Genomic DNA, 57,607 nt, shown 5'->3' with positions numbered 1-57,607 from the left:
ACAGGAAGTCTGCTTCTCCCTCTGCCCCTTACCCAACTCACTCTCTAATAAATAAAATCTTAATAAAGTAAAATAACATGGGTTTCTTGCAGACAACATACAGTAAGTTCTTTATTGACCCACTCCAACAGCCTATCTTTTAATTGGTGTATTTAGACCACTTTTAAAGTAATCATTGCCCTTGTTCTTCATTCTGATTTTTGTCTTCTTTCTTACCATATCAGTTATGCTTTTTTAAAACCTTTTTTGGTCATTGCCTAACAGTTTGTGAAATATATTTACAATTAATGCAAGTGCACTTCATTTTTTATTTTTTGAGGAGGGGAACGGGGAGAGGGAGAATGAATCTTAAGCAGGTTCCACATCCAGCATGAAGTCTGACGCCAGGCTCTATCTCACAACCTTGAGATCATGACCTGAGCCGAAATCCAGAGCTGCATGCTTAACTAAGTGAGGCACCCAGGCATCCTTATGCAAGTCCACTTTCAAATAACACCATGCCACTTCTCAATTAGTCCAAGGACCTTATAGTAACAAAATATTCCTAATTCTTACCTCCTGTCCCTTGTATCCTTGCTGTCTTTCATCTCACACATATGCTGTAATCTTCAAAAACATTACTATTACTTGGAGCAAACTTACTAGATTAACAGTAAGAAATACAAGGCAGTTCTTACTTTACTTTATCCCTTCTCTAACAATCTTCCTTTCTTTATGTAGAACTGAGTTTCTAACCTATGTAATTTTCCTTCTCTCTGGAAAACTTGTACATCTATTGCAAGGAAGGCATACTGGCAACAAACTCCCTCAATTTTTCTCTCAGCAAGTCTTTATTTTCCGATGATAATTCCAAAGGATACAGAATTATAGGTTGGTCTTTTTTCCCTCTCTAACCAGCTTAAATATTTCCTACCACTCTGTCCTTGCATGTTTTCTAAGTCAGATGTAATTCTTATTTCACTCACTAGAGATAAAACTCCTACCCCCACCCCGCCCCCCAAACTCTCTGGCTTTTTTAAAGGTTCTTTAAAAAAAAAAAAAAGACTTTATTTCTTGGACAGACAAAGATCACAAGTAGGCAGAGAGGCAGGCAGAGAGAGGGGGTGGAAGCAGACTCCCTGCTGAGCATAGAGCCTGATACGGGGCTCGATCCCAGGACCCTGGGATCATGACCTGAGCCGAAGGCAGAGGCTTTAACCCACTGAGCCACCCAGGTGCTCCTAAAGGTTCTTTATATATGACTTTGAGTTTGAGTATCACATGCCTAGGTGCAATCTTATTTTGGAATTTGTTCTCCTTACTGTTCTCTGAGCTTGGATCTGCAATTCTGTGGTCAACAATTTGGGAAAACTCTCAGTTACGGTCATTTCAAGTATCGCTTCTTTTCCTTTCTCTTTTCCTTCTCTTGTCCCCACTGTGCTTATGATACACTTTTTGTTGTTGTCCCACAGTGATTTTTTTTTTCATTCTTTTTTTCTCTTTGCTGTTCAGTTCTGACATTCCTACTGACATTACCTGAGGCTCGGCAATTCAGGTGTGTCCAATCTAATAATGAGCTCATCAAAGGCTTTCTTCATTACTGTCACAGTGGTTTATTTCCGGAATTTTAAGAATCATTTCACCTCTCTGCTTCTATTACCCATCTGTCTCTACATGGTGTCTACTTTTTCCATTACTGCCCTCAATATTAGTCAAAGTTATTTTAAGTTTCTGGTCTGATACGTCCAACATTTCTGCTGTATCTGATACTTACGTGTCTTTTCAGTGTTTGGTTTTGGGGGTTTTTTTCCCCTTTGATTTTATTATGCTTCAAGTTTTTGTTGAAAGCCAGACCATGATGTACTGGGGAAAGGGAACCACAGTAAATGGGAATTAGTAATATACTGGTAAGGTGCAGAGCGAGGAAGCATACTACGGACCTACAACTAGGTCTGTGACTAGAGCACCTGTGCCTCTAGGCTCTGAACTCAAGTGCTTCACAGTTTTCTTCTTCTCACCCCTCCAGGTAGTAAAGTATGGCCAGAGGGGACTGGAGTTGGGTATTTCCCTTCCCCCAGGTCTCTTAGGCCTTGGCAAAATAGTTCATCCTGAGAGGAGGGCTGGTTAAAATCAGAATACTCTGGAATATTTAAAAATGGCTCCTTTTCCCCTTCTGCGCTGGACAGAAGCCTGAGGGGACTATTCTCCAGTATTTACAGTGAGACTCCCGTAGAGCTGCTGGAGGCAAAACTCACCTAAGTGTGAGGGTCCCCTACGACTGGGCCCTCCCGGATTTTCCACTGCCCTGGGCTTTCAGCAATCTGCCAATGACTGCTCAGGTTTTCCTGCCCAGCTTATAACCGCTCTGGTAAATTCTAATTCTCTGTATGTGTCTCGTGTCCTGTGACCTCACTTCTCTGCCGGATCCAAGAAGGGCGGTTGATTTTCCAGTTTGTTCAGCTTCTAACTTGTTAGGACAAAGTGATGACTTGCAAGCTCCTTACAAGCTGGACCAGAAAACTGGAGGTTCTGCTGGAAGACTTTTGAGGACTGATACCATTTCTCATTATGTCTCTAGGACTACTTCCCCTGCAGTTTCTGTACTTGGTGGGACTGAAGTGGCTTGCCAATTCATTAAGGCTACCTAGTGTTTTAGCAGTGTTGCCTCTTACAACCCTTTTTATTCACATCAGGTTTGTCAACCTGTCAACCTTTTCTAGGAGTAACTTTTGTTTTCATTGATCTTTTTCTATTGATTGTCCTATTTCACTCGGCTCAGTTCTCTTTACTATTTCCTTCTGTCTGCGGCATTCAGGTTTGGATTCTCTAATTTCTTGGTGTATAAATGTTCATCGTACTTTATTGCTATCCTTTGTATTTCTGTAAAGTCAGAAGTAATTCCCCATCTTCATTTCTGATTTCTAGTAGTGTCTTTTTTCATAGTGTAAAGGTCTGTCATTTTGTTGTTCTTTCCAAAGAAACAACTTTGGGTTTTGTTGATTTTTCTCCATTTTCCCCCACGGAAAAGAGGGCAATTCAACCAAAGGTCTATCTTCAAACTGGCGCTGTTGTTTCCAACTCTGGGAACCTATCAGGGGTTGGGGTGAAAACCACTGCAGATAGATGGAATTAGAGAGCATTATGCTAAGTGAAATAAGTCAATCAGAAAAAGACAATTATCATAGGATCTAACTGACAGGAGGAATTTGAGAAGCAAGACAGAGGATCATAGGGGAAGGAAGGGAAAATGAAACAAGACGAAACCAGAGAGAGATAAACCAAAGAGACTCAATCTCAGGAAACAAACGGAGGGTTGCTAGAGTGGAAGGGGGTGGGAGGGAAAGGGTGGCTGGGTGGTGGACACTGGGGAGGGTGTGTTGTGGTGAGTGCTGTGAATTGTGTTAAGACTGATGATGAATCATAGGCCTGTACCCCTGAAAACAATACATTGTATGTTAATTAAAAAAAAAAACAAAAAACACTGCAGGGAGATGGAGGTGGTGGTGGGAATGGAGCCACACGGAGACACACCCTCTTAGAAAGGAAAGCCAAGCAGGCGGCCTTCCAGGGCCAACCGACCCCCCACGCCCCCCCATCAAGAGACTGCCACTCCATCCCTGAAAGGAAGAACCATGTGGGCACAAACCCAGAGCAGGCTGCGAGGCAGCGAAGGCCTCAGCATCTGTGCTTGTGAGTCAAACACCCCAAATGACAGGACTGGGCCAGAGCCACAATGCACCACACACAAGTGGCAGCCAAGGGCTGGATGGCGCCTGCCCTGCCCGGCCCACTGCCAGCATCCCCTCCTCCAGGGTCCTGGTGGGGCAGCATGGGGCAGGGGAGGAAGAGTCCTTTCAGCTACTGAATTAGAAAAATGAGTCTCTTTCAAAAGAGGTTTCAAGCTGAACATGGGTTCCAGCAGCTGCTACACAAGCCAGATGGAAACCATGAGAGGAAGGGGCCCTGCAGACCACAAGGCAAGAGACTGAGGGTAGAGGGAGGTGTCCTGGGAAGAGGCCAGGGCAGTGAGACCCTGGCCTCAGACAGCCACCTGAGGTCTGGGCAGTCCCTCGGGCCTGACTGAGGCTGTCAGAGGAATGCTGCCAGAGTGTCCCCAGGACGCCCTGTCCCCTCAGCCAGAATCTGCCCCTAAGCTCACAGCAGGACAAGCTCAGCGTTCCTCATAGGCATTCCTACAGGTGAACATGGCTACGCATCCCTGAGTTCACAGAGCAAGAGTCTGGACAGCGAAGGACCCCACATTATCCAAATCTCTGCTTCCTGAGAGAGGACAGTGTGAAGGCAATGTGCTCTCACTGCCACACTGCTGGGGCTCAGGACACCTGAGGCCCACTGCCAGAGGCATCCCACACCTCCCCTCCTGTCCGCACCTCCGGAAACGGGCCCCAGGCTATGTCTACTTCCTACCACCAGCGTTCACTGATAGGCTGGTTTTGTTGTTTTAGGCACTGGAGTTACGATGCATTGCTGGCCCCACAGTCACCTGGAGCCGAGGGTCCGAGCAGCCACAGAGAACAAGTCTTGTACTTTTGTATTATTCTTTATTTATTGGTCCTACCAACGCGACCCTTACCAGGCCCATATTCCTATGTGCACTGGCTTTGCAGACATTCGTGCCGTTCACCCGCGTCCCAAGTTGCGACGGACTGCTCCGTCCTACTCCTTTTCCATTCTGCCTTATTTTCTCAGAATCTGAAGGCATTTTTTGTTTGTTTGTTAGGGTCTGTGTAAAGGTTCCTTGGCAGGAGAACATGCATATGATCTTAAAATAAAGACAACATTTCTGACACTAAGGTAATGCACAGAAAAAAAATACAGTACTCAGACATCATTGCAAATAAATACCCCATACAGATGAAGTCATCGTAAATGTAACATTATTTCTTATGAACCAACACTGTAATAGAAGGTAAAAATAGGGGTCCTTATAACTAGGAATAAGAAATGCTTATTCCAGGAAACAGAATTCTTTTATTCTTGCTACTTAAATATTATTATAATTTGTCCTTTATTTTGGAGAAGGGAAGACACTTTCTTCCTCTGTGAGTACCAATTTTGCCATAAGCGCAGCCTCACTCAGCAGACCCGACGGGACACAGCCCTGGGCTACTGAGGAGCTTTACCGAGTTCTGTTTCCTGAAATGAACAGTGATTAGTTACACCAAGCAAGAGAACACAGAACGTCTCTTCCTCACAGCTGCAGAGAATACTCCGGCTAGCCCTCGCCCCAGCGCACGGGGCCGACAGCGCCGGCGCCCCTGCCTCCTGCTGTTCGCAAACGTGGCATGCTGTTCGCACCGCCGGCTTAGCTTGTCCCCCAGGTCCATTTGGTTCCCAAAGCACACTCAATGCGTGTGTGTTCACGTTCCTTCTCTCAGCCCCTGAATTTGCAAGGATCTGCACGGTGAAGAATCACTGACTAACAGAATTTCGCACAAAACAACTGCTGTTTTCTTTCCCTCGACGAAGATGCCCAGGCTCAGGCACGAAGGTGTGCGCCCGTTCACACCTCCTGGTCCACCCTGGCCTGCAACACTCCCAACCAGCTCTTGGCTATCCATGTCAGAGCCGAAACTACGCTGGGACACCTCCCTTAACTGATGAAGGCACTACTGGCAATGATTACTAACAAAAAGGTGTTGAAATAGAACACCCTAAAAGTCGACGACTGTAGGATTTTCTAAGTGTACCACAATTTGGCACAACAACCAGAGTAACAAAACAATTCCAATTTGGAATTTCACTGGTACAGTTGTATAAAATTCTGTTAATCAGTCATGCTTCACAATGTCCCAAAACCCAGAAGATTCTGGAATTTGTAGGTAATACTACTCACTCAATAATTTATCTTTTTGTTTTCAAGTGCCTATTACTGTTTAACCAGAGCAAAGGTCAAGTTTTCTTCTTGTTACATTGAACTATTCCTAAGAATAATAATAATACAATATGAAAAACCCCAGAATTGGAATACCCTGGATTTCTTAATGAACATGGCATTTAAAATGTGTAATTTCAAACATGAACCATAATGCCGTGTAATGTAAAAGGCTGCTGAACCACAGCGCGGACACGTATCGCTGAGCTCCTTGCCGGGTCGAGGCCTCCATCTAAACAGTCTAGAGCTACATGCTAGGAAAACACATCCATGCCACGTGCTGCTGTCAGATCAACACGGCGGGAGCTAAGACGGAGTGCTACAGGACCACGAGACAGACCACGGCATCTGAGACCGTCTCTATGGGTGGGATTACGGAAGCAAATATAATATCAAAATATCAAAAGTGCACAGGTTGATCGGATAAAAAAAAGGGCGTCTGTAGCAGGGAGCCCGGTGCTGAGTGTTCCCAGCGGTTTCTAAGCAAGCCTGGTGGCCGCTGTCGGAGCGGGTTCTTCAGCGCTGCGCAGAGGCCTTGCAGACAGCAGCTGGCGGCCTTCTCAGCACTAAAGCTTTTTCCCTCTGCCATTGAACACTCAGGGAATGCTAACTTGGAAAGAACTGCAGTGGCATATCCAAACACGTTTCTAAGTGGACTTTTGGGCTGCCCTTCCTTCCTGGCGCGGGCCCGCGGGAGGGGGAAGGGCTGCAGCGTGACAGGGCCGCGGCCGAGTCCTCCCGGCAGCTACTCTACAGCTGGAAACGGGAGAAAACAAGACAGCGTTAGAACCGGCACCAGGCAGACGGCCGCCGCCGCGCCGGGGCAGGACTGGTGCGTTAGTGGCGGCAGAGAAGACCTGCGTGTGTTAGGGGGCGCCGCCAGCCCCACTGCCTCGGGGAGAGCCTGCAAGCAGGAGAGCAGCGGCGGCAGCGGGCGGGGCCAGCGGCGGCAGCGGGCGGGGCCGGCGGGCGGCCGGGGGCGCCGGGAGACCTGCCTGCAGAGGGAGCGGTCCGGCCCCTCCTCAGCTGGGAGAGGGATCCGAGACCCAACGGCCCATCAGCAAAGCAGCCTGGTACTGGGGACTGGCATGGCCGGGCCCGCCATCTCCCTCCTCTGGCTGTCTGCCAAGCCCACCGCGGTCTGTGCAGTGCCTTGAGTCTGCTGGGGACCGAGACGCGCCTGGGAACGGAGGCGAGAGCTGCATGGGGGCAATGCAAACCCCCCTGGGCATGGAGAGATCAGGCAAGGAGCCCTTCAGGGAAAAGACAGAAGCCTCGCGTCCTGTGGCCCCCAGGGAAACAGGGAGAGAAATACTGCAAAGAAACGTGGGGCCTCAGGTGGCCGTGGACGCCAGCGCTGGGAACGGAGAGTCCTAGAGCTGCCTGTGCTGCCTGTCCCCACGTCTGCAACTGCACTGATGAGGGGGACGCACCACCTGCGTGCGGAACAGGCCCCGGGCACGCGAGGCTCCCTCTCCACACTGGGCTGGGCTCTGGCTAGAGAGTGGGAGTCCCTCGTTCCAGCCGATCCACTGGAGGTTTCTAGAGCCCTGCTCTAGGGGTGTGATGATGAGCAGAGGCTGCAGAAACCTGCCACGAAGGCTGGGACACCCTAAGTACGAAACGATGGGCTGTGAGAACAGGGTTTGGCCAGGCACTTACGAAGTTTTTCTCAAGGAAAAACCCCAGGCCTTGGGCCTGCCAATATGTCACCTCATAGGCCACCAGACAGGTGTGCAGATCTCAGAAGAGAGGCTGAGCTCTGTGCCTCACAAGCATAAGCCGTGCCCTGTGCATGCACGTGCCCAGACTGGAGAACGCAGGAATCGGGGCTACGGTTTCTCTGGGCTTGGGGAGGGAACTGTGTCCCAAATGTGCTGTGCAGTGAGATGCCACATAAACCACGAAGGAATTCTGTGAACTATGCCAAGCTTGGCGCGGCCCCTGACGCTGCGCCTCGCACCGGGCCGGACCCGCTAACGCCGCTGCATTAGACACGTGCTCGGAACATGCAAGTTTCAATTCGGGTTCTGCCCTCCCTTCCCACCCCTGGCAGGAGCCAACGGCACACAGGCCCTGGGAAGCCACATGTGTGCTAGGACACATCACTCGGACCCCCCGACACCCCCTCCCCCACCAGGAAAGCAGCTGCTGTGAAGGGTGAGAACAGACACAAAGCTCACAGGGTCCAGGTGGAACAGCACGCCGCCTCGGCCACATCCTTCCCTCTGTGCATTAGTCACGGTTAAGCCCAGCCTAGCACCGCGGTCCCACTGCTGCTGGGTTAGCGGAGGTGAAGCAGACAGGTGACGCGCGGCAGGGTAGCTGCAGCTGCGGCCCCGTGGCCCTAATCGCAGTAAATGTTATACTTCTCGCCACAGACCACCTGGGTGGTGAGCCCGGCGCCCTCGGCCCTGTCGCTGGCACAGGCACAGGTGTGACTTACGCTCGGGGTGCCCGGCTTGGCTTTGGAGGCGGCCTTGGCGCGGCCCCGCCGGGTCTGCTCGTGGTCCAGCTCGAGCAGCTCCAGCCGCTGGGTGAGTGCCAGCTTCTGCTGGATGGCCATGCGCAGCAGGGAGTTGAGAGTCTTCTTCTCGTCCTCCGCGGCCGCCAGCTGCCGCTGCATCTCATCCAGCTGTGTGATGTACTCGTCACACCTGTGGGGGCGCCAGAGGCAAGAGCGTGGCTGGAGCGGCTGGCAGAGCACCTGGCAGGGCACACGCAGTGGAGGACTTGCCCAGAGCGCGCAGAGGGCAAGGGGACTCAGCAGCGTCCTGCTCGCTGGGTTGGAAGGACGTGGCTGCCTCTCAGAGATTCGGCTTCCTCTGGGAAGAGCTCCCCAGCTGGTTTTCAGTAAGGAAGATGGCAGCTGCTCTGCGAACTTCCAGAAGGCTAAGGGGCACCCGGCCCTCACAGGTAAACCCAAAGGCAGGACTTGCCTTGTTTCTGGATCACTGTGCATAGTAGGTGCTGAGTTAAGTCACCAGATGACCCACCAGAGTCTGGGAAAGGCACATATGGACGTGACCCTTCTTGTCATCTCCTTACCTGGGACCTATGTCCCCTCTCTCCATGGAGCTGGGAGAGAAACACCCACTCCAGGTCTGTCCCTGAGGGAGGCAGTGGTGGGCAAGCCCATCCCTCACTCCACCTGCCATGGTCCTCCCTCTTGTGATTCTGTGATCTCAGCTGCATTTGAGATGCCAAGTTGTTAAATGAAACTGATTACAGAAGTGAGAGTCACCATGTCACCCACATGGTGAGGGACTGACTGTGGGGTCCTTTCCAAGGTCTTTGACCAGGAGGACAGGGAGCCTTCAGGGAAGCCTGGAACTTTCTTTCCTCATCTCTGCCCCCTCCTATAGCACTAAGAGCAACAGGTCTTGATTTGGGTTCCAACCCCATCTAACCATAGCCTTAGCCTCCCCGGCTTAAGAAGGACCTGCCTGGACCATCATGGGCCCGTCCCATCCCCGGTGCCTGCCCAAGACCAGCCCCTGTGGGTAGTGCAAACACCCAAAACCAGGGCCCTGAGCAGCCTCCTGCTCTGACTTCCTGGGGGAGGTGGATGGGTACCTATGTCCACAGCTGGCTGCCCTCCCCAGCTTAATCCCTGGCCAGCAAGTCAGATGGGGCACCCCACTGCCAGGCAGGGAAACTTCCTTGTGAATCTACAAACTTCCTGCAGAGTTCTGGGGAGCTAACTATACTCGGGTATCAGCCTCAGCCCGCACCCCCTTTTGACCTTGTGCCTCCAGCCCGGCCTCTGGGCCCTGGCCCTCAGCCTCTGCCACCAGCCCCAGCGGAGCGCAGACGACACCGCAGGTGACAGCCCTGTGGGCCTTCAGCAGCGGCAGGGGTGGAGCCCCCCGCAGGGCCTGACCCCGCGCCCCCTGGCAGGAGCCATGGGAAGTACCTGGTGGCGAACATGGCACGCAAGGAGGAGAAGGTGGCCGCATCCTCCTTGAGGGCCTTCAGCTCGTTACGCAGCTTCATCATGGTCTCGGTCACCATGGCCTTCTCGTTCTCATACTTGCTCTTCAGATTGGCCAGGGCCACCTCAGCCGTCTGGGGGTCAGAAACACGAAGGGCAGGGGCTTGAGAAACACGGGTCCCTGCTGGAGGCCCAGGGAGGGAGGAGCCCCGCCCGCCCAGCTGCACACCTGCTTGTTGGCCTTGAGCACCGTGCGCAGCGTGGTGATCTGCTCCCGCTTGGTGCTCAGCAGGGACTTCAACTTGAGAATCTCCTCCATGAGCGCCTCCCGGTCCTTATCTGCGGCGGGGCCCAGCTCTTGGGAGGCCAGGCGCTGCCGCGACAGCTCTGTGGTGCGGTCCACGGCCGCCTGCAGGTGCCTGATCTGGTCGCGGATGATGGCGATCAGGTTGTAGATGTTCATGGGCTCCCGACGCGGGTCACTCAGGGGCGAGGGCAGAGAGGGGCTGGGCGAGGGGCTGCTGTCCCCTGCCCCACCCTCTGTGGCTGGCGGCCCTTTGGGCAGGACAGGTGAGCGGTGCCCGCGGGCCTCGGGGCTACAGCGGCCGGCGCCGGCCGGGCCCTCTCGGTAGTAGTCCAGCACGACGCGGGTGGGCGTCTCGTTGTTACACATGCACACGTGGTGGTAGAGGTTGGCCAGCTCCTCGCTGAAGGTCACCAGCTCGTCCTGGGCCACGCTCAGGCTGCCCTGCGTCTCACCCGCGACGTCACTCACCTTCTTCAGCTCCGCCTGCAGCCGGGCCAGCAGCTCGCGGTCCTGGCGGCTGGCCTTCTCCAGCAGGGAGACCTTCTCTGTGAGCGCCTGGCTCTCGGCCTCGTGCTGGCCCTTCTCCTCTGCGTGCCGGGCCTCACCGGCCTCATGCTCACTGCGCAGGGCTTTCAGCTGCTCGCGGAGCTCACCTGCCTCCGCCAGGGCCACACGGTACTTGCAAGCCAGGATCTCAGGCCCGTTGATGTCCACCTCGTAGTAGTCGCCGTCCTCGTGGCTGTCACGCTCCTTCTCGCTGTCCAGGGCCGTCCGCCGCTCCTTGCCGGCCTGCAGCCGCCGCAGGGCAGTGAGGTTCTCCGTGAGGCGGCTCACCTCCTCATGCTGCTCTGACAGGGCTCCCCGCGCCTGCTCCAGCTGCTTCTGCGTGTCCTGCAGTGTTGTCAGCAGGCCCACCTTCTCCCGCTCCATCTGCAAGAGCACAGGAGGCCCGTCAGCAGCCCACAGGACCCCCAGGACAGACCCAGAGACGACCCTGCCTGTGCCACAGCGATCACCCTGCAGGTCTCTGTGATGTGGGCAACGCGGGTGCCATGTGTGGAGCCTTGAGGGGCCCTCCCTGCCTGGAAGCTTGCGGAGCTGAGAGGGCCCTCCTTGGAGATGTGTGCCAGCCAGGGGCGGGCCGTGGTGCAGATGCCAGGACCGGCCTGTCCAGGGCAGGAGACCCTGACATGATGCAGCGTGGGAGGCTGCACGTGGGCCCGTGAAGGGGCACGAGGAAACCCAGGGAACCCTGGGCCGGGCCCAAACTGCCACCTCATCGCCAGGACCCTCCCCCTCGGGGCACCTCCCCTGCAACTCCGCACTGTCACTACAGCAACGACGTGGCCTATACAGTGAACACTGGTAAGAGGGGGCACGTGCACCCCCAAGGCCCCGGCGCTGTGATGACCCCGGCCGCCCGCACCTGCATCAGCTGCTGCTTCAGCTTCTGGATCTCGGAGATGTTGAGCTCGCTGAGGAGGTCAGACACCAGGCTGGGGGAGGGCGGGGCGAGGCCGTCCTTGGAGGGCGTGGAGGTCCTGTTGTCTGGGGGCAGCTTGGCCAGGCCACCATGCTCGAAGCCGTTGGCCAGGGCCTCGGTGTCGTCGCTGAGCTTGAGGCCATCCAGAGAGACGTGCAGGTGGCTGGTGTAGAGGGAGTCGTTGATGCTCATGTAGTGGGACAGCTCCTTGCGCAGGCTGAGCTTCTGCTCTCGCTCCGTCTTCAGAGTCTCCAGAGCCTCCTCCAGCTGCCGCTCCGAGATCTCCTTGAGCCTGATGGCGTCCTCCAGCTGGCTGTTGAGGTACTCGGTCTCCTCCTCCAGACGCTTGATCTCATGCTTGAGGCCCTCAAACTCCACCTGGAAAGACAGGGACGCTGTCCTGTGCCCGTACGAGGGGGACACACCGGTGTGGGGCCGCCGCAGCAAGGGCCGCTGGATGCTCGGGGGCTCTGGGTCCCATGCACCTGCTGCTGGCAGAGCCGGAGACGTGACCAGACCCAGAACAAACGCATCCCTGCTGCACGTGGATCGGGTCACTTGAAACGGCAGCACGCACACACTGGCTGGAAATTCCAGAGCTACTTCACGAACATGAAGAGTTGGTTAAATATTCTAAGAAACCTAAAACATGTTATCGACGCCCATGCAGGAACCATCACATCTAATTCCATCTGCAAGCAAAAGCACGAGCGCTCCCACGGAGCAGGGACATGCCGCAGTGCTCCTGGCACCCAGACCTGGGGGCACCCCAGTGGGAGCAACAGACAATCTGGAGTCACACGGACGGAAGCCGTGTCTGCAGGCGGACAAGGGAGGTGCCTGCAGAGGCGGCTACAGGGAATTTCTGAAAGTATTTATCATTCTGTTATATTGGTGCAAGAAACGAACACAACCCAGGGACAGAGAGGCTGGGGAGGGGACTGGACTCCACCATCTGCCTCAGTCTCCTTGTCTCAGGACACTTGTGCGTGACCGCTGATGTGCAGTGTCATAGCAGGCCTGCTATGACATACACACGTGAACCCAGGCCTTCCCATGCAAGATTCAAACATCCAGGGCGCTGAGCTTTGGGGTTCCTGGGAAAAGGTCCCCCAGCCCCACCCTGCAGAGCTGTAGGGCCTGGAGAGGTAGGCGGCAGGTGTAGGCTTTCAGGGATCTCACATGGGTGTTCTGTCACCAGTGGAGGTGGCCCTCCTGACCCCATCACAGCCTGAGGTGACCCTACCTGTTGTTGGGGTTATCTGAGTGCAGGAGATAAGAGTTCGGACCTCTCCCTACTGCTCCTCAGCGCCCATCGCTCTACCCGGGGGCCACTAAGGCCCGGGACCACACACAGAGGAGCAGGCAAACTGCTGTGGGAGGGATGGGCCCGGACACCCCGCCTCCTGGGGCTCGGGTGTCTCCTCTGCATCATTTTCTGTATTTTTTTCCCACTTTTGCTGACTGGGACGCCTTGGCCAGGCCAGCAGTCAGCCAATACTACAGGCAGAGACCTCATTCTCATGGTCCAGGAGAGGCCGGGTCCTGCCCCCACACCCCTTAGCCCACAGCAATGTGCTGTGCGGCCCTGGGCTTGGCTATGGGAAAGGAGGCAGGGAACCACCGGCAGACCACAGACCCACAAGCAAAGGCAGGGGCCGCAGCCCAGACACTTGCCTGGTTCTGCCTGAGCACAGACACCTGCTTCTGCAGGCTGATGTTCTCCTCCTCCAGCTCCGAGTAGTCCTGCAGCAGGCGGGCCTCTCGGAACTTATACTCCTTGATGTCATCCCGCAGGCGGCCACGCTGCGTCTCCACATTCTGGTTGATCTGCCAAGAGGAAGGTGGGTGTGGGCAGCTGGCCACAGCGGGTCCCACTGGTGCTGGCAGCCACGTAGCTGAGCCAGGACCTGGCTGGGTCCCTTGACCTCAGTCCGACATTCTGGGCTGTCCTGTATGTGATAGGACGTTTCGCAGCTCCCTCCCACACTGTGACAACTAGAATGGTCTCCAGATGTCGCTGACATCCCCGGGGGCAGAAATGATCCCTAAACAGACTATCTCCCACCTGTCCCCTGTTTTCGAGCTCCAGGTGGCATCTGGTTCCTCAGGCCAGCACCACCCCACTCGGGCCTCCCCTCTGCCTTCGCTTCTCGCGAACTGGCCTCTCCACTGTGCTGGGGCTTTGTAGACAAGACCCCAAGACTCCACGCAGGTACACACGCGCCAGCAACGCGGGATGGGTAAGATGAAACAGGACTAGAGAGAAAGAAGGAAAACATGAAAGCAACAAAAAGTGGGAGTCATCCGGTGTCAAGCACTCCTGATAACCACTCACTACACGAGTCTCCAGCAAAGTGACCCGAGGCGGTAGCCAAGAGCGACACCAGAACGAACACACAGCACGTGACAGGCTGAAGAAAAGGCAAGACTCACCCAGAAAGCAAAACTCCTGTTGAACAGGCAAAAATATGCAAAATGATACGGTCCGAGTGGCGACATGAGGAAACACTGTCACTCACTTCTGTGGATCTGGAGAGGCAGCTGGAAATTCCTGACAAAGCCCCACACACAAGCTCAGGGCTGGCACCGCCCTTGTTTGCTGCCCTTGTTAACTGTCAGGGTTAACGTCTGTGGCAACGCGGCGAGGCCCCCACATCCACGCACTTGGGCAAACACCAGTCCAGACGCCACCACGCTGGATACAGGCGAGAGTGACGTCTAACTCAGCACACTCTGAGAGAAGAGCACCCTCCGTGACGGGCCTCCTCCCATAGGTTCCAAGCCCCAAAGAAAAGACTAGAATGCTCTGGAAAGAGGAATTTTGCCTCCAGACCCCTTCAGACTCCAGCTGTTACCTCAGCTCTTCCCTGGGTCTCCAGTCACTGGCCCACCACCCTCACAGCCACCTGAGCTAAATCCTTACACGAAGTCAACCGTCTCCCCCTGGTGTGCGGCTCTGGAGAGCCCTCCCTACCTCCACAATCACAGACTCGTAAGAACCGTGACCGTGGGCTTGCCACGTCCACATGGCTACAGCATGCCGGGTGCTCCCCACTTGTGGCTCAGCCCACCCCGGCCTGACGCACCTGCTCAGAGCAACTGTCCGCTCAGCATGGGAGGACACAGGAGGTGGCATGGGGAGCACGGTCACGAGCAAGATCCACTCCTTTTCTTCCAAACAGGCTTTATTTACTTAAAGCTCAACAACTACCTTCAAACCCAAGGGCCCTGAGGTGGACTGAAACAGTAGGTGGCGGTGGGGAGGAGGGGGGCGCACAGGCCAGCCTGGGCTCCCAGACCCTCCAAACCCCAAAACCTGAACTCCAGATGGCACGTGGGGTGAGCTGAAGGCGCACACAGCCTGCGTCCTTGACTGACACGGAACTCCTCCCACCCACCACCGCCGGAGACAGTCCATGGAACGTGCATGCGCTGCGTCTGCTCCAAGCAGCACAGTCACCCCTGCCCAGAGCACCTCCTCACTTCCCACCAACACCAGGCACGTGCCTGCTCTGCCTCTCCAGAAATGCCCTGCCTACTCCGCCCTCTCTCACCTGGGGTGCAAGAGGTGCCCAAACACACGTGACACGACCGGACACGGCCACCACTCGGGATGGAAGCCAGAGCCGGAACCCCGCAGCTACCGTCCCTCTAGACTGCAGGAACAGACATGAGGGGTAGCTCCCCCCACGGCCAGGACAACCTTCCCAACTCAGGGTGATGGGCCCACAGGGAGACACATCCCGTCTTGCTTTGTTGCTAAAAATGACAACACAGCCTCCAATCACAAACACCTGGGCTGACAAAGGACGGGGGCCCCATGGGCGGAGAGGTAAGGGGCACCAAGCTCACAGATTGGCCCAGGACACATGTGGCAGGTGAGGGCACCTTCTGGGAATGCTACAGGATCCAGATGCCTGCATTTTGGTTCTGCAGCAGACACAGCACCTCTGCCTAGCACACACCCAACTCTGAGGGCTCCGACAAGCTCCAACTGGCCACCACATGCTTTGTTTTTCCCCAAAGTAAGCATCTCCTCCCAGACAGCCCGTGGATGGCAGCCTTTTGATGGGCACAGGCAGTAAACACGTGACCCTCTGCCCTGACGGTGCAGGCTGGCTGGAGAAGGTGGACGCGTGGGGACCCTGGACCTTAGGTTCCTCACCAGCAAACCCTCTCCATGCCCCTCAGTGCCCCCAGCCCGTCAGCCCCCAGGGGCCCTGAGGAGAACATGGGAGCAGACACTCCCCTTCATTGAGGAAACCCGGAGGAGGCCCATGGGGAATGGCAGGCAGAACTTGCCCTGGACCAGATGGCTGTCCTCACACAGCCAGAGAAGCACCTTCAGGGCAGGAGGCACTGGTAGGTCAGGGCTGAGCCAGGCCTTTGTCCTTCCAGCCAGGGCTGTGCCCACCCTCCCTGTCCACCCCAAAAAGTGAGGCACCCCAGGTGTGTGTGTGTGTGCATGTTGGGAGGGGTGGGGGGAATGGAGGGAGAGGAGGGGAGTCATGGCTGGGAGACTCCCTGCCTGGAAGGTTCCAGAGCAGTGGTGACACCCTAGGTCCTGGGTCCTGCAGCCTGGGCCACAGCTGCAGGAGCTCTGGATGGTGGAAGGAGGAGCCAGGAGAGAGAGGCAGGAAGGAGCATCAGGAGAGGGAACCCAGGAACAAGCCTCATTTAGCGGCCTGAGACAACCACGCGAGCCAATCAGAGGGACACAAAGGGGTCTCACAGGTAGTGACTCTCTCCTCCAGGCGCTCAACTGTACTTCCCTCTGCCTTTCTCCCAGTGGGTTCTAGGAAGGTGGTAAGCGATGACCCAGGCTGGACCTGCTGTCTCGAGGCAAACAGAGTCCTGTGATGGGCCCAGCCCTGCAGCTGCTGCAGCGACAGAAAGTGTCCACAGCTGTGTTATACGCACGGCAGCCGAGGTGCCTGTGAGACTGACACCTTACTGGAGTTCCTAGGAAGCCCCCTGCCAAGAGCTGCCATCACCAGAAGGGCCAGCTCTAAAAGAGGGTAGGCTAGGGTGGCAGGTGGGCCTGCATGGGACCAGGAGCCACCTTCTCCCGGCTGGGCAGGGCCCCCTGAAGTGCCTGGGCAGGTAAGTGTTCTCCGCGTGTAACTGCAGAGGCCAAGGCTCGGGTGAGCTTGCCCTGTGCAGGCTGTCCAGGAGACACCTGCCTCTCCACAGACAAGCCTTCCCCAACTGACCTGATCTCCTGGCGGGCTGCTGCACATCATACCCTGCTCCCCAGGAGGAACAAGCCCTTCCTCATGGGACCCATTCCCTCAAGACCCACACAGGCCTCCCGGTCCTCCTCCCATGTGGGGCTTCACCCCTGTGGCCTCTTCAACATACCCATATCCCCTCCTCTTGCCTCTAGGCTATCTGCCCATGTGACAGTCCCCCCATCTCCCAAACCCTGGGCTGGGAGCCACCCCATGCTGAAGACCCACCTGGCACCTGACAAGGCTGCTCCTGACCCTAGCACCCGTCTGAGCTTGTGACCAGACGTCTCGCTTCCTTCCAGCTGGCTCTGGGTGGCCCAGACACCACCACAGCGGCAATCAAGCCTTTCCTGGCTTCTTCCCTGGGTGACAGGGAGCACAGATGTCTGCTGGGACGACTCTGTCCTTTATTTTGGGGCCCGAGACACATGGGGTCCACCAGGGCAGCAAGGACAGGGCCTGCCATGACAAAGAGATGACCTGGCAGGGCGCCACAGGGCAGATGAGGCTGACTCCTCACCAACCCAGTCCCACCTCTCAAGAGTAGCCCCCACCTCGCTTCCCAGAGCAACTCTCTGGAAGGCCTCGGTGTGTGCACGAGACTGGACTCTGCCTCTAGCCAGCTGTGGCCGTGCCCAACTCCCGGGGACTCTGCTTCTTCATATGCAAAATGAGGCTCAAGGCTACGTCCCAGGACAGATGCTAGCTGCGCCCATCCACACAACAGCACAGAAGTCAGAGGTCAGGACCCCAGAGCTGCTCCTTGGTTTTGCCATCCATGAGACGAGGGAAGTACGTGGATGCCCACAGGCTCACCAAAAGGAGGAGTTCTGGGGCAGCTGAGGCTGTCCCATGAGCTAAGCACATCTGTTATACGGGTCACATGACAGAGGCCATTGGATGCCCCTGGAAAGTCGACATTGGGGCTAGACACAAGCTGACTGTCACGGGGTCTGGTCAGAGGATGCATGGATGGCAGCAAGCCCAGGCACCAGGAGGTACAGCTATCGTCACGGAAGGGGTGTCCCCTGGGGTGACCCCGCACAGCTTGCAGTGCACGTCACACGAAGGCAGGTGCGGGGCTGCACTTCTTGGGGACAGCGCTTGGTGTTGTATTCCTGTGGTTCCGGCTCCTGGAATAGGCCTGAGCCTCGTGTGCCAGCCTCAGGGAAGGGAGGGGATGGCCACATCCCCGCCCAGGACCAGCAGAAGAGTTCAGAAAGGGTATGACGGGGCTGGCGAGGGAGGGGATGCTGGTCTGAGCAGGGAGTAGTGGGGCTTGTGGGGCAAGAAACAGGGCCTTGAGAGGATGAGGAGGCTGAGGGTGCGTGGGGTGGGGTGGGCAGGCCTCCTCCTGAAGCACCAACAGGAAGAGCAGGAATCCCAGCCCCACCAAACCTGGTCTCATGAGGGACCAGCTGAGCTAATTTCCTGACGCACAAAGCCAGGAGTCAGCAGGTCCCCAGGGTGTTCCAGACAGCCCAGACAAGCCCTTCTGGAAGAGGAGGAGAGTGGAATGAGCATGGCCAGCACAGCGGCTGAGACTGCCTCAGTAAGGTCAAACCCTCCTCCCATTCCAAGCCGGGTGATCCTGTGGGAGGAAGTGAGATCATGCACTCTGGCTCCACAACGGGATCCAAGCCAAGCTCCTCCCAGGCCCACAGGCCTCAGTGACCTCTGACCCCAACCAGGGGCAGTGACTGCTCCCCCTGCTGCCAGATCCTGGGCTCTGTCCCAGAGCTCACTGGAGTCTCCCTCCTGGATCCGTGGGACCCTGACTGCTCCGTACCCTCCCATCCGAAGCATGAAACTGACAACCATCCGTCCCTCTGGTCACCTGTCACCCCTGAAGTAAACAGAGGGCAGACAGCGGGTCTCCCTGCGGCCCAGAACAAGGCCCCCTGCTCTTCTGGGTGAGAACCCGGGGATCCTGAGGCCATAGCCAGGACTCACTCACACGGGCTCATGGCCACATGTGCTGGCCCTGTCGCTCGCCCACCCCACCTTGAGGGCAGTGGCACCAGACACTTGCCCCCACCCCACCAGGCGCGCCTGTCACCTCCTTCAGCTCCTGCGCCACGGACGCCAGGCGCTCATTCTCCGACTGCGTGTTGGTGAGCACGTTCCGCAGCTGCTTCAGCTCGGTCTGCAGCTCCAGCACCTTGCGCACGTAGTACTGCTCCTTGGAGGCCGACTCCTGGATCAGACTCTCCTCCCGGCTCTCGCCGTCCGCCGCCACCTTCTTGTGGTTCGTGTGTGCCTGTCCAAATGCCTGTGCAGAGACCAGATGCTCGTAAGAGAAAGGCCGACGCTGGCTAGCCCTGTGGCAGGACATTCTGCTCATGCAAGTGCCCACAAGCTGGTCATCGGAGGAGGACGTGCCGGGACATGGGGGGAGCTGGATGGGGGCCACGGGCCACTGGAGGGGTACTGGACACCTAAGGGCCACACAGGCTGCAGGTGGGGGCGGAGGCAAGGAGGAGCTAGGAGGGGCTGATGGCTGAGGTGGGCCAGGCACGGAAGGACCCGGGCCCAGCAGAGGGAGTGGCTGGGGGCCGAGAGAGACAAGATGGATATGGGGTACGCAGCAGAATAGCCCCTTCTGGGAGTCAGGCTGCTGACCCAGGGGCCAGGCAGGGAACTCCTACCCTAGAACAAACAGGGCAGGTCTGAGGCCCCCAATAGCACCCCTCTGCCCCACTCCAGATGGAGAAACTGAGGCTCAGGGAGGCACCCTTCCACTGCCTGATTCTGAGCACTCTATTCACCCATCCTGGGAGGCCACGGAGACCAAGGAGGCTTGGGAGGGTGTGAGACAAGGCCAGGGCCTAGTGATGGCACAGGAGGGTGAACCAGGATACTCAGAACCAGTCTACAGACCAGGACCTGGGCAAAGAGCAGAAAGTACCAGAGGGGAGAGGGCACTGCCACCCCAACTGTCAGATCCAGGGAGGGCTCTGGGCCACAACAGGCAAGGGGGCCCTGCCCCCAGGCTCAGGGAGGAGCCCTCAAAGGGGAGTACAACCTGGCATGGTATAGCCAACCCAGTCCACCGCCTCGGTCCTGAGCTGGTTGTGGCCCCCACCTAGTGCCTCCGTCCAGCCACTCCGCACAGCCCCAGTCCCCTGGACACATCCCCCAGGGGCCTGTGTATGTCCCCTGCAGCAGCCCCCTTCCCAGTGGCCACCCTATGCAGATTCTCTACAGGGCTCCTGGCTCACAGAAGAAAAACAAAATCCAGGGAGGGCTACTGAAGAAGTAGTTGATGTCTTTGTTTCTTGCAGAAAAACAAGGGCATTTTCACTTATTTGCTGTTTGATAAGAAGTCCAGGAACTCTGAGAAAACAATTGGGAAAATATGCATAAAGATAAGGGTGTTACTGCGCAGGATCATTTCTGATATAAAAAAATCAAGGGACGCCTGGGCGGCTTAGTCAGCTGAGCGGCTGCCTTCCGCTGGGGTTGTGATCCTGGGGCCCAGAATTGAGTCCCACATCGGGATCCTTGCTCAGCAGGGAGCCTGCTTCTCCTTCTGCCTATCACTCCCCCTGCTTGTGCTCTCTCTCTCTGATTTAAAAACAGATAAATAGGGGCGCCTGGGTGGCTCAGTGGGTTAAAGTCTCTGCCTTCGGCTCAGGTCATGATCTCAGAGTCCTGGGATCGAGCCCCACGCGGGCTCTCTGCTCAGCAGGGAGCCTGCTTCCTCCTCTCTCTCTGTCTGCCTCTCTGCCTTCTTGTGATCTCGGTCTGTCAAATAAATAAATAAAATCTTAAGAAAAAAAAAAATAAAAACAGATAAATAAAAAAATATTTAAAAAAAAATCAAAACATAGATGGGGCGCCTGGGTGGCTCAGTGGGTTAAGGCCTCTGCCTTCAGCTCAGGTCATGATCCCAGGGTTCTGGGATCGAGCCCCGCATGGGGCTCTCTGCTCAGCAGGGAGCCTGCTTCCCTTCCTCTCTGCCTGCCTCTCTGCCTACTTGTGATCTCTCTCTCTCTCTCTCTCTCTCTCTCTCTGTCAAATAAATAAATAAATAAAATCTTTAAAAAAAAAAAATCAAAACATAAAAAGCCGTGGTAGACTGGTAGATGACGTGGGGTCTCCCCTTCCCAAGGACGGCTCCTGCTCATCTGCCCCCAGCTGCCAGCATGGCCCACTCTGTGAAAATCCGTTTCCTTTCAAACCAAGTCAGCTCAGCTCTAATTCCCGATGCTGTCCTCCTCCATCCCCGTCCCAAATAAAAGACCAAACAGAGCACAGATTCATGCCTACACAGGGCCTGGCCCAACCAGTGGCAGTGCTGACTGCCAGCTGCACACCAGCCCGGGGTGTGCCAGACCCCGCCAGGCTTCTGGAAGCACAGGAAGGACCCAACCCATGAGGTAGGTACCCTGAATGAGAGCTGTATCTCCAAGCCTCCAGGCCAGCCTGACTGGGCGACCGGAGTACAACACACTCCTGAACCCCAAGCTGGAGTGTAGACATCTCACCAGGCAGTGAGTCAACCATCAGAGGCTGTCCCAAGGTGAGACAGCTAAATGTTGTGATGCACACACGTCCAGGCCTGCCAGGCTCAGCCCAAATCTGCACCTCCGCCCAGTCCCCAGCCCAGCCCACAAGCACTGAGACAACAGAGCTGGGGACTTGAACATCCTGCTGAGCTAATAAAACAGTCACAGGCACTGATCTGGCTCCCGTGAGCAGAAGTTACCATTAACAGGGAACTTTATGTGACTAAGCACCAGAGAGTGAGGGGCAGGGTTCAGGTGAGCTCCATGACAGCTCGTCCCCCAACAAAAGGACCTCTGGGTGTGGCACCGAAAGACAGACAATGGTGGGCATGCCGGCAGACCTTCGGGGAGGGGGCGGTGCTGCAAGGTGATGGACAAGGCAGCAGAAGTGGCAGATCGCAGGCAAAAGGCACAACTGGTGCAAACCTGTGAGAGAGCCACTGGCAGCCAAGAGGAGGAGGTGGGGGTGGGGGCAAGGACATGGAGCCCGTAAGCGCTCTCTGGTCCTGACCAACAAAGCTGATGGGCACAACCTGAAGGCATCAAAGTGTGTCCCAGAACAAGGCCTGGGAACCCACATAGGAATTAACAGCACCAGCTCCCAACGCCGTAAAAGGGAAACCAGTCCACCACAATGGGGAGAGCTCACCGTCACTGGGAGAAGAGCTCACCGTCGCCAGGGCAAGAGCCAGGAGACTGATTTCCAGGGGTTCAGGATGCAGACCAGATACCGATCACACGCAACAGCGACCCAGAAGACTTGCAAGATGGAAGTACAAAAAGTGACGTGAGTGGGGCAACAGGTGGGATTAGCAGCCGGTTACACAATGTGGAAGACTAGTAAGCTTGAAGCAGCAGCACCAAGACTACCCAAAATAAAACACACGGAAAAAAAGACTGAAAACCTAGAGAGCTCAGAGGGAGCTGTGGGTCAAATAGGGAAACCAGAGTCCCAGGGAAGAGAAAGGGTGAGGATAAAATAAGTCCTTGAAAAATCATAATGGCTCAAGAATTTCCAAATGTGATGGAAACTATATATCTACAGACGGTAGCAGCTCATCCACCCCGGAGCTCAAGATGAGAGAAACTACACCAAGGGTATCACAAAACTGCCTAAAACCAGCAAAGGAAAGGACACACTAAAATCACCCAGAGAAAAGCAGCAAGTACAAGGTGACAGCAGATTTCTCTGACGAGCCAGGAGATAGCGGAACCACCGAGAAAGCAAAACAAAAGAAACCTATTAACGAGGGGGCTACACCCAGTGAAAACCCCACAAAGGGAGTTCAGACAGACAAGAGCTGAAAGAATTTACCACCTGCACACCGGCACTGCAGACATTAAATAAAATCGCTCAGGCAGAAGAAAAACAGTACCCGATGGAAATCTAGATTTAGAAGGAGCGAAAAGCACCAGAAATGAAAATCATGGAATAAATATAAGACTTGCTTTTATTGTTTTTTTTTAATATTTCATTTATTTATTCAACAAAGATCACAAGCAGGCAGAGAAGCAGGCAGAGAGAGAGGAGGAAGCAGGCTCCCTGCTGAGCAGAGAGCCTGATGTGGGGCTCGATCCCAGGACCCTGGGATCATGACCTGAGCCGAAGGCAGAGGCTTTAACCCACTGAGCCACCCAGGCGCCCCAGGACTTGCTTTATTGTTAAAGGCCCTTTAAGATAATGAATTAGAGACTCGATGCAATCCCTACCAAAATTCCAATGGCCTTTTTTTGCAGAAATGGAAATTCATACGGGATTGCAAGGGGCCCAAAATAGCTAAAACAGTATTAGAAACAAAGCAGGAAGACTCAAATTCTCTATTTCAAAACTTAATGCTACAGTGACCATGACAGTGTGATACTGGCATTAAGACAGTATAGCCCAGGGGCGCCTGGGTGGCTCAGTGGGTTAAAGCCTCTGCCTTCGGCTCAGGTCATGATCCCAAGGTCTTGGGATCGAGCCCCACATGGGGCTCTCTGCTCAGCAGGGAGCCTGCTTCCCCCTCTCTCTGTCTCTGCCTACTTGTGATCTCTGTCTGTGAAATAAATAAATAAAATCTTTAAAAAAAAAAAAAAAAAAAAAGACAGTATAGCCCAATGGGACAGAAGAGTCCAGAAATAAACCCCTACATATGTGGTCAACTGATTTTTTTTTTTTTTTTTTTTTTTACTTGACAGAGAGAGAGATCACAAGTTGGCAGAGAGGGCAGGGTAAGCAGGCTCCCCGCTGAGCAGAGAGCCTGATATGGGGCTCGATCCCAGGAACCTGAGATCATGACCTGAGCAGAAGGCAGAGGCTTAACCCACTGAGCCACCCAGGTGCCCCTGGTCAACTGATTTTTGCCAAGGGTAAAAAGGTAGTTCAGTGATGAAAGAACAGGTTTTCAACAAATGGTGCTGGGACAAATGGATAGCCCTGTGCAAAGAATAAAGTCGAATCCCTACTTCACATCATATATACAAATTAACTCAAAATGGATCAGAGACCTCAACGCAAGAACTACAACTAAAACTCAGGAAAAAAATAGGGATTAATCTTTGTGACCTCATTGGCATTCTTAATATTGATACCATAAGCATGAGCAAAAACAACAAAAATAAACTGGACTTCATCAAAATTAAAACATTTGTGTATCAAAGGACACTATCAAGTGAAAAGACAAGCTATACAATAGGAGAAAATAGTTTTTTTCTTTTTAAGATTTATTTATCTGGGGGCACCTGGGTGGCTCAGTCAGTGAAGTGTCCACCTTCGCCTCAGGTCATGATCCCAGAGTCCTGGGATTGAGCCCTAAGGTCCCGCTCCGTGCTCAGTGCAGAGTCTGCTTGAGGATTCTCTCTCTCCCTCTGCCCCCTCCTGCACACACACTCTTTCTCCCACATAAATATCTTTTTAAAAGAACACTTTTTTATCTGACAGAGAGATAGGAGAGCACAAGCAGGGGGTGTGGCAGGCAGAGGGAGCAGGAGAAGCAGACTCCCCACCAAACAGGGAGCCTAATGTGGGGCGTGAGGCCAACACCCGGGGACCACGACCCGAGCCAAAGGCTGATGCTCAACTGACTGGGCCACCCACGCGCCCCCATGAAGAGTTCTTTAGTGAGAATGAGTTTAGCCAGGTTGCAAGATACAAGATCAATGTACCAAAAATCAAACACTTCTACATATAAGGAATGACGAGGAATGAACAATCAAAAAGTGAAAATTTTTAAAATGCTACTTATAATAGCATCAAAAATATTAAATGCTGGGAACCCTGGGTGGCTCAACAGGTTAAGTGTCTGCCTTCGGCTTGGGTCATGATCCCAGGGTCCTGAGACTGAGTCCCACATTGGGCTCCCTGCTTCACGGGAAGCTTGCTTCTCCTTCTCCCACTCCCCCTGCTTATGTTCCCTTTCTCACTGTGTCTCTCTCTGTCAAAAAAATAAATAAAATCTTCAAAAAAAATTTTTTTTTAGAGCACACACATGCTTGGGAGCAGGGACAGAGAGGGAGAAAATCCCAAGCAGGCTCCACACCTGGTGCAGAGCCCAATGTGGGGCTCGATCTCAGAACCCTGAGATCATGACCTGAGCCAAAGTCAAGAGCTGGACATTCAACTGAGCCACCCAGTGTTAAGAATATAACAACAACAACAACAAAAAAAGAATATAACAACATTCTTTTTTTTTTCTTTCAAGATTTTATTTATTTATTTGTCAGAGAGAGAGCAGAAGCACACAGAGCTGCAGGCAGAACCGGAAGAGCAGGCAGAGGGAGAGGCAGGCTCCCTGCTGAGCAAGGAGCCCTATGTGGGACTCCATCCCAGGACCCTGGGATCATGACCTGAGCCAAAGGCAGATGCTTAATGGACTGAGCTCCCCAGGCTTCCCAAGAATATACCAATATTCTTAATATTGTCCATTCTCCACAAATTTATCTTTCAATTCATCACAATGACAATAAAAATCCCAGCATTTTTGGTAGAAATTGATCAGCTGATTCTAAAATTCACATGGATATTAAAATGACCTAGAATAACCAAAATGACTTCAAAAGAAAAACAAAGCAGAAGGACCTGATTTCAATACTTAGGCCATTTGGTGGCAAACAGATAACCTTGTAACAAACAGTGCTGGAATGAATGAATATCAATATGCAAAAAATCAACTTCAATCCCTATCTTACAGTATTTTGAAAATTAATTTAAAATGGGTCATAAGGGGCGCCTGGGTGGCTCAGTGGGTTAAAGCCTCTGCCTTTGGCTCGGATCATGATCCCAGAGGCCTGGGATCGAACCCCACATCGGGCTCCCTGCTCGGCGGGGAGTCTGCTTCTCCCTCTCTCTCTGCCTGCCTCTCTGCCTACTTGTGATCTCTTTCTCTGTCAAAATAAATAAAATCTTAAAACAAACAAACAAAAATGGGTCATAAGTTTAAACATTCTAAGTCTAAGACTTCCGGGGAAAACAAGAGAAACTGTTTGTGACCTTAGACATGACCTATTTAAAAAACTGGTAATTTGGACTTCAAAACTATGAACTTCTGCTATTTGAAAGGTAAGAGAAGGGTGACCTCGAGGGCATTAGGCAAAATGCAGTAAATCAGACAGAAATACCGCACAATCTCTCTCATATGTGGACTCTAAGAAAAACCAAAAGCCACAGTCACAGACACAGAGAACAGATCAGTGGTTATTAGTGGTGAGGCAAAGAGCTGGAAATGGTTAAAAAGAAAGGTAATTTTAAAAAGGTAATTCTATTTAGTTTTCAAGGTCTTTGTTTATAAGATTAATGATAGTAGTTTTGGCAATCTAAATTCTTTACTTTCACATACTTTAATGAGAAACATAAATACACATGACTTTTGAAGACCCTGGGAACCCATGTTACAGTGATTTAAAAAACCAAACAGGGCACCTGGGTGGCACAGCACAGTAAGCATCTGACTCTTGGTTTCAGCTCAGGTCATGATCTCAGGGTCATGAGTTCTAGCCCCATGTTGGGCTCCACACTCAGCGTGGAGATTCTCTACCTCTGCCCCTCCTCTCACTCTTCTCTAAAATAAATACACGAATCTTAAAAAGATTCTCAAGCTGGATACAAGAAACTATACCCAAACAAATTCCAACTATATGCTATTAACAATACACATATAGGACAAAAATAAGGACAAAGAAAGCTGACAGTAAACAAACAAAAAGACACACCAAGCAATACTAAGAAAGCCGGTATGGTTACTTTAAGAGCAGACAAAGTAAGACTCCTAGACAAAAAGCACTGCCAGAAATAGAGTCAAATAATGATAAAACAAGTAATTCACCAGCACGTTTTGTTTAAAATCAGGAAACTATTTTTAGTTGCACAACATAAAATTTACCATCTTCACCATTTTTTTGTATTTATTTTATTTTTATTTAAATTTAAATTTCTTTTCAGTGTTCCAGAATTCATTGTTTATGCATCACACCCAGTGCTCCATGCAATACGTGCCCTCCATAACACCCACAACCAGGCTCACCCAACCTCCCACCCCCTGCCCCTCCAAAACCCTGATTGTTTTTCAGAGTCCACAGTCTCTCATGGTTCATCTCCCTCCTCCAATTTCCCCCAACCATCTTCACCACTTTTAAGTGGACAGTTTAGGAGCATTGATGACAGTCACACTGTTGTGCAACCCATCTCTAGAACTCTTTTCATTAACAAAAAAAAGAACAATGCAGAGACAAGGCACAGACTAAACAAAAGTCTATGCAAACCACGCATCTGATAAAGGACTTCCATCCGAGATACAAGGGCTCTCAAAACTCAGTAAGAGCAACAGCCCCCTAAAATATGAGCAGAAGAACTGAATAGACACTTCCCCCAAGAAGACACACATACAGGAAAGAATCAGGGACTAGGGAGATGCCACCACACACGTAGGAGGCAGCGTAGATGAGAACATCTGCCCCGGCCGAGGCCGCTGTGGGAGCAGACACCTGACAAAAGGCACAGCCATCCACTCCCAGGTGTTTAACAGAACCTGTGTCCAGACAGTCCTGCAGGGGATCTGTAATAGCTGCGAGACCGCGCTGAAATGGCGGCAGGAGGCCGGCAGGGGGAGCTCCGTCTCCCCACCTTGCTTCATTTCCACATGGCTCACTCAATGACAGCTCTAGGGAGCTGTTTATCACAAGGCATCCCGGCTTGCTGCTCCAGCTGGGGGACCTCGTCCCTCCCGTCTCCTGTGCTCACCACCCCAGCTGGGAGACCCCCATTCCCTGTGCTCACCATCCCAAGCTGGGGGACCCCCATTCCCTGTGTTCACCATCCCAAGCTGGGGGACCCCGTTCCCCTGAGAACCGCCCCAGCTGGGGGACCCTGTTCCCGTGCACAAGCCCCAGCTCACAGGCTGGGAGACTGGGGGTCTTAGAGGGGAAGTCACTCAGCCCGCCCAACTGAATTTCTGCTGACCAAAGGGCCCTCACCCAATCCGTGCACCACCTTGAGACCTGCCTCCCCACCCCAGGAAGGCGCATAGCAGCAGTGTCCATCAGACGGCAATGTCCAGCTATGGGGACCCGCGTCCTCAAAGCATCCCCTGCCTTGCCGTGCACCTCCCAGGCCAGTGTCCACTGGAGGGTCCCCAAGGCCCCTGGTGCTCTGAGGAAGAAAGGTGGTGCCCTTCTGGATGGACCCCAAGATGCACATCAGGGCTCTGAGCTAGTGGCCCTGGAGGGACCGGCAGCCATGCTGGTGTGAGGTTCCCATAAGGGCTGGCCTGGCCAGGGGTGGGGCGACAGTGTTCCTGACACAGCTTCCCAGTGCACACCCCACCTGGCAAGCCCCAACACGGTCCCGCAAGCCCAGGCATGAGGTCATAATCAGCCCTACTTCAAGTTCATCCCCGCCCTTGTGGACACCTCAAACACCTGCAGTCAGGGCACACTTGGTGGGGGAGGCTGGGTTTGCCCAGTGCGGAGGGCTTCCCGGGGCTGGGGAAGGAGGTAGAGGGCACCTGCAGAGGGAGCAGCGTGAGCAAGGGCTGGGCGGGAGGTGCCAAGCTCTTCTCAAAGCCTTAGGAGCCATGGAAGAGTCTGGGCAGGAAGGCCCAGCTGGGAGCAGAGGGCTGCAGGGGTGGGAATCTGGCCCAGGGCGGGGACGCGGACAGGGACTGGTGGGCGAACAGAGCAGGGCAGGTCCCTGGTCAGACCCTGCTCACTTGGCTGTGTGCAATCACACCAGTCCCAGGCTGGGGCAGCCACCTCCTCCTCCCAAGCCAGGTGTGAGGCCGATGTGGCGTGTGCAGTTCTGAGCACAGTCTGACACACACACACCCAGCATTTCTGGCTGAGACCCCAACAGTACCCACTGGCACATGGGAGGCCTGATACCCAACCCCCACCAGGCCCCCACTACCCCAAGGAGGCTGAGAGCCAGAGACAAAAGCAGAGCAGAGAAGCAGAGAGAATGAGAGACAAGAGCTGAGCTGACCCCGAGAAGCACCGCTGGCCTGGGGTCAGTACACCACAGCCCCACCAGCCACAGCAGCCCAGGCCTGGTTCTGCTGCTGAATCTGTACCAAAACACACCCGAATGGGGACGCTGAAGCAGCAGGCAGGATGCCCAGGCCACTGCCCTGAGGCCATGGACACAAGAGCCAGGGCTCAGCAAGGGTCCCTGGGACCCAGGCCCACACACAAGTCAGCAACCCGCTGGGGACAGGGAGCCTGCTCTCTGCAGGGAGTATGCGAACCTTCCATGCAAGAAACCCCATCAGCTTGTCCCTCACAGGCCCAGCTCCGGGCACAGGCACCGGAAGGAGGTAAGGTCCCTACAGGGGCCCCAGCCTCGGACCCTGCCCCATCCTGGAGGGAGAAGCCAGGCAGTCCCACTAGGGTGGGTCATCCAGCGCAGGGACAAAGACGGGGTGGGGGGGACGGGGGCAAACAGGAAGAGACCCCAAGCAGCTGCACACTCCAGACCAAATCTGCACTATTCAGGGTTCCCCAGAGAACACATATCGACACAGACATAAGAGATTTATTACAGGCACTGGCTCAGGCAGTTACAGAAGCGACGTCCCACAGTCTGCCATCTGCACGCAGGAGACCCAGGAGAGCAGGAGGTGGGGTGTGAAGGCCTGAGGACAGAAGACGCTGTCCCAGCTCCGGGAAAGAGGACTCACCCATCCCATTTCTGCTCTGCTGGGCCAGAGGGACTGCATGAGGGCCGCCCACACGGAATCAAATGCTAATCCCTTCCACAGACACACCCAAAAGTCATGTTTCCCAACACCTCGGTGTCCTTCAGCCCAGAAACTGACGCGCGGGGCAACCAGCACACCAGCACGAGTCCGCGGCCACGGCTCCCCCCTCCGCCCCGCAGGGTGCTAGCAGCACCACCACACAGAGGAGTAAAACTCTGTTTAGGAGGCCAGGCCCACAGCCAGGCGTGGCCCTCGAGCAGCCGTCTGCAGACCCCCTGGTCTGGGCCCGCCCCCCCTCGCCACCTGGCGCCCACTCCCTGCGGCTTGTTACCCGAGAACTCTAAGTGTGTGTCGAAGGGCCCGTGCCCACGTCCTGTCAGGCCTGGGAAGAGGAGGGTGCTCCAGGCGCAGGGACGGGTCTGGCAAAAGCCCAGAGGCAGGACCGGGCAGGCTAGGAGGAGCCCTGGACAGAAAGCCCCTTCCTCCTCAGCGGTGGAAGAGCCCGGCACCCGGCTGGCAGGAGGGCGGGGATGAGCGTGGCGGGGCCCACTGGCACTGGGCTGTGCGTGACATGCCTGGCCCAGTGCTGAGGCAGCTGGAGGGACCAAGCCCAGGAGAAACAGGAGTCATCGAGCTGGAAGAGCAACCCCACAAGGGACTGCCCCCACCCCTGTGGTTGGCCAGTCCCTGTGGCCCCCAGAAGGCAGTTCCTCTCCTCTGCAGTGGCCTCGCCATCTGCCCCCAAAGACACCGATCATCAGTGGGGTCATCCGCCCTGGTCACAGAGGCCGACCCTTAGTTTCTGACCCCCGTCCATGGGACCCAGAAACAGGTTGGCGCGGCGAGGCAGGAGGAGCCTGCTCCTGACTCCAGGCGGGGCCGCGCTGGAGAAGTTCCCTTCCCAGACCAGTCAGCTGGCCGGCAGAGGCAGCACGCGCAAGGCACGCCACGTCAAAGAAACCCAGAGGAGGAAAGGCATAGGTCCAGGAAGCCCTTTCCACAGGGAGGCTGGGATCTAGGATTCTTGGCTCCTCTGGTGTTGGAGTCCTGGGCTGACCCACACTCACCCACCCACAGGGTGCCCCCCTTTCCCTGAAGGGCCACTAGGCTGCACCAGGATGGGGGTGTCCCAGGAACCCCCAAGTCCCATCAGTTGTCTGTCCTGCCCCCCAGCCCTACACAGCTCTGATGTGCTTACTGCGTGCCTGGGAAGACAACAGACACTGCCGGGCTCCCAGAGTCAACTATGCCCCAGCTGGGGACCCAAAGCCTGGCACCCTGGGAACCTTCGAATGGTCAGAATCACTCCCTCCGTTCACCAATGGTCTCAAGAAGAGTGAGGAGCCCCTAAGGTGTCCCTCACCTCTTTTCTGGTTCAAGATGGTATCTGTACCCGAATCTTACCCTGGAGAGCAGCTTCTCAGAGCAAGTGTGTATCAAGAGCCCTCCAGTGGGTCACACAGGCCCAGCACCACCTGGAGTAGAGGGCTCACACCTTCTTCACCTGCTTCTGCCTTGCGGGAGGGCAAGTAGCCAAGAGACCCACAGGAAGAAGAAACAGCAACTCCAGTCCAATGCCAGCCACCTGTAGCCTGTGCTCAACAGATATTGATGGACTGACAGATTCCCAATCAAAACTGGTACACGGTGGGCGCCTGGGTGGCTCAGTGGGTTAAGCCGCTGCCTTCGGCTCGGGTCATGATCTCAGGGTCCTGGGATCGAGGCCCGCATCGGGCTCTCTGCTCAGCAGGGAGCCTGCTTCCCTCTCTCTCTCTCTCTCTGCCTGCCTCTCTACTTGTGATCTCTCTCTGTCAAATAAATAAATAAAATCTTTAAAAAAAAAAACAAAACTGGTACACGGGCCCTCCCCGCCCCGGCTACCGCACTCACTCCGTCACAGGGGGATCGGGTGACTCCAGGGCAACACTGTGACTCATGCATTTCCGCATGGCCAAGTTCTTTCTGCAGGAGCCCACCAGCCCCACAGGAGCCTCATTCAACGCCAGGCCGGGTTGAGGCCCGGGAACTGGATACAGATAAAAGTCCAGTAGTGGTGGTATGGGATAAAGATTTTATAGCGCTCAGGGAGTAAATTCTCTATCACAGACGGGTCAATCCCAGCCACACGGCGGTCACTGGCGTGAACAGTCGGGCACGAAATATTTAACACTGCAAAACTCACAAAGATCCAAAGTCTGGGGGCGCTCAGCACCACGCAAGTCAATCAGAAACAGCCTCAACATAGAGAAGACACAACAGCGATCCCACATGGGAGGCACAAGGTTCTTTCCAATTAGAGCATTTCCCTAAGGAAACAGTAGGACAACGGGATGGGCTGACCTCACCATAATGTCAACAGAAGTCAACGTGCACGTTGTGGGCCACGCTAGAGCGAGATCGAAATAGATGCCTCAAGTTCTCTATAAATCTAAAACTGCTCTCAAGAAATAAAAGCTATTTAAAAACGTATTAGCACACACCCAAACATAGGAAAATCGATCTCTTTGCTAATACCTGCACCGAAGAGGCCATCCAGAACACACACCAGGAAACCGAGTTAACAAAAACCAGAAACCTCTGCTATCATCACTCGGGGATCACTGCCAAAACAGTACTGTGCTGGGGGAGGGAGGTGTGCTAAAAATACACTGTAGCGATAAAAAGAAACACAGAGACTCAACAAAGTAAACAGACAAAAGTCTCAGAAAGAGGAAGTGTCACAACAAAAGCCCAAAAGCAAAATAAAAAAACAAAAGCAACGAAGCTGGTGGTGTCTGTTCTCCACCCCTGTGATGGTTTTATCCAGGATGGTGGTCTGCGTGGGGCATGTGCCTCTCTGTCAGGCACACAGAGGCCAGTGCCCCTGCATCCCAAGGTGATGTGCTCGCCTGGGGCAGGACTGCGCCGGGCCAGACCCCGGAGCCTCACTGCTCACTGCCACGTCCACTCCCAGCACGGAAAAGGGCAGAGGGGCGGTGACCCTGGGCTCAGTGGACACGCTCATCCAGGAGCTCCCCCAATCCTCCCTGCACAGGAGGCCCAAGGATACCCACACGGAATGCGCACACAGAGACTTGGGAGGCCCCAAGAAACAGCTACGCTTCCCCAGGAGCACCAAACCAGCAGCACTAATCACAATTCAGTTTTATAAAAAGATTGACCAGGCGCCACGGCTCAGCGTAAGCAAGCCTGTATACTGAGCGGGTCACACAGTGTGTCAGAGGCTGAACTACAGACATTCCTGCCGCAGACGGAGTAACGTGTGAAAAGGAAGCAAGAACACCACCCACACGGAGATGCGCTGGCGATGACTGGCCTCGCCTCCCCACCAAAGCTCTACAAAAATGGACCGGCCAGCTTTCTTCTTGACATCGTTACGAGAACATCTGGGCATCAGCAAACGCACCTAGACAGATGAGCACTGACGTTAGCCAAGAGCGAGTGCATGAATAAGTATCAGTCAAGCCCTGGGGTCCCACCCCTGGAAAGGACAAGGGAAGAGAACCTGTGCCCACAGGGGACAAAGGCTAAAAGACACAGAGGAAAGGTTGCAAGGGGACGATCTCACCTAGGAAATGCACTGAGGAACACCGCCAGAAAGCTCGAGAGCTCTCCAATCCTGTCAAAGTAAGCTGTTAGGATAGGGGTACGTAATAAGGAACAATTTATCACTTCAACATCAAGAACATTAACCCTTAGACACTACCTTAACTAGAACCCCAAGACTTAGAGGAAAGGACAACTCCGGCGGGAGGGGGAGCACCAGGCGGTCGTGGGCAGCAGGCACCACGCCAGGCAGGGAGCACCAGCACGAGGCTGGTGGCAGCTGCCCCATACCCTCTGGGGTCATCGCAGAGCAAAAGTGAAATTTGTCTGACCATGAGCAAACAGAAAGACTCTCCCTTCACCTCCTAAAAAGTTGTAAAGGGGTAATTCACACGCCATTACATTCACCCTTTCCATGGATACAATTCAGCAGACTTTAGTATATTCAAAGGGTGGTGTGACCATCATCATGACTGCCACGTTCTCATCACCCAGAAAAGAAGACCTCACCCCTACCAGCGTCGCTCCCCAGCTCCCCTGCCCCAGACACTAAAAACCACCAGGGTATATCTATGTGTGCTGGTCTGTCTGCAGGGACACTTTCCAAAACGGGCACCTCCTAGGACATGACCGCTGTGACTGGCCTCTCGCCAAGCATCATGGTCCAAGGTTCGTCCAAGGTTCGTCCACATGCAGCACATACCAGCGCTTCGGGGCTGCTCAGGATGCTGGTGTTGTGTGGCCGCTGGGGCTGCTGTCTGGGGCAGTCCCACAGGAGCTGACTGCTAGGTCACGTGATAACTCTGTGTTTAACGCTGCGAGGACCCGCCACACCATTTGCCAAGGCAGCTGCCCCATCTTACTTCCCACCAGCCAAGTGTGGGTTCTGATTTCTCCGCGTTGTCATCAGCTGCTGTCCCTGATTAGCATCCCAGTGGGTGTAGGTCCCCTCCCGCTGAAAGACCCAGAAGAGTAACAATACCCACCACCATTCCCATCAGCGTCTTCACCGTATCCTTTCACTTAATGCCAGTCTCCAAGTTCTCAGGAGGATTTGCGTTCATGTTTTTGGGAGGACGAAAGTAAGGAAGAGGTGGAGGCCTCAGCTGTCCCTGGCCGAGGACCACTGGGCCCCTGGGCCACCCACCTCCGCCACTCCTCCCACCACACCAGCATCAGAACAGATCACTGCCCAACGACAGAAGGTTCCATGTCCAGACTACGAAGAGCTCCACGCACCAGTAAGAAATAGGCAGACACCTTCCAGAAACACTGGTGACGGTCCCAAACAGGCTCTCCACAAAGGAGTGTCTCCAACCGGCTAGTCAACAAAGGACTGGCGGCAGGGGCACCTGAGAAGGGCTGGAGCCAGCAGCCAAGGGATGCGTCCAGGGCAGATGTCCCTGAGGAAGGCCCTGAGGCACAAGTGGTCCCCACACAGCACCCAGAACAGCTCCATGGCCCAGCCCACAGCCCTGCTCAGCAGGGTGGCTCGGCCCCCAAGCCCCCAGCCCCCCACCAGGCCTCTGCACCCTTCCGACTCTGACAGGGTCCGGGGAGGAGATGCCACAGATAGGAGAGTCCCAGGGGAGAGGGCAGGCAAAACCTGAGCCCGGAACACCTTACAGTGTGCGCCAACGGGAGCCCACTAGCTTCTCTCTCATGGGAAAGATCTCCTTGCACAGGCGAGAGAAACCAGACTCTGAGAGCAAGTGACTCTGTATCATCTCCCAGGTGCGACCGCCAGAGAAGGCAGGAAAGACGCAGGGACTGGCAGGCAGATCCAGCACCTGGCTCTGTTTAGCTGCCTTGCCTCAAAATCACCCGGGGAGCCAGAAACATCTGTTCACAGGTGCAGGTGCACCTGCTAGGCAGTGCTTCCAGTCTCGGGGTGTCAGGCCTGGAATCTGGAATGCTGTGGTTTACTGGGGCAGTGCCTGTTAATCCCCAGATCTGGCTAAGGCTGGTCACGCTGGTCCTTAGTCCCACTTCACACGACTTACAGAGATTATCTCCCTCCTGGCACATGGCCCTGCACCCCCCGGCGCTGGGTAACTCAAGCAGCAGAGCCCGAGGAGGGCTCAGCCTTCTTGCCAGGGGACCAGGGTGGCTGTCCATGTGCGTCTGTCGTGGACAATCGCAGATGGGCTGCACTCATGGGAATCACCAGGAAAGGTGAGAGTGCAGGTGCACACAGAGCCCTGCACACCGGTGACCCCAACATCCCCAAGGGGGAGGTGTTGGTGACTCAGGCACCGACTTGGCCCCCGGCTCAACTAGGAAGCCAACCATTAACACAAAGGTCTGCAAGAGAACCTAATTACCACAGAGGCCAGCAAGGCTCCGGGGGCCATGTGGGGTGGAAGGTACCTGCTGGGGACACTGCTGGGGGACAGCCATGTGAGCACAAGCAACTCTGTCTCCTCATAGGTGAGTTACACATCCATGTAAAACATGAGGGCTGCTTACAAGACAGTAAGTAATCAGGGCAGTAGCCAGAGTCGCTCCAGAATCTTCTTCCAACCCCTGAGATGCATCCCACCTGGACTGATGCAGCCCACCGTGTGAAGAAGGGTTCAGCCCCACCTTACAGTGAATCCCAACAAGAGGGACACAGGACAGCCAGCAGGAACAGCTTCCTGGGTGCCTCCCACAAGGGAAACCACAGGAGGAGAGGGACCAGCTCCCACACAAGGACAGAACCTGGAAGGCCTGGGACATCCCTGCTGGGAACCCATCACGCCACCTCTCAGAACCAAGGTGTCACCAGGGATCCAAGTGGCCTGGCAGGGTGAGGGCAGGGCTCAGGACAGTCAGCCCCAGGGAGAGCAAGAGCCCACCCTGCAACCTTCCATTTCCTGTGAATTCCCTCCGTCCAACACAGCCCAAAGACCCGCACTCTTGTCATTTCAGCTCACAGACAGAGAGTCAAGCTGGGGGAGGAAGGGCCCAGCCCCCAAAAACCAGTGTAGGCCAGGGCAGGGCTGGGGGAGCAGGCAGGCCCAGCCAACAGGAATGCAAACACCAGTGGGCCCAGGGCACCCGTGCCTAGCACCAAGTGTGCCCCTCCTCGGGGGGATCAGGCGAGCCCATGCCTGGCAAGTGACAGATGCTCCGCAAACGTCTATGGATGGCCAGGGGGACATGGGGACACTGTGGGGATGGGGGTGGGGGGTAAAGGGGCCATACCAGAAGTGGGTGGGTGGGGACAACAATCTTCTGGAAAGGCTGGAGATGCTAAAGGTTAGGAGGGGGAGGGTTCTGGGGTAGCCAGAGAGCAGACCTCCTCTTTGGATTGGGAACCTTCCCTGGGAAGTGGGGGCAGTCCCCTTGTGGACTTGGGATTCCCCTCCCAGGAACAAGGAGTTCCTCTTGGGATTGGGGGCCTCCTCCCGGGAACGGGGGGCAGATAGAGGCTGTGGGCATACTCACACAAACTCTCCCTGGCTGATAACCCTTATTCATCAAACCAGCATGCCAAGGGTCCATCCCTGTCCTAGGCCCAGGTGATCCCTGTGTGACATCTGTCCTCCATCAACCCACCCTCCCCACTATGTGGCTTTTGGCCTCAGTTTCCCCGGAAGCACCTGCACATTGGCTGTGGAGATCAGATGAACCAGACCTGAGGACTGATGCCCACATGGGAACAGAATTCAGCTGCCTATGGATGGTTGTCACCCCCCCGCGCCCCCCCCATCCACCCACACTTGTCCCATTGCCAACCACACACCCCAGCTGTCCTGGGCAGCATCCAAACATTAAGCTGCTTTTAGAAAACTGGGAATCCACTCCTGGGCGGTAGGGATTTAGCCAGAATCGGGTGCATTTAGAGAAGATTACACCCTAATTGCCTCAGTGTCAGCAGGCAGGCTTCTGGCCAGCTGAGCCCCAGAGCTGGCGGCAGTCCCTAGGGACCTGGGCTCTACCACCCAGGGACCCAGAGGCCAGTCCCGGGCCACAGGACAAGGCCCCGTGTTCCCACAGCAGCCGGCCACCCACCACAAACCTCATTCAGCAGCCTGCAGTCATGGCAGGAGTGGCAGCTGTCCAGCTCCCATGTGCCTTGCGTCCCCAGGATGGCCTGGGCTGGAAACACCAGGAGAGCAGCCTGCGTTGGGTTGGCTTGCTCTGTCTCCAATCTCAGCATGTCTTCTCCGTTATTCGCCCTGTGGTGAAGGGACACCCAGCAAGCCACATGGTCAGCCAGTGGCCAGATTTCTACCTCAGGACCCAGAGCCTACAACTTTTGGGGACAGACATGTCCGTGGTTGTGGCCAGGGCAAGACAGTGAGTCTGAGGAGTGAGTGTCCCCCACATCTGGCATTCTGTCACGCTCACCCTGGCAGGGTTAGCCCCAGGTGCCCCCAAGGAACGGGTGCGGGATTACCTGCCGTGAGGGGCTCCCACTCCCCGAGGAGAGAGGACACTGTTCCACCTGCGAAGAGAGCGGAGAACCTCCTGGGCGAAGCCAGGGCCCTGTACTGATGCCAGCTCTCTGGTCTCCCTGCCTCGCTCCTTCACCCTGCACGCCTCGAGGCTATCCGCAGGGGTGCAGCTCTCAGGCCCGCCGTGTGCCGTCAGTGACATACACACATGCATGCACATGATCCACGCCACGCGCCAGGACGCCCTCCGTGCAGTCTGCATCCATCTCACGGCCACGACCACAGCGCCAGCACCGCGTCACGTGCAGCAGCGACCCGGTAAGCTGCCGCTGACTGCCGCCCGGAAGCGCGGGCCTAGACGCACTCTCTCCCCAAGCTTCGCAGCCGCACCGTGGTCGGAGGCATTCCAGACCTTGGCTGGTGCGAGCTCAGGGCATCCCCCAGTGGAAAGGGGCACTGAGGGAGCACAGAGGAAGAGGTGTACTTGGCAGCAAGAGCATGTGGGAGCCACCTGGGCCGACCATAAGTCCAGTGGGTGCCTGCAGACCTGTCCCAAAGCTGGCGACAAGGAGCAGCCGCGGGGGAGGCTGGACCCGGGGCCCAGCAGGCTGGAAAGAGACTCCCAGAGGGTGCCGGGCACCTGAGGTGACAGTGGGGGCACCCAAACCCAAACACTTCTGGAGCGACGGAGCAGCCCCTGGGGCAGGCAGCCAATGGAACCCCCAGGGGTACTGGGTCTCGGGTCCGACCACTGACTGACCCCACATGCCCCCCCACCCAACTACTGCCTGGATCAAATGCACAGACTGTTAAGCAGATCACTGGGTTGGTTTATCAGAAGAAAGTCAACCCTCGCTGAGCTGAATCCCAAGGGAATGAAAATTACATGAAGACACTGTCCTGCGGCCTGCCTCCAGAGATGAGGGCACGAGGACACAGACTAGCACACTGGTCTTTTATCAAGAACCTTACCAACTGTGCTGGTGACTTTTCTTTTTAACCACGTGCATTGTTACTTTTTGTCAAGATTTTTAAAAAAGGACAATCACAGTTGTCAGGGACCATAACCAACCCCATCAGCACAGGGCTGAGGCCTGGGCAACAGGCCCCAGTCAGGTGCAGAGAGTCATACCACAAAACTGCAGGGCTGAGGGGACACATGAAGAGACGGAAACCCAGTGAACCCACTAACACACCATCAGGAGAGTGGGATATGATCAAAAGAGTAACTGCACAGAACAATGGGACAAACAGAGTGCGGGCAGTCCCCACATACAGCGAACTGACCGTGGGTGGGGGCGGGGCGACACACCAGCGCAAAAGACAGTCTTGTCCCTGCAACACCCGACACCCCCACGTGAAGAAGTGCGTCTGGACACACCTTATGCACCTCACAAAAACTAACTGAAAACCAAACCCCCACCAAAAAACAAAATGCAAACCGAAAGAACTTCCAGACAGAAACACAGAATTGGGATAATCCTGGGTTTGGTGATGCAGATCTCGGCACCAAAAGCACAACCCGGGGGCGCCTGAGGGACTCTGATATTGGCGTCCGTCTGCGGGTCAGGTCAGGATCCCAGAGTCCTGGGATCAAGGCCCGAGTCAGGTTCCCTGCTCAGCGGGAAGCCTGCTTCTCCCTCAACCCACTCCCCCTGCTTGTGTTCCCTCTCTGTGTCCATTAAATAAATAAACAAAATCTTAAAAAAAAAAAAAAAAAGCACAACCCACAAAAGCAAGATGGCACAAAACTGAAACCGTTCTGTGAAAGACCCTGTTACAAGAGTGAAAAGACAAGCCACAGATTGGGAGAAATTACTTGAAAACTAGGACTTGTGTCCAAAATAGATAAAGACCTCCTAAAACAACTCAATTTTCAAATGAGCCAAAAACGAGTGCCGACACCTCACCAAGGACACAGACAGCAAACAAGCACGTGACAAGCTGCTATGCATCCAGTGTCATCTGGGGAACACCAACAAGATGCCACTCCGCTTTCTGGAGTGGCCAACATCCGGAGCACCGGCCACACCAAACGCTGGTGAGGACGCGGAGCAGCGGGCACACAGGGTCAGGCTGCAGAAACGCAGACTGCGCAGCCACTGTGGGAGCGTTCGGGGGTTTCCCACAAAACTAAACGTACTCAATCCAGCAATCACACGTCCAGGTACTGACCTCAAACGAGCTGAAAACCTACCCCATGCCCAATCTGCACGTAGATGTTTGCGACAGCTTTATTCATACTCGTGCAAAGCTGGAAGCAACCAGATGCCCGGTTTGAATGGACGACTGTGGTAAAGCCACAGGAAAATCCCTGAAGAAGCTGGGGGAACCTAGGAGGGAACGAGCGCCGAGCAGTCTAACTATTTCGAGTGGATGAAGCCACCTCACGGGAGGGGTCGGGGAACACGGAGCTTGCTCAAGTACCTTGTTTGGAACTAAGTTGAGTACAGAAGACCAAAGGCACAGAAGCCCTCGGCTCTAGGTGACACGGGCACAGGTCAGCAGCTGTCACCCTCCTGCGCACCTGCACTGGGACGGAGCGGTTACGTGTCTGCGTGGCGGGTGGTGGAGCCAGGGCTCTCACTGCTGGAGGGAGGCTGCGGACGAGCAAGGGGAGGCAGCCAGAATGACACATGGGGTTGGGCGAGAGCTGGAGACAGCGGTATGAATCCACGTTCAGCTTAACAGTACACAGGTGGCTCCATCTAGAAATGTCTGTAGATGCGTGTGTGCACTGGCTGGTGTACCCACACTGTCGCCTGGCTCTGCCGGCTGGGAGGGAGTGGAGGCAGTGACTCTGCAGCCGCAGCAAACACCCAGCACCCAGATCTTGCTGCTGCCGCTGCTGCTGCTTCTTCTTGTTTTTTTCTTTTTTTAATATTTATTTTTATTTTTTGAGAGAGAGAGAGAGAGCGCACACAAGCAGGGGAGGGGCATAGGGAGAGGGAGAACCTGATTCCCCGCTGAGCTGGGAGCCCAGTGTGGAGCCCAATCCCAGGACCCTGGGATCATGATGTGAGCAGAGGCCAGATGCTTAACAGACTCAGCCACGCAGGTGCCCCCAGATCTTGGCTTCTAACACCCTCTCCAATAAAAGAAACCAGGCTCCTTGAAGAAATGACTGATTCCAGGACTGGGGCATGGATGAGCCTGGAGTACTTTGCAGCACCAAAAAGCTGCTAAGAAAGGAAGGAAGGAGGGAGGGAGTGACGAAGGAGGGAAGGAGGAGGGAGGGAGGGAGGAAGAAGAAAGGAGAGAAGAGAAAGAAGGAAAGGAGGAAGAGGGGAGGAGGAGGGGGAGGGAAGGGATGGAAGGAAGGAGCAAGTCAGGATGGACAATCATGACAAGGAGTGTCAAGGGGGCACAGGAGCAAATGCCAGAGCCGCCAGGGCCAAAGCTGGAACAAGCGAACGACCAAATCAGGAGTACTGGATCCTCATACAAACATAAACTAAGCGTGTGTGAGCCACGACCAATATAAGCCCGCAGATGAGTAACTCAATAAACAGGGAAGAGCCAGGTCTCCCACGCAGAAAAATCCCAAACCACGTACACAGAAGCTCCCATCCAGGAGGCGTCTGTTTGAAAGGGGGAAGCGGTGCCCTGGCGGAGCAGACCCGGACAAACACCCAGGAAGGGATGTGGTGAGAAGAGCTCTTCACTGCTGAGACCCTCCTCCCAAAAACACATCACCCCACCCCAAGCCCGAGAAACACAGGAGACAAATCCCAACTGAGGGACATTTGGCAAAACACCTGCCCAATGCTCCTCAAAACTGTCAAGGTCACCACAAACAGGGAAAGTCTGAGAACCTGCCACAACCAGGAAGAGCCTGAGGACACGTGGGTCTGTCTTGTGGGATCCCACATGGGGTCCTGGGGATAAGACCACATGAGCAAAGGCTGAGCTCCCACCAGCTCCCTCTGTTCCTCAAACATCACCCATTTCTGGAACAAACAGATACTGCAGCAGAAGGGACTGCTTCACCAGGCTGGCCACAATGACAAAATCGGGGGACATCAGTGCTGGCCACAGCTTGCTCCTAGGCCGCTGTGGGATCTGCCCTCCCTAGCCGGTTGAGCACCTGCAGTCCCTGCCTTTGCACCAGGTGACAGGGTGACAGCAGACAGCCTGGCCCTGCCCCATCCTGGGGCCAACATGCCCTCTGAGCACCCCAGGTTAGAGCTCTAGAGCATCCAGGGAGCCCCTCAGGTTGGCGGACAAGCCTGGACCCCTGCAGTGCACACAGGATGGGGTGTGGAGAAAGAGAGAGGAGCGTGCCCGGGGGACCGCAGGCAGCCAATGACCAAGGCCCACAGGACAGGCATGGGGCCACCCTCACGCCATCACTGCCAGGGCTTCCAGGATGCCGGGACACTGAGGCCCAGGGAGGGAGCCGCTGGGGTCACATCAAGCCTTGCTGGCATACAGCATGGGCCATGAACCCTTGCTCTGAGCCAGGTCCCCACATGTGGGACGGGGTCACAGAGAGCTGGCATTGCTCTGCATTGGCCAGGACACAACCGACCGGTCAGCATGAGCCCTGGTGGGCAGAGAGGGTGCAAGAAGGCGTGCTGGACAGGCGACCCAGGGGCCAGGCCACCAACCAGCAGAAGGCAGCAATCCCGCCAACTTTTTAAGAAAAAAGAACACAGGGGCGCCTGGGTGGCTCAGTGGGTTAAGCCTCTGCCTTTGGCTCAGGTCATGATCTCAGGGTCCTGGGATCAAGTCCCACATCAGGCTGTCTGCTCAGCAGGGGAACCTGCTCCCCCCTCCCCAATGACCCCACCTGCCTCTCTGCCTACTTGTGATCTCTGTCAAATAAATAAAATCTTTAAAGAAAAAAAGAAAGAAAGAAAGAAAGAAAGAAAGAGAAAGAAAGAAAGAAAGAAAAAGAAAGAAAGAAAAAGGAACACAAACATGAGAGTGGGGCCTGTGGGAGAGAGCAGCCCCAGGTCTGGTGGGAGGCAAGATGGGCAGCCTCAGGACAGGCTTGCCAGTGGGCCAGTTGGTAAAGTGACAGGCCCTCAGCCAGAGGCACCCAGCCGACCCTGCTCGGCTTCTGATGCAAACAAATGACCCGTAAAGCAACATTTCTGAGTCAAACAGGGAAATCCCAATGCTGACCAGAGATCAAGACGATGTCAAGGAATCGTTAACTTCATCAGATGTGCAAATTCACCCGTGAATGCTACGAAACATTTAACTTACAGCCCTTATTTTCTCAGCCCAACTCAGCCGTGCTTACAGAGAAGCAAGGCCCAGGAAGGAGAGAGCTGGAGCCACAGACGCAGGCAGAACACACACGCCCACCGCATGATTCCCTCTGCTTGGGTTCTGCTTGAAACTTCCCCTAAAGGTGGAAACCCTTAGCAGGGGTGCCATGCAGACAAACCCGTAAAACCCAACGGCATGAGGATTTCACACAGCGCAGCGACTGACCAAAGCACACGGAGTATTCTGAACCCACGGAAACCCAATCTGCGTTCACATGAATTAAACCTGCTCTTCTGCAACCCAGACCATGACACAGAACTGTGTCTCTTTGGAAGCTGTTACAGCTGCTGTTTCCTGCTTTTCGGAGTAGCTTGTACAGCTGCCCCACGTCCACGGGAAGAAAACATCTGGCAAATAGAAATAGCGCGCCTTTCCCCATGCTCGCCATCAATCACCTCCTGAATCCCCGCACACACACTGCTTACGGCTACCTGCGGACACTTCTCAAACAGACCTATGATTTTAAAACATACTAACCTCTAAAAAGGAAACCAGGCCCCAGACCTCCTCAATATTATTACCTGCCTGAGCCCAATGGCCCTACGACCCTGTGACCCTGCAACCCCAGCTCTCCGTCTTCCTGCTATGGGGGCGGGCTCCGGGCCCGGGAGGGCCTTGCCTGTCACAGCCTGCAGGGCCCTGTCCAGCCCCTGCCCACCTGCCAGCCTCTCCTCACTGGCTCGGAAGCAGCCAATCTCTCTATATCCCCCATGTGTGCAGCGGCATGTCACCCAGCACACCGCTGTGGACAACTGTGACTGCGGGCGACTGCCCCTCGCTGACAGGGGAAACTGATCTCCTCCCCACCCAGGACGGGCCAGGGGCCCTGAGGCAAAAGGAAAGTCCAGCAGGAGTCTGTGTGGCCCTGTCCACTGCTCACTCTAACCACTGCCTGTCCGCGTGCTCCAGAGGCACTGGCCCCCCCCATGCCCGGAGCAGCAGTCCCCCGCCCTGACCCTGACAGCCAGAGCCGCTCGTCCAGGGCCAGGCAGGGCCCACCCTCTCCCTCAGAGCCAGTGTGGAGACCGTGGCCCTGGAAGGCACGTGCAGCACCCCCTTCCCTGCCGGGGCTGTACCCTCATCTCAGGAAGCAGCTCAGTCACAGCCAGTCACCACGGACAGGACAGGAGGGGCCATGGGGGAAACGCTGGAGACGCTGGCATTTCTAACTAAAAGCCCTCACGATCACTTTGCAAGCCCCGCCTGACACACAGTCCACAGGCGGTGGAGTGGGGAGCAGCCAGCAGTGCAGCCACAGGGAGCCAGCCGGTCACCATCCTTGCTCCCCTGCAGCGGCCTCGCTCGACTGTCAAGACCTTGGATGTATGGCCACCTCTGTGCCCCCAGGGCCCACCACACCCCACCTTCTGCCCCAAGACAGGCCCCTTCCCACCCACGGCAGAACGGCCACCACACAGCAGCCCAGAACGTGCAGTCCCCTGGGGGGGTTTCAGCCCCAAGGACTCTGCTCCATCTTCTAGGAGAATCCCCACAGGCTTTAGCCAAGTCAAGGCTCTTCCCACCCCCAGGCAAAGACTTGAGGAGGCCTCCAACCCCACTCCCCCAGCAGGAACAGGGGCAGGCCACACAGGCTCAGTGCCTTGAGCAAAACTCAGCTTCTCTGTGCCTCAGTTTCCCCAGCTGTAGGATGGACATAACAAGGTAGTGACCCCAAGGGTGGGTGTGGGACCTGTACGAGTCAGTGGGGCACGGGGAGGCCTTCACAGCACCCTGCTCTGTGGGACTAAACTGACTCACAGCTCTAACTTCTACGCAAAGACCCTGAGGGGACCCAGTGCCTGAGGACCCTGTTCAGAGTAGTCACCCCCACTCATCCATACCTCAGTTTCCCCATCCACTGGGAGAGGAGGCTAAGAGAGGGAGGGAGGGAGGGAAGGCCTGAGTGTAGGAGACAGAGCAGCGGCCCACTAGCTCTTTCCTGGCCCTTCAGGCCCGGCAGGACCGGACACTCCAGCGCTGAGAACCGAACTCAGGCAAGTCCAGAGGGGACGCAGCGGCCAGAGGTACCCAGGCCCGGAGGGGCAGGCGGGCAGCCGGGCAGGCTCACGGGCCTTCCAGGAGACGGGAGAGGCATGGTGGCGAGAGCAGCACAGCCAGCCAAGACACAGCGCTGTACAGTAGTACAGGGTGAGCCAGGCCCTGCCGGGGCCCCAGACCGCAGGCTCTGCCACTCAGTCCAGGGGACTGTGGGGACTGTGGGGACGGCGGGGAGGGGAGCCAGGCCTGAGGGAGGTGGAGGGAAGGAGCTGACGACACTAGCTAGCAAACACTAAGTAAGCACTTACTGGGTGCCGGGCACTGTGCCCAGCCCCTGACACACCGTAGCCCGCCAAATTCCGCCTGCTGCTTCCCAGGACCTAAGTACGCTGCGCCAATAAGAGCTCGAGGCTGCGCCCAAGGCAGCAAGAGCACTGACGCTACACTTGGACCCCGGTGCCGGCCTGAGGCACGCCCTCCAGGCCCCACTCCCCGAGGCCAAGGACCACCCACTCAGGGCACCTGCTGGAGCCCAGCAGGCAGGAGCTCCCACTCAGCACGTCTACCCCCTCCAGACCTGAAGATGCAGCAGACGGTACAGACTGAGATGAGGACCTGGCCACTAAGGACAGGAAGCACCACACGCCTGACCAAAGGCCAGCCGATTCTCTTCCGCACAGAGCAGGGAGGGGACACTGTGGGACTTGGGATGGACTGGGCCCTTAAAAACAGCGGCCCACTCGCCCTGGGCCTGGGTACACAGCCACTCACCTGTGACCAGCCAGCTTCCCTCCCTCACTAACAGGACTGTCTACAAAGGCTGGGCACAGCAGCACAAACACCCGGTCTGAAATACAGTTTGTCAGCAACTGAACCAACTCTAGTTCGAGAAACTAAGTCTTAAAAGAACAAAAATGGCTCATCTCTCTACTAAAGAAAAAAAAAACCCAACAAAATTTGTCACTTTAAATCTTGATTTTTAAAGTAAGAGTTAACATATCCAAGTAAGACCCCGATTACGGTGAATGAGGCTGAGGAGAGCCTGAGCCGGCCTGGGTGTGAGGGGGCCCTGTGCAAGCTTCCCACAGCATGTCTGAGGCTCTGAGGCTCCTTCCTCCGGCCTCAGCTCAACTGTTCTCACCACACCTACAGTGGGAGGAGCCAGGGTTCAGGACCATAGAGCCCTGTCCAAGGCTAAGGGGCAGGTTCCTGCAGGAGCTGGGAGGTGACATCAAACTAAGCAAGCAGGCACTTAAAGAACACGTGTGGGGACTGACACACCATTCTCCTGATTTCCCTCGGGATCCACCCTCCAGACACACCCCACAAAACGGAGCCAAAATTCTTGCACTGGTCAAAACATCTGTGTCTGTGACAGTGAAGAGCTGACAACTGAATGGCCTCTAAGTGGGGACTGGTTCTTTCTGCTACGGTCCATTCTGGTCTGTTCCTAAAGTGGACATGAATGTGAGCTTGTAAACACAGAAAGGGACTGTGCTTGCTGCTGGGGTGGGGGGTGGGGAGGTGCCCAGCAAGCTAGGGGAGGGGGGAGGACCAGAGACCAGAAGGGGGGCCCAAAGGCGCTCCTGCTCTGTATTCTCACCGCCCCCTGCCTCCCTCCACTGGTGCATCCCCTCACCCCACATATGAACATGGGGCCTTTGTGGGAGGGGCCACATGCCAGCCAATCTTGGCTCCAAGGAGGCGCCAATACTTGCTGGCAGATGATAGGACCACGGGTCTGATGTGCTGCCACCTGCCCCCGCCACCGCCGTTGGTCAGTTTACTGATACCAACCAAACACCTGCTTTGCCTAGCACAGATCTAAGCGCCTGTGAGGACTAATACATTCTCTCCTCCTCACTATCAGAAGAGGACTCTACTAGTGTCCTCAGTGCGGCAGGGAGGCTCTGAACATTACAGGCACCTCCCTGAGGCCACTGGGAGCAGACATGCAGGGAGGTAGGCAGTCAGGAAGGCAGCAAGCATGGTGGATCCCAAGACCAAGGGCCAACAGCTCAACTGGATAAGGGGAAGTGTCCGGTGGGGAACAGCACACTGTTAGAAAAAAACAAGAGGCCAACATCTAACCATGCACGGCCTTTTCAAATACACAATTCTCAGACCACTCTTTTCTGGGTGGGCAATGCTGCAGAAGGAAAAGCTAGGGCTCCATCCCACAATCACAACTCCAGCAAAGAGCTGGGCCTGGATCCAAACCTGGATGTTCCCCCCAGAAAGCAACTTCTTCCTGCCCACCCCCACAACAGGGCCCAACCGTCAGGGAGACCTGGAAGAGAAACGCTGTTTAAGTCACCCAGAACTGCCTCAAGGAAGGCCTGCCCAGCTCTCGGGAGGGCCAGAAGGCACCCTGGTGGGGGGGGTCCCACCTCATCTGGGGGCAAAAATCACAGGAAACACAAGGCTCTTTCGGTGACAAACACCCACAGACCTGTCACCAGACCCTGGGACAGCGGCCAAGGCAGCCAAGACAGGAAGTAGGCGGGAGAAGTACTGCATCCCAGAGAAGTGATGAGGGGGGCAGTTGCAGAACTGAGTCTAGGAGAGACAAGGGGGATGCCAGGTATGGTAAATGACCACATTCAAGGTAAGCCCTTGTCGCGGCCCTTTTCCGGCCTCAGGGCGCTCACGGAGGAGAGAAGAACCGGTCTGCCTGGAGGCGACGGGGACCCAGGCCTGGCCAGCTACCTGCATCCATCCCACGCCCCCATCCCCCAACCCAGGAAGCCAAACGCCGCAGAGGACATCATCCCACCCGCCCGAGGCCTGCAGCCAGAAGCAAACACGCTGGCTACATGGCCCCACCCGCAGCCCCTGCCCGCAGAGGCCCGAACTCTCGCATGCGCGCCGTCCACACGTGCGGGCCACTGCAGCACTGCCTAGCGGACCGGACACCCTGACCCCGGGCGCCGCAGTGCTGGCCCGGCCGGGCCGAAGAGCTGGCGAAGGCTCTGCCAGCCAGGGGTCCGGGGTCGGCCGGGGCGCGGCGCCGCCCCCGCTCCGCACCTCCTTGAGCTGCTCCATCTCGCCGCGGATGGCCTCGTAGTCCACCTCCAGCTCCTCGAACTGCAGCTTGAGCTGGTGCTTCTCCTCCAGCACCGCCAGCCCGTACTCGGCCGCCTGGATCTTCTCGCGCGTGGTCTCGGCCAGCTCGTGCGACAGCCGCTTCACCTCGGCGCGCAGCCACTCGGGCTGCGCTTCCATCACCAGCCGCGCGTACTCCTCCTCCTCCGACGGCGCCGACATGGTGGCCAGCGGCCGGCTACCGCTGCTCTCAGCGAGGTTCAGGCCGGGTTCCCGTCCGCCGCCGCCGTCGTCGCCGCCACCGCCACCGCCTCCGCCGCCGCCCAGCCCGACGGCGCCCCGGCCGCCGCCGCGCAGCCGCGGTGCGCTCCGTGCCGCGCGAGGCACTGTGGGGGCCGTAGTCCCTCCCGCACCGACTACAAGGCCCGTCGTGCCCCGCGCCGCCGGGCTCGGCCGTGATTGGCGTGCGGCTGCACTGAGCCGGGTCCTTTCTAACACCATTGCCTCCGTCACCGCCTCCGCGAGTATTGTGGGGGCCTTCGTCCCTCCTCCGGGTCCCACTACAAGACCCGTCGTGCCCAGCGCCGCCGCGGAGCCGTGATTGGCCCTGGCCTAGGCCACCGGCCGCCAACGCCGTGGCTTCCGCCGCCGCCCCGGAGATGTTGTGGGGGCTGTAGTCCCGCCCTCTCCCCCACGGGCGCCTGCTGCCTGGCGGTCATGCCCAACAAGGTTGGCATCCCACTGCCCCGCGGAGGCGGACACAAAAGGTCTCCCCGCTTTGGTGTCTTCCTCCATTTCTTTCAGCCGTGTTTTTTCATTTTCAGCCTACACCGTTTACCTCCTTGGTTTAATCCTTAAGTGGTTTTTTATGCTCTTGTAAGTGGCATTGTTTTCTTGATTTCCTTATTAGCTTGTTTATTGTTAGTGTGTAGAAGTGCTCTGGAGTTTCTGTGTGTCGGTTTGTTATCCTATAATGTCACTGAACCTGTTTATTAGCTCTAAAAGCTTCTCTGGGTTTTGGTGTGGAACCCAGGGCTTTCTCCATGGAATATAGTGTCATCTGCGGTTTTACTTTTCCCTGTCCAACCTGGATACCTTTCATTCCTTTTTCTTGTCTGATTGCTGTGGCTAGGACTTCCAGGGCTATGTGGAACAGAAGTGAGTACAGCGGGCATCCTTGTTGTCTTCCTGATCTTAGGAAGAAAGCTTTCAGTCTCTCACCCTTGAGTATGATGTTTTAGGTAATATCCACATGTTTAGAATTTCAATTTAAAAGAATATACAACTACAGTGGTGCCTGGCTAGCTCAGTTGGTAGAGTATATGACTCTTGATCTAGGGGTTGTGTTTGAGTTCCATGTTGGGTGTAGAGATTTCTTAACTTTTTTTTTAATCCAAAAAATAAATAAAAAATAAAAGAACATAAACTACACACCTATCATAATGGCTAAAATAGAAAAAAAATGATGACAGCAACAAATGCTGGCAAAGATGCAGAGAAACAATCATTCATACACTGCCTTCAAGAAAGCTATTTGTCTTTTTCCTATAAAAAAGAACATGCTGTTGCCACTAGACTCAATAATTTCACTCCTGGACATTTATTATGAAGAAATGAGAACTTGTTTTCACATAAAAATGTGAATGGCTCAGTGGGTTGGGCCGCTGCCTTCGGCTCAGGTCATGATCTCAGGGTCCTGGGATCGAGTCCCGCATCGGTCTCTCTGCTTGGCGGGGAGCCTGCTTCCCTCTCTCTCTCTCTGCCTGCCTTTCTGCCTACTTGTGATCTCTGTCTGTCAAATAAATAAATAAATAAATCTTTTTTAAAAATGTGTGTACACAGATGTTCACAGCAGACTTATTTGTAAAAATCCGAAACCAGAAACAACCCAAAATATCTTTCATCAGGTTAATAGTTAAAAAAAAAAAAAAAAACCACCATGGTACACCTGTACCATGAGATACTACTCAGCAATAAAAGGAATGAGCTATGGAACCCACAACAATCTGGGTGAATATCCAGAGAATTACACCAAGTAAAAAAAGCCAATCCCAAAAGGTTATGCAATGTATGATTCCATTTATATGACACTCTTGAAATGACAAAATTAAGGAAATGGAGAACACATGAGTGATTGCCAGGGGTTGGAGTTGGGGAGGGTATGTGAGCACATAAAAGGGCAACGTGAGGGACTCTTGTGGTCACGGACATGTTCTGTATCTTGCTCCGACGTGTGACATGAATATACACACTTGATAAAATTGCACAGAACACACTTAGTGACTATATGTAAACCCAGGAAGATCTGAATTAGATGGGTGGCTAGTAGCCATACCAGCCTCCTCTTTGTGATATTGTACTAGAGTTACAAAAAACATAACTGAGAAATATAAACAGAAAATACAATGTGGCTTTAATCTGATGAACAAGGTCTTAATCCAAAGTGCTCATTTCTGGGGGCACCTGAGTGTCAGTCGGTTAAGCATCTGACTTCAGCTCAGGTCATGATCCTAGGGTCCTGGGATCGAGCCCCACATTTCTACCTCTCCCTCCCCTTCTGTGATCTCTCTCACTCTCTCTCAAATAAATAAGTAAAATCTTTTTTTAAGTGCTCATTTCCGTCAGAGACAAAAGAAACTAATGATATCAAAATCACATATATTTGTATGTGAAAGAAATACACAGAGAAAAGTAAGCCCCCTTCAAGGAGATATACAGACATATATTACTTCTCCTTTAAACAAAGCAAGAGTGTATGATACGCACTGGTTCCTCTCAGCAATCCCTTTTATGGCTGCATACTTCTCCGTGGTATAGGTAAGCCATACTTCACTCCGCTGATGGACACTTAGGTTGTTTCTGATCTTTTACGAATACATCATTGTAGCAATAAATATCCTTACCTTTAGGGCTCATACGAGGAAGACAGTACAGTGGGTAAAAGTTGCTGAGTTACGATCGCCATAGCTGTTTAGTTGATACAGCGGCTGGGATGGGAGCTGCTTTGGGCACCTTTCCCAGGTTGGCATCTGACTGATGAGGGGACACCTCTGTCTCTTGGGCTTTCTTGCCAGGACCTCACCTCTGCTCTCCAGTGACCAGTGGTGGGGGTCCTCTTGCTTGAGTCAGGACAGCTCTGATGGGGGGCATCCAATTGGAATTATCACCCAACAATGAGGATTGTTTCCAAGAACCTCCGCTCCTCCATAGGGCCCCTTTTGCCTTTTGAAGTTCTGATATACTTCTCAAATTGATTTATAGATTTCAAACAATCCTTATCAAAATGCCAGCTGGCTTTTTTTTTTTTTTTTTTTGCAGAAATTGATCAATGGAATAAAATCAAGAGTACAGAAATTAACCCACACTTTCATGGTGCATTGATTTTCAGCAGATCCTTTAGGGACAACAGGAGATCCACACACAAAAGAATGAAGTTGGAACCCCACCTCAAATTTAAAATCTGTGCTCCAGAGGACAAAATTAGGAACAGAAGGGAGAAAGTCTTTCAAATGACAAGATCTGACATCTGGAACTCCTAAGGGTAGGTGGACTTGGAAGTCAACCTTAGGGACTCTGGCAGCTGGCGCCCTCTGCTGGCCATATTTAGCTCTGCGTCTGCAGACCCTGCCAGAGGCAGGCCTAGGGGAAGGATTTTCAGGGGGCCGGAGGGAGAGCAGCAGGGGAAGGGGAAAATCTTCCTGCAAGAACACTGCACTTTAATAAGGATGCCACCAACACCGGCAATGTCCATGCCAGCTTGGGCCACCAAAGCAACACACCACGGACTGGGCAGCTTACAAAACAGACATTTATTTCTCACAGTCCAAGAGGTTGTCCAATATCAGGGTGGCAGCACGGTTGGGTTCTGGTGAGGCCTCTTCCTGGCTTGTAGATGGCAATCTTCTCCCTGTGTCCTCTTGTGGCAGAGAGTGAGCTCTGGCGCCTCCCCTCCTCCTCCCTCTTCTCCTCCTCCTCCTCCTTCTTCTTCTAAAGGCACTAACCCTTTGGATTGGAGCCCCATCCTACTAACCTCATTTAACCTTTCTCACCTCCTCTAGGCTCTTCTCTACCGGCGCACCAAGGGTTTGGGTTTGGACACGTGCATTTTGGGGGGAAACAATTCAGTCCGTGGCAACAAGAATAATAGGAGTGCAAGATGGTGGAGGAGTAGGAGACCTTAGTTTGGTCTGGTCCCAGGAATTCAGCCAGCTAGCTATCAGATAGATCATTCTGAACACCCGTGAACTCAACAGGAGATCTAAGAAGAGGAATACCTGCAACTCGACACACAGAAAAGTGACCGCTTTCTGCAAGGTAGGAGGTGAGGAGACGTAGATCCAAGGAGATATATGGGAGGATAATCAGCGCGAGGAGGGAGCCTCCATCAGCCAGCTACCAGAAAGTGACAGAGCAGCAGACCACAAAATCAGAACTTTTAGAAGTCTGCTCTGGTAAGGGACATCCCTGTGCCTGAAAGGTACTCAGGTGGCGAAGTGGGGGTGGAACCCTCGCTGGGACAGTGTGGTCTCAGGATCCAGGGTCACAGAAAGAATGAAAGTGCCTGAGTCCAGTGAAATTCCTGGTACTGGAGTGGGGCCGCTGGCTGCAATCAATGAGCCCAGGTGTGCACTTTCAGCTCGAGGTTGCCATCAACCTTGAACCCCACACAGTCTGGTGACTGCTTTGCAAACAGGGGCCCAGCAAGTGGCAGAACTGGAGTGAGACTCCCTCCCTCCGCCCAGGAGGAGCAGCATGGGTATGTGCCACAGGAGTCTGCAGGGTTTGGGGACTTGAAATGGGGTCAGCCACGCCTGAGATAGGAATGTTTGGTCACAGGCTGAGGTGAGCACAGAGTGTGGACAGAGACCAGGGAGACAGGAGTGATTGACTGCTTTTTCCTAAGGATACATCGAGGAGTGGCGGGGGGGGGGCAGTCTTTCAGCTCTGGGGCTGGAGATTGGAAGGCCGCCAATGTCATTCTCATCCACTAAAGCGGGTGGAAAGCCTTCAGGGAACAAAAGCCACATAAAGCAATCTGGAGCTACTTACTTCGCCTGGCCCCTGGCAAGGGCGGTGCAATTCTGCCTCCGGCAAAGACACCTGAGAATCAGCACAAAAGGCCCTTCCCCCCAAAAATTAGCAGGAACATCCAGCCAAGACCAAGTTCACCGATCACACAAAACTCCAAAACTCTAGCACTAGGGGAAAATAGTATATAGAATTCATGTTCTTCCTCCCTCATGACTCCTTAGTCTTTCAATTTTAATTTCTTTTCACTTTCCTATTTCAATGAATTTCTTATTTTATCAACTATTTTAAAGTCTTTTTTAACTTTCATTTTTATAGTTACATTCTATCTTTTCACTGTATTTAATTTCATTTTTGTACACATACAAGTTTTTTCTTTCTTTACAGTTTTGGGATCTAGTTTTCTAACAAACAGGCCAAACTACCCAGAATGCAGTGTATTGCTCTGTTCTATTCACCTGTCTGATCATATTCTCACTCTTTTTTTTTTTTTTAGTTAAAAAAATTATTTTTTTTCAGTATCGGGTCTCATCTGATTTCTTTAGTGTATATTTTCTGAGGTTGTTGTTGCCGTTTGAGTATTTTTTTTCTCTTGTTCATCTCTTCTTCTCTGGACTGAGTGACAAGCTGGAAAAACTCACCTCAAAAAAGAGAACAAGAGGTAGTACTGACTTCCAGGGACCTAATCAGTACAGATATAAGTAAGACGTCAGAACTAGAGTACAGAATAATGATATAAAGATATTAGCTGGGCTTGAAAAAGGCACAGAAGACACTAGAGAATCCCTTTCTGAGGAAATAAAAGAACTAACTTCTAATCAAGCCAAAATTTTAAAAGCTATTAATGAGATGCAATTAAAAAAATGGAGGTTCTAACTGGTAGAATAAATGAGGCAGAAAAGAGAATTAGTGAAATAGAAAACAAAATGATGGAGAATAGAGAAGCTGAGTAAAGAGAGATAAACAACTACTGGATGACAATGGAAGAATTCAAGACATAAGTGACACCATAAGATGAAACAATATTAGAATAATTGGGATCCCAGAAGAAGAGGAAAAAGGGAGGCAGCAGGAATTTGGAGCAAATTATAGCAGAAACCTTCCTAATCCGGGGAAAGAAACAGGCATCCAAGTGCATAAGGCACAGAGAACACCCTTTGAAATCAATAAAAATAGGCCAACACCCAACATATAATAGTGAAACTTGCAACTCTCAGAGACAAAGAGAAAATACTGAAAGCACCTCAGGACTGAAGGTCTGTAATCTATACAGGTAGAAACATTAGATTGGCAGAAGACCTATCCACAGAGACGTGGCAGGCCAGAAAAAAACTGGCATGATATATTCAGAGAACCAAACGAGAAAAACATGCAGCCAAAAATACTATAACTAGCTAGGGGAGGTCATTCAGAGTAGTAGGAGAGATAAAAAGCTTCCAGGACAAAGAGAAATTAAAAGAATTTGTGATAACCAAACAGCCCTACAAGAAATATTAAAAGGGATCCTTTAAGCAAAGAGAGAGCCCAAAAGTAACACAGACCAGAAAGGAACAGAGAAAATCTACAGTAACAGTCACTTTACAGGTAATATAATGGCATTAATTCATATCGTTCAATAGTTACTCTGAATGTAAATGGGCTAAATGCCCCCAATCAAAAGACACAGGGTATCAGAATGGATAAAAAAGCAAGACCATTGATATGTTGTTTGCAAGAGACTCGTTTTAGATGCAAAGGTATCTCCAGTTTGAAAGTGAGGGGGTGATGGGGCGCCTGGGTGGCTCAGTGGGTTAAGCCGCTGCCTTTGGCTTGGGTCGTGATCTCGGAGTCCTGGGATCGAGCCCCGCATCAGGCTCTCTGCTCTCTAGGGGAGCCTGCTTCCTCCTCTCTCTCTGCCTGCCTCTCTGCCTGCTTGTGATCTCTCTGTCAAATAAATAAATAAAATCTTAAAAAAAAAAAAAAAAAGAAAGTGAGGGGGTGGAAAACAATTTACCATGTTAATGGACATCAAAAGAGAGCTGGGGTGGCAATCCTTGTATCAGAGAAACTAGATTTTAAACCAAAAACTGTAATAAGAGATGAGGAAGGACACTATATCATAATTAAAAGTTCTATCCAGCAAGAAGATCTGACAATTGTAAATATTTATGCCCCGAACATGGGAGCAGCCAATTACATAAGTCAATTAATAACAAAATTAGAGAAACGCATTGATAATAATACAATAATAGTATTAACACATTAACACCCCACTCACTGAAGTGCATCATCTAAGCAGAAGATCAGCAGGAAACAAGGGCTTTGAATGACTCCCTGGACCAGATGGACATCACAGATATATTCCGAATGTTCCATCCCAGAGCAACAGAATACACGTTCTTCTCGAGTGCACGTGGAACATTCTCCAAGTAGATCACATACTGAGTCACAAATCAGGTCTCAACTGATACTAGAAGATCGGGATCATTCCCTGCATATGTTCAGACCACAATGCTTTGAAACTTGAACTCAATCACAAAAGGAAATTTGGAAAGAACCCAAATACATGGGGTGTCTGGTGGTTCAGTCATTAAGTGTCTGCCTTCAGTGCAGGTCGTGATCCCAGGGACCTGGGATCGAGCCCCACATCGGGCTCCCTGTTCAGAGAGGATCCTCCTTTCCCCTCCCCCACTCTCTCTGCCTGGTATTCTGCTTGCTTGTGCTCTGTCAAATAAGTAAATAAAATCCTTTTAAAAAAATCAATACACACGTCAAATAAGTAAATAAAATCCTTTTTAAAAAATCAATACACGGGGTGCCTGGGTGGCTCAGTGGGTTGAGCCGCTGCCTTCGGCTCAGGTCATGATCCCAGGTCCTGGGTTCAAGCCCCACATCGGGCTTTCTGTTCAGCAGGGAGCCTGCTTCCTCCTCTCTCTCTGCCTGCCTCTCTGCCTACTTGTGATTTCTCTCTGTCAAATAAATAAATAAAATCTTTAAAAAAAAATCAATACACAAGGAAAATACACACCTAACAACAAAACCCCAAATTTTATGAAGCAAAACCTAATAGAATTGAAAGGAGAAATACACAATTCAAAACTGACCGTGGGAAATGTTAGTATACTACTCTTAGTAATTGAAGGAACAAGCAAGCAGCAAATCAGAAAGGATGAACATTTGAACAATACTATCAACCAACTTGACCTAAGTAACATTTACAGAACGTACACTAATAACTAGAGATTACACATTCTTTTCAAGAATTCCTGGAACATTCTCCAGTGTAGGTCAAATGTTAGACACAAAACAAGTCAAAGTTTAAAGAGATAGAAATTATGCAAAGTGTGTTCTCTAATTATAATGGAATTAAAATAGAAGCCAATAACTGAAAGAAGTCTGGGAAAACCTCAAGTATTGAGAAATTAAGCTACAAACTTCTAAATAATCGATGAGCCAAAGAAGATATAAGAAGATTAAAATTTAAAATATTTTATTTGGGGCTGCTGGGTGACTCAGTTGGTTAAGTGACTGCCCTCTGCTCAGGTCATGATCCCAGGGTCCTGGAATCAAGTCCCACACATGATTCCTTACTCAGTGGGGAGTCTGCTTCTCCCTCTCCCTCTCCTCCTGCTTGTATTCCCCCACTCGCTGTCTCTCTGTCAAACAAATAAATAAAATCTTTTTAAAAGAAAGTAATAGTAATATTTGGTTGGATTCCCCAGTGAAGCCATTTGGACCCAGAGTCGGTGTTATGAGAATGTTTTAAACTACAAGTTCAGTTTATTTAATACCTATAGGGTTATTCCAATAATCTCTTTCTTCCTGAGTTATCTTTGGTAGCTCTATTTCATGTAAGTTGTCAACTCTATTGAAATGAAGTAGTTTATATAATTCTCTTATTTTATTTTTTCATTATTATTTTTTTAAAGATTTTATTTATTTGACAGACAGAGATCACAAGTAGGCAGAGAGGCAGGCAGAGAGAGAGGAGGGGAAGCAGGCTCCCTGCCGAGCAGAGAGCCCGATGCGGGGCTCGGTCCCAGGACCCTGAGATCATGACTGGAGCAGAAGGCAGAGGCTTAACCCACTGAGCCACCCAGGTGCCCCTCATTATTATTTTTTTAATATCAAAGGAAATAAGACGTTACTGGAGTGTGAGGAGGGCTGAGGTCTGTGGGGTGGAGCTGCAGCTTTGGAGGGGCTGACACAGAACCCCAGAATCTGATGCGCTGTGATGACATCCTGGGGCCGCACTGACGATAAGGAGCAGGAGGGGAACATGACGACAGAGACCAGGTGGGGGCTATGGATGGTGCCTATGGCACATGACGAATCATTGATACGGGATGACAGGTGAGGTTGGGAAGGAGGTTCAGTGTCCCCATGACAGGGAGGAATCAGGGACTGAAGATGGGGCTGGGAAGGAGAAGGAGGAGGTGGGTGTCTTGAGAACAGTGAGATGAGGGGGCTCCATCAGCTGGCGCAGTGGGAGGACCCCTCTCTGATGTGGGATGACTTCCGTCTCTGGTTTCCAGGAAACGGGATCAGTCCTGACCCAGGAGATGGTTCATCAGATTTCCAGGAATGCAGATGTCTGCTTACTCTCCTCTCACACTTGAACTTCACCTGTGCCTGTGAGGCCCCAGGACCACGCACCCATATTATTCTCTTATTTTAAAACATTTCTTGGGACGCCTGGGTGGCTCAGTTGGTTAAGCAGCTGCCTTCGGCTCAGGTCATGATCCCAGCGTCCTGGGATCGAGTCCCACATCAGGCTCCTTGCTCATCGGGGAGCCTGCTTCTCCCTCTGCCTCTGCCTGCCATTCTTTCTGCC

At 53.8% G+C, this 57,607-nt stretch overlaps 1 protein-coding gene across 2 annotated transcripts; it reads right to left on the bottom strand.

The window, feature by feature from the left end:
* Positions 1-4,524: 4,524 nt before the first annotated feature.
* LOC111153542 (BICD cargo adaptor 2) lies at positions 4,525-47,989 on the bottom strand. 2 transcript variants are annotated; one of them, XM_022512613.1, is made up of 8 exons: positions 47,749-47,989; positions 18,893-19,105; positions 13,277-13,429; positions 11,543-11,977; positions 10,039-11,046; positions 9,792-9,943; positions 8,322-8,532; positions 4,525-6,631 (listed from the first exon to the last, which is right to left on the bottom strand). In XM_022512613.1, exons 1-8 carry the CDS (start codon positions 47,986-47,988, stop codon positions 6,626-6,628), a joined length of 2,418 nt encoding a protein of 805 aa, XP_022368321.1. In that variant the 5' UTR covers position 47,989; the 3' UTR covers positions 4,525-6,625. The 2 variants fall into 2 exon arrangements, with proteins under 2 accessions (XP_022368321.1, XP_022368320.1); XM_022512612.1 differs by having other exon boundaries at positions 4,525-8,532.
* Positions 47,990-57,607: the final 9,618 nt, after the last annotated feature.

This window comes from Enhydra lutris, unplaced genomic scaffold (assembly GCF_002288905.1).
Source record: "Enhydra lutris kenyoni isolate GAN:26980312 unplaced genomic scaffold, ASM228890v2 scaffoldscaffold33, whole genome shotgun sequence".
Taxonomy (NCBI): domain Eukaryota; kingdom Metazoa; phylum Chordata; class Mammalia; order Carnivora; family Mustelidae; genus Enhydra; species Enhydra lutris.
The sequence above is the reverse complement of the archived record's forward strand: the minus strand, read 5'-3'. Positions and strand labels throughout refer to the sequence as shown.

Bases quoted from the DNA above. Each gene is read 5' to 3' on its own strand.
- LOC111153542 (XM_022512612.1), bottom strand. From the start codon at position 47,988: ATGTCGGCGCCGTCGGAGGAGGAGGAGTACGCGCGGCTGGTGATGGAA. The intron at 19,106-47,748 runs GTGCGGAGCGGG...GTCTCTGCACAG, and splicing joins AGATGGAGCAGCTCAAGGAG to GCATTTGGACAGGCACACAC. The intron at 13,430-18,892 runs GTGACAGGCGCG...TCCTCTTGGCAG, and splicing joins TGGCGCAGGAGCTGAAGGAG to ATCAACCAGAATGTGGAGAC.